The sequence below is a fragment of the Idiotropiscis lumnitzeri genome, chromosome 2 (assembly GCF_059441095.1).
Source record: "Idiotropiscis lumnitzeri isolate Australia: NSW breed Sydney's pygmy pipehorse chromosome 2, RoL_Ilum_1.0, whole genome shotgun sequence".
NCBI lineage: Eukaryota > Metazoa > Chordata > Actinopteri > Syngnathiformes > Syngnathidae > Idiotropiscis > Idiotropiscis lumnitzeri.
This window is the reverse complement of record NC_142392.1, coordinates 20559118-20631206: the sequence shown is the minus strand read 5'-3', so window position 1 is coordinate 20631206 and position 72089 is coordinate 20559118. Positions and strand designations below refer to the sequence as shown.

Below are 72089 nucleotides of genomic sequence, written 5' to 3'. Positions count from 1 at the left end.
ATTTAATTCCTGACATAGTCACAGACGTTTCTGGAAGCGAGCTGAAGTTAGCACACACAGGCTATTGTGTGCATCTGATGGAACACCTGTTGTGGGACCCTAACTTATTAATGGGGGCCACTGGGGGCCATCGCAACATAATGTCATTGATAAAATAGGAATCGTTCAAGTGAAATATGTTTACAAGTATTTCTTTTTGCACATAGAGATAGTTTCATCGTGGGTACTTACTGTATTTTCACGACCATAAGGCGCACTTCAAAGTCCTAAATCTTCCCCAAAACAAGCGAGACGTCTTGTAATGTGACACGCCAATTATATGGACTGAGAAACTCTCTCGACCATGGGCTTGTTCCCCTTGAGGTATTTCAGAGGGCATTTTAGCACACACTGCTGGCCAAAGTCTGAGACATCTATGCTTCAAATTGACTGTGACATAAACATTATGTGAATACGTTCTTTGGCTGATGGTGCAGGAGAAAGCGGGACAAAAGGGCAGCTGTACACGATGTCTGTCTTATCATTCATGTTATTGCAAGCAAGACACATCACAGGTTTAGACAACAGACTGCAAAAAATAAATAAAAACACACTGCCCAAAGCACACCACTCACATTTCTCTAACCAGCCATCTGATTGCCTGAGGCTCCCAGAATGCATCAGTACTGTTTTTGTGTTGTTTTTATTTCTTATGGGGATATGAATGGCATGAGAGATGCATGTTTTGTGATAATTTTATTTCTTTGTTTCATTGTTTGCTTGTAAGCTGTTCAGGGATATTTTTGGTTTTGATTTGAAACCATGACTCTATGGTGTGGTGACCAGTGAAATCCCTCCCCTAAGGTTGTAGATTAAATGTGTTGCCATGACATCTCTCATTGGTTTGAGGAACCGCTGCTGGCATGCGCGTATGGCAAGCCCTTTGAGCATTTATTCCATATCCTTGATATCAGACATTTGTGCATTTCACTCGTGCAGTCTTTTCCACATTTAGCCACACTAGTGATGCCCGTTGCCGTACTAGTTGCCCAGAAACTCTGACAAGCGACTCATTTTTAGCGACTAGTGAGTCTTTTGTTCAACTAGTGCTGACAGATATCTAACTTGTGACACCGAGATAGGCACTATTAGTGCCAAATTCCCAGCTAGTTATCTTTTTGATGCTCTAGTGGCCCACTGTCCCAAACTAGTAATGTTCAAAGTATTACTCGTGACTTATGATCGCCTGCACTAGACAACTAGTTGGAAATTAAATACCCACTAGTTAACAAGTGAAAGATAAACATCAACTAGTTCACTAGTGAAAGACCCTTGAAGTCTTGATATTTAACTACTGGGTCCAAAAAAATACTTGTAAACTAGTGATGCCTCAAATATCCACTAGTTACACGAGTGAAAGATTTTGACTGAACTAGTTCCACTAGTGAGTTCCAAAATGTTCACTTGTAGAACTAGTGGATGCCAACCTGCTCACTGGTTAACTGGTGAAATTGTCTTTTTGGATTAACTAGTAAAATAGTTAAGTCCAAATTTCCACTCGTAGAACTAGTGAAACACAAATTCCTCACTAGTTACGCTAAATGCTAATGAGGAGGCGGGAAAGTACCATGAGTGTACGCCTCCTATTGGCTCTCTGATCGGAGCTCCACCCAGCAAAAAAATTAACCCTGTAAAGCCTGATTCCGAGTGTCCACATTTTTTTTACTGCCGGTTGCTTGGTATCTATGCAGAATAAAACTATTTTTTCTCAGGGAATGGCTCTCTGGGGGATGTATATTTATTATTTACACGGACATAAGGGGTAATAGTACTGCTGAAAATTCACCCCTATCCACTTTTGGTATACGAAATAAAAGGAATGCAGTGTATTGCAGAAGTCCTGCAATTAATTCTGCCTTCACGAGGATGTGATTTTTCGGATGTTGAATCTGTTCAAAGTTGATGCGTATTTGTTAAAGATGCTGTAATCTGTATTGTGGATGTATAAATGCATATATTATATATATATATATATATATATATATATATATATATATATATATATAATATAAAACTTGATGACGTCACCCTAGGCTCGTCTCCAATGATTGATTGTCGTGGAAAAACAACGGAAGTAAATACAAAAACACAATCTTCTTACCTTGTTATATTCAATAAATGAATGTGTGTGCATTTAGAGGTTTCTACAATCTTTATTGAAGCCACTGATTGTGTTTTGTTTTTTTAAGATGGAAGATGTGACCGAGCAGGTTCGATGTTGGAGGAAATATTAGTTGTGGTTTCACCACTTAATTTCAGACAATGCAAATCCAGAATATAGTTGAAAAATATTTTATTGTAAACATAATAAGATACATGAAATATATAATGAATTTAACCATGAATAAATGGTTAATTAATCAAGATTTCGGGAGGAAGTTGTGTCTCTCCCCCTCTTGATGTTCTTTCTGTTACTCTCCAGCTTCTATGAACAGTATCGCGCTGCAGAAGAAGCGCCGTCAGAAGGGTCCGAATGGAGCTGCTCATCTGCTGTGGGGTCTCCAAGCAGTCAGGACCGATAGTTTGTCCAGTAACATATAGCGCAACCTTATTTATAAAACACAGTTACAAAGGAATACGAATACTGCGTGTAATGAAGGCAAGAAAATCATTCAAATATACAAACGCAGCTAGCAAACAATGAACGATTATGTTCCAACGTTAATTGAACTCTTGTTCCTACCCTATTAGCTTGTGAGCAATGAACAAACGACACCGTGAAGCCAAAATGTGAGCGTCAGATGCGCGTAAAACTTCATCTTTTGCAGTACAATCGCTATAAAACTACCAGCTGCAGATTTCAGAAAGTCCTGCCGACATGAAGCTGCTCTCGGCGGCGACTGTGAGCGTTGAACTGCCGCCATCCACGATCAAAACCGGGCACCGACGTCTCCGAAATCGTTGAAGCAAGTTTTTAAGTAGGGCTTATCTTGATAAATTGACCCCACATTTGACGTTTACACCACTACTTTGTCGCCTAAAATAATCGTAAAATCAAATGTTGTATCACAATAGACTAATATTCACAAAAACATTGCAATACCTCTGAAGGTTTTCTCTTCGGCTTATGTCGCTGGTTGGCATATTATGTATCGTGATTGGCTGTCCGAAGAACAAACGTCATGTCGGAGGAATCCTGGGTAATGGAGGATAGTGACAAGACGCCCGTTGAATAAATGTTGAAAAGGCTTGCCGAGGGATGCCATTTGAGTATTTATTCTATGGCCTTGAGCATGCATTTCACACTAGTCCGCCAGAGCATTTAGGGGTTTACATGTTCACTAGTAAGATACAAAAATGAGCTTACTAGTGATCATGTAAGCTGAAAAAAAAGACCACTCGTTCACTAGTAAGATATTTTAGCTTACTTGTTCACACGTAAGCTCAGAAATGCCCATCACATGTTAACTAGTAAGCTAAAAAATGAGCTTACTAGTGAACTAGAGGGCATTTGTATCATACGTGTTAACTAGTTAGCTAAAAAAACTAGTGGGCATTTTTATCTTACATGTTAAAGAGTAAGATACAAAAATGAGCTTACTAGTGAACTAGAGGGCATTTGTATCTTACGTGTTAACTAGTAAGATACAAAAATGAGCTTACTAGTGAGCTAGTGCGCTCAAAAAAATGCACCCTAGTTCACCCGTAAGCTAAAAACTGCCCACTCGTTACTAGCATACTAGTTAACATCTAATGGCCATTTTTTAGTTTACATGTTAACTAGTAAGCGCTAAAATAAGGTTACTAGTGAACTAGTGCGCATTTTTTAGCTCATGGGGATCAGTAGGAAAGAATGCAATGGTTTCCTATTGGCGGTCCATTTCAAATTAATATAATCTAACCAGTCACTGCTCATGATTTTGGTATACGGTAGTCTGAAATTAGTGACATATGATGACTGTATTTTATATTATGTAATATTTAATAGCTTAATATTTACTACACAGAAAGTATTGTACATGTTTTCTCTTTTATATAACTACACACCAGCCTGCATATGGAGAGGGAGAGAGAGTAAGATTAATCATAAGTAGGATGTGTTTTTATACAATCACTCTTTTCATAACAGGTATGACGGGCCGGGCTCTTAAGGGTTAAAGCGTCAAGAGATCTCATCTAGATATTGACCAATCAAAGTACTTGTCCCGCCTGCTTCATTTGAATGCAGTTCACTAGTGAACATGTTGGTGTATGAGTCATTTTAGAGACAACAATGGTCACATATTTCATTTTACATGTTGTCTAGTAAGGGCCAAATGTCCACTAGTGACACTAGTTAAGCTTTTTCCTGGCCTTACTCGCTGACTTGTCAGATTCTCAAATGCTCACTAGCTCACTAGTAAGGGATAACATGTCCACTAGTCACACTGGTTGAGATCTTGCCAACCTTACTAGCTGACTAGTGAGGTTCAAAATGTGAACTAGTTTCCTAGTAAATGCAAAGATAGCCACTGGTTAGTCTAATTTTTACCCCACTCGTTAACTTGTGAAACACATGTTTTCATTCTAGTGAACTAGTTGAGTCCACAATGAGTCACTCGTTAATGAGTGACACTGATGTTTATTTAACTAGCGAACAAGTAGAAGGAATTTTGTCTCACTTGTCAGACACAGAAAAGAACCTGTGCAAGATTTGACTGAACATGTTTGAATTTTATCCTACATGTTGGCCTTTTATTTTTACTTGTTAAAGGTTATGCATCACGAGTGATGCATTGTGCACAACAAATATCTAACATGTGGGGATTTTTGGTATACTAGCTAATGTTTTTGCATACTAGCTGGCATTTATATCATACTAGTTAACCAAAATTGCTTACTAGTGGATATGTGTGCACAACTTGTGAACTTGTATCGTGTTAACTTCTCAAATTTGATGATTTCACAAGTTAACTTGTTGTGTGCACATGTCACCTAGTGCGCAATTTTGTCATCCACTTGTGAACTAGTTATGTGAAAATAATTGTCACTTGTTTGCTCGTGACTCACTTTGAACCCAAATACTTTACTAGTTAGAATACATGAGCTTTACAAGTTAACAAGAGAGGTCAAAATGAGCACAACTAGTGTAACTAGTGGATATCTCAGCATGTACTAGTTTACTAGTTAATATTTTGAGCCTTTCTAGTTAACTCGGAAGGCCAAAATAGATTGCAAGCCTTTAAGTAGTTTGGCTTCATGCATTCACTCGTCAACATGTAGCCCATGAGAGGCAGCTGCTAGTTAACTAGCTGCAGTTCCCCAGGACCACTTGTCAACTTGTATAAAACATGTGCAAATAAAGTGGGTGGGACAATGACAAAATCTGAATTCTGATTTGTGTATTTAACTGTAGAGCCAATAGTAATCCTGGATGCACACATCTGCCCCACTTTCTCATTAGTTTTTTGTGTAACTAGTTGACTAGTGAGCAGTTTGGCATCCACTAGTTCTACTAGTAAACATTTTGGACCTCACTAGTTGAACTTTCCATCCATCCATCCATCCATCTTCTATACCACTTCTCCTCACTCGGGTCGCGGGGGGTGCTGGAGCCTATCCCAGCTATCTTGGGGCAGTAGGCGGGGGACAACCTGAACTGGTTGCCAGCCAATTGCAGGGCACACAGAGACGAACAACCATCCGCGCTCACACTCATACCTAGGAGCAATTTAGAGTGTTCAATCGGCCTACCATGCATGTTTTTGGAATGTGGGAGGAAACCGGAGTACCCTGAGGAAACCCACGCAAGCACGGGGAGAACATGCAAACTCCACACAGGATGGCCGGAGCCGTGATCGAACCCACGCCTGATGATGTCTCTCACTGTGAGGCCATCGTGCTAACCAGTCGGCCTCCGTGCCGCCAACTAGTTGAACTAGTTCAGTCAAAATTTCTCACTAGTGTAATTTGTGGAAATTTGGGGCATCACTAGTTGACAAGTAACATTTTTGAAAGTTACTAGTGAAATATTAAGGCTTAAAGGGCTTTCACAAGTCTACTAGGAAGTATTTTAGCCATTACAAGTAAACTATTGGGTATTTTCGCTCTCACTAGTTAACTAGTGTAGGAAATCATATGTCACTAGTTAACATGTTGGAATAATCCACGTTTTACTATTTAACATGTTGCTGAAAATGAGTCACTTGTCAGAGTTTCTGTGCAACTACTACAACAACAAAGGGCATCACTAGTGTGGCTGAATGTATAACTAGTGCTGGAAAAGACCGCACTAGTGAAATACGCAAATGTCTGATATGAAGGATATGGATTAAATGCTCAAAGGTCTTGCCAGATGCGCTAGCTAGCATGCGCGGATCAGGTGAAGTATGCACATGTATGGCAAGCCGTTTGAGCATTTATTCCATATCCTTGATATCACACATTTGTGTATTTCACTAGTGCGGTCTTTTCCAGCACTAGTAATACATTCAGCCACACTAGTGATGCCTTTGTCGTACATGTTGCACAGAAACTCTAACAAGTGACTCATTTTTAGCAACTAGTGAGTCTTTTGTTCAACTAGTGCTGGTAGAAGTCTAACTTGTGACACCTAGATGCGCACTAGTAGTGCCAAATTCCCAGCTAGTCATCTTTTTTATGCTCTAGTGGCCCACTGGACCAAACTAGTAATGTTTAAAGTATTACAAGCTAACAGGTAAGTCACAAAAGCGTCAACATGTTAACTAGTTAAACATGGATTATTCTAACATGTTAACTAGTGACTTATGATCGCATGCACTAGACAACTAGTTGGAAATTAAATACCCACTGGTTAACTAGTGAAAGATAAACATCAACTAGTTCACTAGTGAAAGTCCCTTGAAGTCTTGATATTTAACTAGTGAGTCTAAAAAAAATTACTTGTAAACTAGTGATGTCTCAAATATCCACTAGTTACACTAGTGAAAGATTTTGACTGAACTAGTTCCACTAGTGAGTTCCAAAATGTTCACTAGTAGCACTAGTGGATGCCAACCTGCTCACTAGTTAACTGGTGAAATTGTCTTTTTGGATTAACTAGTAAACTACTGATGTCCAAATTTTCACTCGTAGAACTAGTGAAACACAAATTGCTCACTAGTTGCACTAGTTACACTAAATGCTAATGAGGAGGCGGGAAAGTACCATGAGTGTATGCCTCCTATTGGTTCTCTGATAGGAGCTCCACCCAGCAAAAAATTAACCCTGTAAAGCCTGATCCCGAGTGTCCAGTTTTTTTTACTGCCTGTTGCTTGGTATATATGCAGAATAAAACATTTTTTCTCAGGGAATGGCTCTCTGGGGGATGTATATTTATTATTTACATGGACATAAGGGGTAATAGTACTGCTAAAAATTCACTCCTATCCACTTTTAGTATACAAAATAAAAGGAATGCAGTATAATGCAGAAGTCCTGCAATTAATTCTGCCTTCACGAGGCTGTGATTTTTCAGTTGTTGAATCTGTTCAAAGATGATGCGTATTTGTTAAAGATGCTGTAATCTGTATTGTAAATGCGGATTTGGGAGAACAGCACAATAAAATAATATTACAATACTTGATGACATCACCCCCTGCTCGTCTCTAATGATTGTTTGTTGTGGAAAAACAACGGAAGTAAATAAAATACAAAAACACAATCTTCTTACCGTGTAATATCAAATAAATGAATGTGTGTGCATTTTGAGGTTTCTACAATCTTTATTGAAGCCACTGATTGTGTTTTGTTTTTTAAGACAGGAGATGTGACCGAGCAGGTTCGATGTTGGAGGAAATATTAGTTCTGGTTTCACCACTTAATTTCAGACAATGCATATCCAGAATACAGTTGAAAAACATTTTATTGTAAACATAATAAGTTACATGAAATATATAATTAATTTAACAATGAATAAACGGGATGTTTTTATCAAGATTTCGGGAAGAAGTTGTGTCTCTCCTCCTCCTGGTGTTATTTAGGGAAGCTGATCACCCTTTAGCTTCTATGAACAGCATCGTGCTGCAGAAGATGCGCCGTCAGAAGGGTCCGAATGGAGCTGCTCATCTGCCGTGGGGTCTCCAAGCAGTCAGGACCTATAGTTTGTCCAGTAACATATAGCGCAACCTTATTTATAATACACAGTCACAAAGGAATACGAATACTGCGTGTAATGAAGGCAAGAAAATAATTCAAATATACAAACGCAGCTAGCAAACGATAATGAACGATTATGTTCCAACGTTAATTGAACTCTTCTTCCTACCCTATTAGCTTGTGAGCAATGAACAAACTACACCGTGAAGTCAAAATGTGAGCGTCAAATGCGCGGAAATCTTCATCTTTTGCGGTTCGCTATAAAACTAGCAGCGGCAGATTTCAGAAAGTCCTGCCGGCATGAAGCTGCTCTCGGCGGCAACTGTGAGCGTTGAACTGCCGCCATCCGCCATCAAAACCGGACACCGACGTCTCCGAAATCGTTGAAGCAAGTTTTTAAGTAGGGCTTTTCTTGATAAATTGACCCCACATTTGAAGTTTACACCACTACTTTGTCGCCTAAAATAATCGTAAAATCAAATTTGGTATCACAATAAGAGTAATATTTACAAAAAAACATTGCAATACCTCTGAAGGTTTTCTCTTCGGCTTATGTCGCTGGTTGGCACATTATGAATCGTGATTGGCTGTCCGAAGAACAAACGTCATGTCGGATGAATCCTGGGTAATGTAGGATCGTGACAAGGCGTCCGTTGAATAAATATTGAAAAGGCTTGCCGAGGCACGCCATTTGAGTATTTATTCTATGGCCTTGAGCATGCATTTCACACTAGTGCCCCACAGCATTTATGGGCTTACATGTTAACTAGTAAGATACAAAAATGAGCTTACTAGTGAACTAGTGGGCATTTTTATCTTACATGTTCACTAGTAAGATACAAAAATGAGCTTACTAGTGAACTAGTGGGCATTTTTTAGGTCATGGGGATCAGTAGGAAAGAATGCAATGGTTTTCTATTGGCGGCCCATTTCAAAATAATATAATCTAACCAGTCACTGCTCATGATTTTGGTATACGGTAGTCTGAAATTAGTGACATATGATAACTGTATTTTATATTATGGAATATTTAAAAACTTAATATTTACTACACAGAAAGTATTGTACATGTTTTCTCTTTTATATAACTACACACCAGCCTGCATATGGAGAGGGAGAGAGAGTAAGATTAATCATAAGTAGGATGTGTTTTTATACAATCACTCTTTTCATAACAGGTATGACGGGCCGGGCTCTTAAGGGTTAAAGCGTCAAGAAATCTCATCTAGATATTGACCAATCAAAGTACTTGTCCCGCCAGCTTCATTTGAATGCAGTTCACTAGTGAACATGTTGGTGTATGAGTGATTTTAGAGACAACAATGGTCACATATGTCATTTTACATGTCATCTAGTAAGGTCCAAATGTCCACTAGTGACACTAGTTAAGCTTTTTCCTGGCCTTACTCGTTGACTTGTCAGATTCTCAAATTGCTCAATAGTTCACAAGTAAGGCATAAAATGTCCACTAGTCACACTGGTTGAGATCTTGCCAACCCTACTAGCTGACTAGTGAGGTTCAAAATGTGAACTAGTTTACAAGTAAATACAAAGATAGCCACTAGTTACACTAGTTGGTCTAATTTTTACCCCACTTGTTAACTTGTGAAACACATGTTTTCATTCTAGTGAACTAGTTGAGTCCACAATGAGTCACTAGTTAACGAGTGACACTGATGTTTATTTGACTAGATAACAAGTAGAAGGAATTTTGTCTCACTTGTCAGACACAGAAAAGAACTTGTGCAAGATTTGACTGAACATGTTTGAATTTTCTCCTACATGTTGGCCTTTTATTTTTACTTGTTAAATGTTATGCATCATGAGTGAGGCACTGTGCACAACTCGCACAACAAATATCTAACATGTGGGGATTTTTGGAGTACTAGCTAATGTTTTTTGCATACTAGCTGGCATTTATATCATACTAGTTAACCAAAATTGCTTACTAGTTGATATGTGGGCACAACTTGTGAACTTGTATAGTGTTGTAATTGGGAAACAAATCAACTACTCAAATTTGATGATTTCACTAGTTTACTTGTTGTGCGCACATGTCACCTGGTGCGCAATTTTGTCAAACATGCTCAGTCAAAGTCTGTACAAGTTCAGAATTGAGCCTGACAAGTGAGACAAATGTCATCCACTTGTGAACTAGTGATGTGAAAATAATTGCCACTAGTTTGCTAGTGACTCACTTTGAACCCAAATACTTTACTAGTTAGAATACATGTGGTTTACTAGTTAACAAGAGAGGTCAAAATGAGCACAACTAGTGTAACTAGTGGATATCTCAGCATGTACTTGTTCACTAGTTAATATTTTGAGCCTCTCTAGTTAACTTGTAAGGCCAAAATAGATTGCAAGTATTTAAGTAGTTTGGCTTTATGCATTCACTAGTCAACATGTACCCCACAAGAGGCAGCTGCTAGTAAACTAGCTTCAGTTCCCCAGGACCACTTGTCAACTAGTGTAAAACATGCACTAATAAAGTGGGTGGGACAATGACAAAAGCTGAATTCTGATTAGTGCATTTAACTGTAGAGCCAATAGGAATCCTGGATGCACACATCTGCCCCACCTTCTCATTAGTTTTTTGTGTAACTAGTTGACTAGTGAGCAGTTTGGCATCCACTCGTTCAACTAGTAAACATTTTGGACCTCACTAGTTGAACTAGTTCAGTCAAAATTTCTCACTAGTGCAACTAGTGGAAATTTGGAGTATCACTAGTTGACAAGTAACATTTTTGAAAGTTACTAGTTAAATATCAAGGCTTAAAGGGCTTTCACAAGTGAACTAGTAAGTATTTTTGCCGTTACTAGTTAACTAGTGTGTATTTTCGCTCTCACTAGTGAACTAGTGTAGGAAATCATATGTCACTAGTTAACATGGTGGAATAATCCACATTTTACTAGTTACATGTTGCTGAAAATGAGTCACTTGTCAGAGTTTCTGTGCAACTAGTACGACAGAGGGCATCACTAGTGTAGCTGAATGTATAACTAGTGCTGGAAAAGACCGCACTAGTGAAATACACAAATGTGTGATATCAAGGATATGGAATAAATGCTCAAACGGCTTGCCATACTCGCTCTTATACTGGAAGTCCATGCAGGCAACGTTCCCTCACCTATTTATATTAGCCACACAGGCGTTGTGCACACCGGCCTCTTCAGTGCCTTGTGAGAGGATCTTCTCAAAGGCGGGGGAAATTGCCTCAAAAAAAGAAATAGACTGAATAACAAAACGCTGGAGAAACTAATTTCTTTTGAATAAAAATCTTTAATTACAATGAGTCCATTGTCATTCACAACACTTTTACTTGGGCATTCAGACAGATGTTCTCTTAATTTATCAACTGCGTCTCGAATATCAAAGATTTTTTTAATGAAATTGCATGTATGTAAAAATAATGTGAAAGGAAATGCCTAATCAGAATCAGAAATCCCTTTGTCATTGTACTCAAGTGTGCAACGAGATTAGAGAGCTCCCCTCTCCAGTGCAATACAACAATAATTCAGTTAAATATATAAATTAGATAAGAGAATAATTAGTGCGATGGAAAGTAATAAGAAATAGGATATATAAAAACACATCACGTCGCTAATCAATGGAATTGGATAAAATTAGTTTGACAGATCAGTGTCAGATGACCCTGTCAAATGTTTCCTGCAAGTCCACCAGGTGTCAGTATTCAGCAACACAGTGTCAACACAGTGTCAATACATTGTGTCACTGTGTCGAAACGATACAGGATGCCTCATCTACCCATCACTAGTATCTATAATTATTGTCGCCAGAAGACGAGAACGAAAAGCGCTGGTGGAGAGAACTCACACCAGGAAAATCAAAACGAGGAACAGAAAAAGCTTGCAACCCAAGAAAACCGAAAACGACGGAGTCCTTCCACAAAAGGGTAAGGTTAGATCCAATGCACGAAGCGAGAACAGAAAGCGAGCCGAAACGTAGCTGAAACATAGAACACATCAAAAACTTACAAAGACCATACACGGGGAAACTTGGGCGAAGACTGTAGCGAAGGCACATGGGCACGAGCAAATTCGGTCAATAATCCGACGCGAGTGTGTCCGCGTCGATGGCTTAAAATAGTCCGTGACTCATTAACTTCATTGGTCGCAGCTGTGTGGCTCGTGAACGCTTCTCGCTCGCGGCCGAGTCCCAAAGAAGCGCGCCGTCGGGCACGCCCACTCAGCTGCAACAAATACACATGGATCGTGACAATGACACATCGGCTGGACAAATAATATCCAGAAACACACTTACGCACCACTGAGTGAGTGTTGGACGATATAGCTTCTCTTGAAAGGTCTGACTTGAAAATGTCCTTGCAAGTGGATCTGCAATTAAATCCACACTTTTCCCTCCTTCGGCCATTGTGTTTTAAAAAAAGCAAGAATATATTTTAGATTTTCGAACGGTCGCCAATTACGACTTTTGGGTGTGTTCATTCGGCATAGCGCCGCCCCCTCACGAGTGAGTATCCAATCACAAAACGCGTTCATCACCCTCAGCATAAGGTCAGCGAGAAGGCTCACTGTAACCAACTCGTGATCTAATTGGTTTTCGCAACTGTCTAACAAATATGAAAGCTCATTGACTTTGACAGAAGAGATGCCCGCACTGTAAATTATGGCAACGAGGCTCTTGTCTTATAACGCGTTTTAATGGCGTTACCACTCACCACAACTCCCCACTTGCATGAACAATCTCGCGAGACCCTCTGCGAGACAATTGTGACACTCAGTTACCGAAAAGGTGCAACACCGTCGCAAATACAAATTTAGTACCATTACATGACATCTCCCCTCTTTTGTGTTATTTTCAATAACATCAAGCAAGCATTAATTTCTCCAACTGGGCTGCAACATGCAAAAAAAAAAAATAAAGATGCCTCTCAGAAATCAAGTTAACCTGAAATATGCAACAATCAAACAAATCCCAACAGCATGAGCAAATCTCGTTGCACACTTGAGTACAATGACAATAAAGGGATTTCTAATTCTAATTCTAATTTTCACAGACATTGGCAAGCTGAGGAGGTTATTCACCGTGCGACCACGAATAACATAAACTGCGAGAGGGTAGGTTTTGCCTTTTTCGGTAACTGTGCTTTGGATCAGACCTAAGCACTGCAATTCACCACCTGGACTATCAAGCGGAATGTCAGCAGGCTGCAGTTGTGTTTTGGGGGTGAGCGAGCGGTAGGTCTGTTCGCAGATGACGTTCACGTCTGCCCCTGTGTCAATTTTAAATTCTGCTGGGGTAGATCCCAGCAACAACTTCACGGCCCATTGCTGTGAAGTCCCATTTGCTTTTCTCACTGACCCAAGGAAATACGGTTGCTGTTGCTCCGGTTGCTCTGTGACTTCACTCACCGCCGCTTTTTTATTCCTACACACTCTGCTCCAATGTCACACTTTGTTGCACGAGTTACATGTGGATTTCTTAGCAGGAAACATTTCATCCTTATTATTGCTTGGCTTTCCCACATTTTCCACATTGTCCATAACAGCTCTCCCTCTGCTTGAAGCGTTGCTTGGTGCACCTTTTAAACTTGTTGGTCACTTCATGTATCATCCCAGCTGCTTCTCCTTGCATGCCAATTTGGGACGTTACCTCCTCACACTGCCTGACCGTCTCAATCGTCCGCGCCAGTGTTAGGTCGTTCATCAGCTGCAGTTTACGTGAAACCTCCTTGTCCAATATTCCCACGACGATCCTGTCGCGAATGTTCTCCTCTCGGGTCGCGCCGAAGTCACAATGTTCCGAGAGCTCGTACAACGCACGAATGAAAGTCTCCGCCTTCTCGCCCGGCCGTTGTGCGCGCTGGTGGAAGCATGCGCGTTCATGTATCACATTCCGTCGTGGCACGAAATAGTCATCGAACTTGCCGAGTACTCGGTCAAAGTCATTTCTGTGTCCATCTTCGTCGAATGTAAACGACTTGTAGATGTTCTCGGACTCGCTACCCATGGCGTATATCAGGCTGCTCACCTGCACCGCGCCCTCTTCTCTGTCGAGTTTCGTGGCGGTCCTAAATCTCACAAATCGCTGCTTCCAGTCCGGCCACTCTCCTGGCTTATCAAAGGGGAAACCCGTCGGGGGATTAAACTTGGCCATTGTTTCGAGTTTACTTCTGACACCATGTAAATGATGGCAACGAGGCTCTTGTCTTGTAACACGTTTTTAATGGCGATACCACTGCAACAACTGCCCGCACTTGCATGAACAATCTCGCGAGACCCCCTGCGAGACAATTGTGACACTCAGTTACCGTAAAGGTGCAACAGTCGCAAATACAAATTTAGCACCATTACATGACACAGTCTATTTCTTTTTTTGAGGCAATTTCCCCCACCTTTGAGAAAATCCTCTCACAAGGCACTGAAGAGGCCGGTGTGCACAACGCCTGTGTGGCTAATATAAATAGGTGAGGGAACGTTGCCTGCATGGACTTCCAGTATAAGAGCGGGTCTTCCGTACGTGCAACGTGTCCTGCTGACATATAGCGCTGCACCTCTGAGTGCGCATCAACAGTGACGTCTTCCATCTTGTGGATATTTAACGCAAAGTAATGCGCCAATAACTCGATGCTTGTTTTGAGCGTCCATCCTGTTGACAGATGCGCTTCCTTATGAAGACAGTTTGGCGCGCGACCGCTGTGTCGACACGATTCTGGTAGTGGTCACGTGACTTTCTCAAAGCAGTACGCGCACCGACACGGGGTTTGCCCTGGAAGCTCGGCGCGCGCATCGACGCCTCGGTGTTGTAAGATTTATTTTCACGAGAATGTCTATATTTGTATAGATCTATTTTATTTCTTATTTAGGGGAACTATTGTTTTGTTATATTGGCGGAGGGATATGGAGTGTAAAGAGGAACGAGCGAGAGGGAGGCTCGATGTTATGGAGGAAGCGGACGAATGAATAAAGTCGTATGTGGAGCTATTCCCTCTCCGTGTGCTGTTCTTTCTCCCACGAACCCCGATGTCGGACTAGCACTCACCACCCCCAGGGAATAGAGTGTTACACTGGTGGCAGCGGTTTGTGGACTTTCAGCATTCGGTGAGGTTGAACTTTTGCTCGGACTTCGATGCTAATGCTATGCTAGCGGCGCCCGATGACAACTGCGAGTGGCCCGATATTCCCCTCACAACGAAGGAAGACGCGACGCTGTGTGGCTCACGTCTTGTTTTCTTCTGTTGTCGATTCGACTGAGGAGAGCCGCGTTTGTCAAGGAACGGAGGTGGACACTTTATAGATTGTATTTTCGGGGCTAACGTGGAGCTATGGCAAATTATTTTTGGAACGAGCTCCCCTTTCAGTCAAATAGTAACCGCGCCATTCCACAATGCCGCCAAATCTTCATGGGGGACGGAAAAGAAGATTTTGCAAAATGGTGCAGACATTTTGAAGTGACTATGAGTGCTCATCCTGATGCTGACGAGGACAGTTGGGCAAAGCTGTTACCAACGTGCTTGGGTGGAGCTGCTTTTAGTTACTGGGACAGTTTATCTGATGCTGAGAAGAACAACTATGCAACGGCTAAAGAGAAACTGAAGGCTGTTTTTGGACAAACAGCATATTTGTCTACATTTCAAAGCTACATTAATGCTCGCAGTCGCCTTCCTGGTGAGGCTCTCCCTGTGTTCGCTGCAGAAATCAGCCGCCTGGTAGACGAAGCTTTTCCAACATATGGCGATGATGCTAAGCGAGGAGAGAAATTTAGACGCTTCATTGCTGGACTTGATCCTTATCTACAACTGCGATGTCACGAACAGGGTGTTGCGACGCTGGAGGATGCTCTGAAGTTTGCTATACAAATTGAGACTGCCCATCAGGCGAGCAGAGTGTTTGCTGCTCCTGCACCTCTTCACCCTTTTCCTGCAGTGCCAACGTACCCAGTTGTTTCACCCATCTTAACACCCCATCTGCCGAATGCTTCCTCGGGTGTCCACTCAGCCACTGCTGATGAGATGACAAAGATGTTAAAGACTATTGAGACATTATCAGACAAGGTGGAACAGCTTCGATTGGCTGTTAACCGGCAAGGTCAGGATTCGCATCGTGATGGCCCTGGCCATGGATTTCGTCACAGGAGTTCCACGCCGGATGGACTACGTCGAGATCGTTTTCCTTCGGAATGGCACCACGGGTCACCACCTCGTCGCAGAGATTCTTCCTACGAGCGCGACTTCACTCATCGCGGCTCATACCGGAGGCCCAAACGTGAGGAGGATGAGTACAACCGACGAGGTCCGCGCACTCAATCTGACTTGTCACGTCGCTACACAAGAGGCCGCAGTCCTTCACCGAGGGCGTACACCGACTATGGCCGTTCTCCTGATCGTTATTCCGGCGGACACCGTCGGCGTTCTCCTAGCCCGGCTGGACGTGTACGTTTCCAGTCTCCTTCACATCCTCAGTCGGATATGGGAAACTGCGAGTAGTTGGCAATGAGGGCCAATTGTCGACTGCTTGCTCCCAGGCCCAGAAGGACATCGACACGCCATTTGATTCACCTGTAAGTGATGATACATCTCTGTCTGACAATGAGAGGAGATATGTTTCAATCATTATTGAGGACACTGTTGTGCATGCATTTGTCGACACAGGGGCGGACATTTCTGTTGTCAGTGAGGATTTTAGAATGCGTTCACCTGCTCTACAGAGGAAACCGATTTTGAGACAATTTATTCCTCTCACTGGGGTCACAGGTGACCCCCTGGACTCTGTAGGGTCAATTTCTGTAAACCTAAGTATCGCACACAAGCCAATGACTCACTCTCTTCAGGTTGTTAGGAACTGTACCAAACCAGTCATTTTAGGTTGGGACTTTTTGATTGCTAATAGTATGGTCGTGGACACGCGAAACATGACACTGGATGTGGGTGGAAGAACTGTGCCATTAGTTAGTCCACGTCAATATGTTCCGTGCTTGGCTACTGTTTCAGTTTCATCCACAGTCACTATCCCTGCCATGTCTGAGAAGGTCATCACTGCTAGTCTTGAGGCACCTATTAAGGGACTTCAGCCTAACAACTATACAGGTGTGTTTGAGCCACATTACACAGATCAATCTACAATGAGTTTTGCATGGACAGTGGTTAAGGTAGACCAAGGCTCTGTTTGCGTTAAGGTGGCGAATCTCTGTCATGATGAGGTCAAGTTACATGGTGGTACACAAATAGGACGTTTTCACGCTGTCCTTAATGATGGCCAGGGTGAATACACGATTGTTGACAGTTCCGTTTGTAACGTGAATATTCAGAAATCTGATGTTAACAAGGCAGCCACCCTTCCAGATGTGGGGAATCCGAAACTTACACCTACACAACAAAAACAACTGACAGACACTTTGACCTCTTTTGCCGACGTATTTAGTCAGCATTCACACGACTTCGGGAGGACTGACCTACTCACACACAAAATCACTACGACCTGTGACAGACCAATTTCACAGAGAGCTTATCGCACCTCTCCGAATGTTAAAGCAGAGATCCACCGTCAAGTGGAGGCTCTCAAAGCACAGGATTTGATAGAGGACAGTATGAGCCCTTGGGCCAGTCCGGTGGTGATGGTGAGGAAGAAAGATGGTTCATACAGATTTTGTGTGGACTTTAGGAAACTAAATTCTGTCACTGTGACTGATGCACACCCCTTGCCTAGGGTGGACGATAGTTTAGATGCGCTATCGGGCTCTCAGTTCTTCTCAACAATGGATATGTCTAGCGGGTATTGGCAGGTGAAAATGGATCCCGTAGATAGACACAAAACGGCATTCACAACGGGCGATGGTCTTTACCAATTTAAAGTAATGCCCATGGGTCTTAAAAATGCCCCACCAACATTTCAGAGGCTGATGGAACTTGTTCTGAGAGGACTTCACTGGACGACCTGTGTCATTTATCTAGACGACATTATTTGTATGGGAAAGAGTTTTGACGATCATTTACATAATCTGTCAGACATCCTTGGCCGTTTTAGAGAAGCAGGTTTGAAACTTAATCCAAAGAAGTGTGAGTTTTGCAAGACGACTGTGAAGTATATGGGACACATTGTGTCCCGTGATGGACTGACGTTGGACCCAGTTAACAGCGAACGCATTCGTGACTGGCCTGTTCCACGTTCACCGACAGAGGTACGCGCATTTTTGGGTCTGTGCTCCTACTATAGACGTTTTGTACATAAATATGCCTTTGTGGCACAGCCTCTTCACAGACTTACACAAAAACAAGTACCTTTTGAATGGACAGATGACTGTTTTTTGGCTTTTCAGACACTAAAAGATGCACTGACTTCGTCACCCATCATGGCCTTCCCTGACTTTGACCAATCATTTGTTCTGAGTACAGATGCATCTAATTTTGCGATTGGTTCAGTTCTCTCTCAGGTTCAAAACGGGCTGGAAAGGGTGGTGGCTTATGCGAGTCATGTGCTTTCAAAAACTGAAAAGAAATGGTCTACCTATGATAAAGAACTGTATGCTATTGTTTGGTCTATTAGACACTTCAAGCATTATTTGAGTTGTAACCCATTCACGATTGTTACTGATCACCGACCTTTGCTCAGTTTGAGGAAAATGGACATCACACATGACCCCACGGGACGCCGAGGTCGTTGGGCGTTGGAACTGGATCCCTATCAGTGGACGATTACTCACAAAGAAGGGAAGAAACACACCAATGCGGACGCTATGTCACGGATTCCATCTGGGACACGCGAGGAGTCGACTTTGCCCTCAGTTGAGTGTCACTCCCTTCAGAAAGACGCTGAAATGGCGGCCCCCACTTCTGACTTGTCAGGCCCAGCTTTGGGACCTTCTGTTGACAATGGGCACTCGACCCAGGTATGTTCGGTGGATGGCAACACTGAGCAGATCAACACACTGTTCTCACCAACGTTTTCTGTCCAGACTGATGACATAATTTCTGCACAACTGTCTGATCCAATGCTTTCTGAAGTGTATGCTTGGGTGAAAAATCGAGAACGTCCATACCTTAGACAGGTTAAGGGTCGGGTTCAGAGGAAGCTCTGGTGGCAGTTCCCTAAGTTAGTATTGCGTGATGACATACTATGTCGTAAAGGTCGCAGTGTCCCGGGGAAGCCCGAGTGCTATCAGGTGGTGATTCCAGCCTCGCTGGTTACAGACACCATGCATTTTCTTCATGGCAATCCTTGTTCTGGTCATTACAGTGCGGAGCGCACTGTTAAGCGAGCAGTGTCGATGTGCTATTGGCCAGGAATGCGATCGGATATTGAAAACTTTTGTAACCTGTGTAAGTCATGTGAAGCCTTTAGGAAACCCGTGCCTCAACGCAGAGCGCCTTTACATTCCATCCAGTCTGACCGACCGTTTCAGTTTGTGTGCACAGACATCACTGAACTCCCAGTTACCGCAGCGGGCAACAGATATGTATTAGTAATACAAGATCACTTTACTAAATATGTCAATGCTTATGCCATGCGTGACCAAAAGGCTACAACGGTTGCACAGTTATTCTGTGAGCGGTACATTCCAGACCATGGTGTTCCTGAAGAACTGTTTTCCGATCAAGGCCGACAATATGAATCAGAGGTCATTCAAACTATATGTGAGCGACTACACATTAAAAAGAAAAGAACATCGCCATACCACCCACGAGGTAACGGTATGGTGGAAAGGTTTAATCGGACGTTGAAGGAACAATTGGCTAAATTCATTCATGGTCATGGGGGGGAATGGGATCATTATTTACCTGTTATGATCCTGTCGTTTAATGCGACCCCTCACTCGAGCACGGGTTATTCACCCTATTTTCTTGCTCATGGCAGGGAGCCAAGGCTACCCGCGGAGGTGCAAGTGGCCCCTCCCAGGGAAGCTGCCAGCCCACAAAACTATGGTTCGGAACTGGTTTCACGTATGGGCTCGGCTTTTGAAATGGTTCGTTTGCATCGAGAAGACCAAGACCTCAAACGTGAATATTACTATAACAAACAAGTTAATTTTAAGCCTTATCAGTGTGGGGATTTAGTTTGGCTCAATGATCCTACCACACAACGACAAAAACTTTGTCCGAACTGGACTGGGCCTTTTAGGGTGGTTGCTGTGAATGATGACGGACTGGTTTACAAGCTGTTGGATGTTAGGGATCCTCAAGCTGCACAAAAAGTCATTCACTATGATCGTTTGAAACCGTACCGTGGCACTGACATTGAATTCCCGGCGACTAGGATTTTGCCTCAGTCAGACGCTAGTTTTCGGTACACGGCGTTGTCTGGTTCTCTTCCTTATGGTTTTGGTGCCAATGGGTCGACTCAGATATCAGAGCCTATTGGGCCTTCTGTGCCTTTACAGAGGGGGCCGACGGGGCGAGTCTCCCATAGGCCATCTTTGCACGCCCACAGTGACCCCTCACTGCCTACTATGACTAGAAGTGGTCGTATTGTTCGCAAGCCTCAGCGGCTTCTTGTGTAAAGGGGCCAGGCTGTTCGGTAACGGGAGCTTAAAAAAAAAAAAAAAAAAAGTCAATGGGCAACGCATGCCTTTGTTTCGCTTACGTGTTTTCATGTATCACTTGATATTGTTCTCATATCCTTTGTTATGGGTTGCATGTTTTCTCCACTGATGGTTTATTTTTCGGGACAAATGTATGTATTTGGTTAAGTTGAAATGGGGACATTTCATTTGAAGGAAGGAAGGTATGTAAGATTTATTTTCACGAGAATGTCTATATTTGTATAGATCTATTTTATTTCTTATTTAGGGGAACTATTGTTTTGTTATATTGGCGGAGGGATATGGAGTGTAAAGAGGAACGAGCGAGAGGGAGGCTCGATGTTATGGAGGAAGCGGACGAATGAATAAAGTCGTATGTGGAGCTATTCCCTCTCCGTGTGCTGTTCTTTCTCCCACGAACCCCGATGTCGGACTAGCACTCACCACCCCCAGGGAATAGAGTGTTACAGTGTCGCTGGACCCATCACTACTTTGTGGAATAAAAGAAGAGAACGAGCAACATCTTCAACTGCTGGGCGAAGGTTACAAGCAGCCTCGTGTTGTGCCACTCAAAGCAGGTTTGTACACGTCTTACTCTCATTTACTTTGTAAAGAACGACTTTCTATCGTTAAAAATATGCATCACAACATTAATTTGTTTGGGGAAATCGTTCAAGGTTATTGCCGTTTTATTTTTAAATGTTGCCTTTTACTTGTCGGTTTGCTGAACATTTGTTTTTGCCAAATTAAATCAGTGCAGAAAATAAATGCCAAAGAATAACCATTAGTGGGGGGTAAACTCCGTGTTTTTTCCCAGTATAAAATTTGAACTGATTATTTAACATTTTACATTTTCTGGTTTTTATATCTTGTTGAAGCAATTCCTTATGGAATGAATTCTACCTGACAATGGCTGTTGATCAATTTTAGTGCATAAAACACAAATTATTAAGTTCAAGTACGTATTGGTCTTATTTATTTATGAACTTTGTACTGGCGCAGTCGGGTGAGAGTCAATGAACCTCGATGGCCCTGCACAGTTTTTTGCACATGTGCGTACTTCACCTGATCCGCGCATGCTAGCTAGCGCATCTGGCAAGACCTTTGAGCATTTAATCCATATCCTTGATATCAGACATTTGCGTATTTCACTAGTGCGATCTTTTCCAGCACTAGTTATACATTCAGCTACACTAGTGATGCCCTCTGTCGTACTAGTTGCACAGAAACTCTGACAAGTGACTCATTTTCAGCAACATGTTAAATAGTAAAACGTGGATTATTCCAACATGTTAACTAGTGACATGTGATTTCCTAGTGAGAGCGAAAATACCCAATAGTTAACTTGTAATGGCTAGAATACTTCCTAGTAGACTTGTGAAAGCCCTTTAAGCCTTAATATTTCACTAGTAACTTTCAAAAATGTTACTTGTCAACTAGTGATGCCCCAAATTTCCACTAGTTACACTAGTGAGAAATTTTGACTGAACTAGTTCAACTAGTTGGCGGCACGGAGGCCGACTGGTTAGCACGATGGCCTCACAGTGAGAGACATCATCGGGCGTGGGTTCGATCCCGGCTCCGGCCATCCTGTGTGGAGTTTGCATGTTCTCCCCGTGCTTGCGTGGGTTTCCTCTGGGTACTCCGGTTTCCTCCCACATTCCAAAAACATGCATGGCAGGCCGATTGAACACTCGAAATTGCCCCTAGGTATGAGTGTGAGCGCGGATGGTTGTTCGTCTCTGTGTGCCCTGCAATTGGCTGGCAACCAGTTCAGGGTGTCCCCCGCCTACTGCCCCAAGATAGCTGGGATAGGCTCCAGCACCGCCCGCGACCCTAGTGAGGAGAAGCGGTATAGAAGATGGATGGAAAGTTCAACTAGTGAGGTCCAAAATGTTTACTAGTAGAACTAGTGGATGCCAAACTGCTCACTAGTCAACTAGTTACACAAAAAACTAATGAGAAGGTGGGGCAGATGTGTGCATCCAGGATTACTATTGGCTCTACAGTTAAATACACGAATCAGAATTCAGATTTTGTCATTGTCCCACCCAATTTATTTGCACATGTTTTATACAAGTTGACAAGTGGTCCTGGGGAACTGCAGCTAGTTAACTAGCAGCTGCCTCTCATGGGCTACATGTTGACGAGTGAATGCATGAAGCCAAACTACTTAAAGGCTTGCAATCTATTTTGGCCTTCCAAGTTAACTAGAGAGGCTCAAAATATTAACTAGTAAACTAGTACATGCTGAGATATCTATGGCAAGCCGTTTGAGCATTTATTCCATATCCTTGATATCACACATTTGTGTGTTTCACTAGTACGGTCTTTTCCAGCACTAGTTATACATTCAGCTACACTAGTGATGCCCTCTGTCGTACTAGTTGCACAGAAACTCTGACAAGTGACTCATTTTCAGCAACATGTAACTAGTAAAACGTGGATTATTCCAACATGTTAACTAGTGACATATGATTTCCTACACTAGTTCACTAGTGAGAGCGAAAATACACACTAGTTAACTAGTAACGGCTAAAATACTTACTAGTTCACTTGTGAAAGCCCTTTAAGCCTTGATATTTAACTAGTAACTTTCAAAAATGTTACTTGTCAACTAGTGATACTCCAAATTTCCACTAGTTGCACTAGTGAGAAATTTTGACTGAACTAGTTCAACTAGTGAGGTCCAAAATGTTTACTAGTTGAACGAGTGGATGCCAAACTGCTCACTAGTCAACTAGTTACACAAAAAACTAATGAGAAGGTGGGGCAGATGTGTGCATCCAAGATTCCTATTGGCTCTACAGTTAAATGCACTAATCAGAATTCAGCTTTTGTCATTGTCCCACCCACTTTATTAGTGCATGTTTTACACTAGTTGACAAGTGGTCCTGGGGAACTGAAGCTAGTTTACTAGCAGCTGCCTCTTATGGGGTACATGTTGACTAGTGAATGCATAAAGCCAAACTAGTGAAATACTTGCAATCTATTTTGGCCTTACAAGTTAACTAGAGAGGCTCAAAATATTAACTAGTGAACAAGTACATGCTGAGATATCCACTAGTTACACTAGTTGTGCTCATTTTGACCTCTCTTGTTAACTAGTAAACCACATGTATTCTAACTAGTAAAGTATTTGGGTTCAAAGTGAGTCACTAGCAAACTAGTGACAATTATTTTCACATCACTAGTTCACAAGTGGATGACATTTTGTCTCACTTGTCAGGCTCAATTCTGAACTTGTACAGACTTTGACTGAGCATGTTTGACAAAATTGCGCACCAGGTGACATGTGCGCACAACAAGTAAACTAGTGAAATCATCAAATTTGAGTAGTTGATTTGTTTCCCAATTACAACACTATACAAGTTCACAAGTTGTGCCCACATATCAACTAGTAAGCAATTTTGGTTAACTAGTATGATATAAATGCCTGCTAGTATGCAAAAAACATTAGCTAGTACTCCAAAAATCCCCACATGTTAGATATTTGTTGTGCGAGTTGTGCACAGTGCCTCACTCATGATGCATAACATTTAACAAGTAAAAATAAAAGGCCAACATGTAGTAGAAAATTCAAACATGTTCAGTCAAATCTTGCACAAGTTCTTTTCTGTGTCTGACAAGTGAGACAAAATTCCTTCTACTTGTTATCTAGTCAAATAAACATCAGTGTCACTCGTTAACTAGTGACTCATTGTGGACTCAACTAGTTCACTAGAATGAAAACATGTGTTTCACAAGTTAACAAGTGGGGTAAAAATTAGACCAACTAGTGTAACTAGTGGCTATCTTTGTATTTACTTGTAAACTAGTTCACATTTTGAACCTCACTAGTCAGCTAGTAAGGTTGGCAAGATCTCAACCAGTGTGACTAGTGGACATTTTATGCCTTACTAGTGAACTATTGAGCAATTTGAGAATCTGACAAGTCAGCGAGTAAGGCCAGGGAAAAAGCTTAACTAGTGTCACTAGTGGACATTTGGACCTTACTAGATGACATGTAAAATGAAATATGTGACCATTGTTGTCTCTAAAGTCACTCATACACCAACATGTTCACTAGTGAACTGCATTCAAATGAAGCAGGCGGGACAAGTACTTTGATTGGTCAATATCTTGATGAGATCTCTTGACGCTTTAACCCTTAAGAGCCCAGCCCGTAATGCCAGTTATGAAAAGAATGATTGTATAAAAACATTTAATACTTATGATTAATCTTACTCTCTCTCCCTCTCCATATACAGGCTGGTGTAAAAATAGGTATGTAATTATATAAAAGAGAAAACATGTACAATACTTTCTGTGTAGTAAATATTAAGTTATTTAATATTACATCACATCAAATCCATTCACCATATACTATATCCTAATATTTCAGCGATGTGATACTAGATAGATAGATAGATGAATGGAATAGAATAGAATAGAATAGAATAGACCAGTACGTGTGTGTGCGTGAGTCGACATCGCGTAGGCAGCATTGAGTCGACATCTCTGTTATTTGGCGGGGCATCTGCGAACATGAGCATGACTTCTACGGAAACTAACACAGAAAGTGGTTTCAACGATGTTATTAATCGCGTCTGGAACGCCCTTGATGTAACAAGAAGGGAACTGGCAGTGCAGATGGACGACAACTTATTGCGAGCGACAAGGAATAATTTTCGGAGAAGACGAGCTCGCACGACGACAGGTAAGCTAACTTTTAGACATAGCTAATTGGCTATAGTAATTAGTTATTGTAAACCTTTCAATCCGCGTTATTATGATTAAAATATGAAATGCGAGTTTTTATGATCGGCCTATGAATTAGCACGGTGTGCGTATGAGTGAGAAAGAAAAAGGGAAAGTTGTTTGTCTGCCCAACTGTCCGAAGCATTAGCTTTAGAATACCCAATTTGCTGAAGGGACTACTGATAGTTGTCTGTCAATAAAATATTCTGTTTATGCAGAAACACAAGCACGTGCCACTGGGACAAATGGAGTCTGGAGAGTAAGGCTCTTTCTGTTGCCAAATCCTGACCTACTTGCCCTTCCACCTCATTCAGAATGCTGTAAATTGACCAGAATTGGTTTAGGTAATGTCCACACTACATATTTTCAAAGATTTATTCATATTGTAATGTTTTTGTTGTTGGCTTTGTTTTAATTTACATGGAAAATCAATGTGTTATTGTTATTGATTCGGGGTCGCTGATGGTGTAGTGGTCCCGTAATCACATATATATATATATTATATATATTTAATATATATATATTATATATATATTATATATATATATTATATATATACATTATATATATATATATATATATATATATATATATATATTATATATATATATTATATATCTATATATATTATATAAATATATATATATATATATATATTTTATTTTTTTTATATAACCAGGACTGATGTAAAATTGTTTCATTTTATTGTTATTATTTTCCAGGGATTCCAAGTCATGATCTGCAAAGGGCAGACTCCCCGAAATGTTATGCTGTAATTTCATGGACTCTCCCAGAATTTAATAACTTCATCTGCCAAAGCTACCCATCAGTTAGCCTAAATGTTATTGGTTTTCATCTGGCAAGAGCTGATAAGTCAAGGCTTCTGACTAAAATTCAGGCAAATACCTTAAAGGACCTCAAGAAAGCAGTTGGCAGAAGCAGATTATATATTCTTCCCCAGACTCACATTACACTGCCATTAGAGGTTTGTCTTTGTCTTTGTATTGATCAATTGATTCTTTTGGGATATTACCATCGCGACAGACTAATAAGACCCGTTGTCTTGTCAATTTAGATCACTGAATCTGAAAGTACTCCTGCTGGATCAGAGACATCCCAGCCAACTGAACATAACAGCATTTCACAGTCTTTTCCTCCTTCATCATCCACAACACTGATGGCTTCTCCCTCTGCAACACCGACAGCCACCGGACCTGAGGTCTCACCCAATACTCCATCTCAATTCCCTGCATCATCAGATATCATATCTCTGGCATCACCTGCAGTCCCTCAGGTTATGCTCACTGCTCCTGCAGTAGCAGCGCACTTGTCATTTGTCACATCTGACAGCAATTCTGATGCAAGTTCTCAGTCTTTGCCCCTCAATGCCATGGCTTTGTCTTCATAGATGGAAATTGATGGAAGCTCACCAAGGACCGGCTTGAACGCTTTACCTGTAAGTAATTGTAAACTATAATGTATTTCATATGTAATTGATAATTCAGACTGAAGACAATTGTGATAAGAAATGTTAATAATTGGAGTTTAGAAGTTGCCCTTTCAGTGCACCCTCAATAAAAGACAGCTGGATATAAGAAGGTCTAAACTCTTGCAAACAGGAGTCAAGTTTAGAGTCAAGTTTGGATTCTGCACAGTGGGTGAATGCCGGGACCCCAGAGGTAAATCTCTACATGATCATGATAAATAATCCGTAATTTTGCCATTATAGTTTGAACACATTATCATGCATTATTTGTACTTTTCAAGGTCTTTTACAGAGGAACATGTTTGGAACCAATGAACAGGTATTTTGTAGGACTACAAACATGAATCATGTGTGACACTGAATTCTATTCAATGACTATTTTGTCCTCAACACTTGTGCTGTGCCGTGTATATTGACAGATAGCTTAATGTCACTCTCTTATGAAAAATACAGAAAACAAATGACTGGTCAATATTACTATATACACATGCTAATTTGAATAAACAAGAAATTAAGAAGCTACACATGCATGAATTAAATCACAATACAGCTGTAGATAAATCAAAATGCATAACCTGTATTATGCAAATGGTTTTGGATTCCAGGATTCCTGTGCGTAATTATGACCTGCGTAATCTGATTCTTAGGACTCCTGTTAATGACTTTTTCATTAATGATTCTGGGGAAGATGGGGAAGATGAGGGCCTCATTGCAGTTCCTTTTGAAAATGACAATCCTCCATCAGTAAGTTATAACTTTTTTTAAACAGAACTATGGTAAAAAAAAATTTTCATGGGTTGTTTCTGACTGTGCATTGTTAAATACTCCTAAGTGGAAGGAATGATTTTGCAACTTTCTCCCATTAATTTCTAATGTATTGTTCTTATAATATATATTAGGAAGAAGTGGATCTTGCCACTATTTTGAAGACTTTTCACGAGGATCACATTTCAGGCAATCTGGTATCCACCATTTGTATCAGAAGGCGTAAGCTTCTGGAGAGTGCCATTAAAGCATTCTCCAGAGTGACTTTCTGTTGGACCCATTCACCACACATTGAGTTTGTAGGAGAAGATGCAGATGATATGGGGGGACCACAGCGGGAGTTTTTCAGGTATGAATGCCACTCGTCATTATACATGTATTCTGGTGAACTGCTCAGTATTATATATTGTCGGATATCTTGCCTCATAGTTCTGAGATGTAGGGTAAAATTCTGGTTCTGGCCTTCCTTGTTTGCATGTTCTCTCCATGTCTGCATGGGTTTTCACCTGGTATTCTACCACATTACAAATACATGCAGGGTAGGTCAACTGACCGAAATTGTCTGTCGGTCCGATGGCGAGTGTGAATGGTTGTTCCTCTCTGTGTGCCCTACGATTGGCTGGCGACTGGTTCAAGGTGTATCCCATCTACCACGATTCTGAAGATGAATGAATTTTTTAAACTCTTTCTTTTTTATTTTTGTCATAGACTGCTGATGTTAGAGGTTCAGACCTCTCTTGGAATTTTCGAGGGAAAGGCTGGTCAGGTCTTTCTAACTTATGACCAAACTGCTCTAGACCAGCAAAAATATTTCAGAGGTGGCAACCTAATTGCTTGGTCAGTTGCTCATGGTGGTCCATGCATCAGGGCCCTGGATCCTTGCCTCTTCCAGTTGATGTGCGGTCAAGACCCACCACTGGACCAGTTCAACTGGCATTTGCTGCCGGACCCAGAAGTGCAAAGCAAAGTCAAGAGGGTACTTAAATATTATCATATGAACATGTACACTACCCCCCCACCATTTCACGCATCAATTATTGCAGCTTAAGTTTTTTGTGGATTTTTTTAAAAATATTCATTTAAAAAAGAACAGAAAAATTACAGCCATATCAGCTGCCATAATGCAGAAAGACAATTTTTTCAAAGAGATGAGTTGAATGGGAGGGTTCGGACATACCCACAGGCAATCACATAAAGGCGTGTGATTGGTTCCCGGTGCGAGAACGACTAACGAAATCATGATAGGATTTATCCCGTGAACTTACTGGCTCCGATGACTCAGTATCTTCTCTTGTTGTATCCTGCCAGTCTTGTCCACCCGACAAGCACGGCTCCCTCAGGACGGCAAGTGTGACAAAACATCGGCAAATAAAGCTTTAAAGAGTTTGGTAAAGTACATTTCAAAACAGCTTACCTTAACTAGAATCCTGAGTTGCATTTTATTCAAAGGTCCTTGTTGATGTTATTGTGAGAAGCAAAAAATGAGCCATGATTTCCAACGACAGTGCACTTCGTCGCCAAAAGTATTCATGGCTTAACTTTTGCTTACTACAGTAACATCAACAAGGACCTTACAACGTGGGATACTAGTTAAGTAAGGTAAGCCAAATTTAGGATAAAAATTAAAACTTTAACATAGTTATAACCGAATGTTCTGTTGTAATTGTCCGGCAGCACAACGTTGACTTGTAGATCACCTGTTTCATCCTGCAGGTTTGGTATTTCCATTTTTCATTTTTAAAGTTACATTTGTTGTCAAACAAGTATTTAGAAAGTTGGGAACCATATTGAGGCGGTCGCCACGCATACTAGAGTTATAAAACTCCCCAAAATTAAAAATAATTATAAAAGAAAGGTAACCTATACCTAGTCGTTTCTCACTTATTGCGGTGGTTCTGGTCAAGATTGATGGCAAAAAAAAAAAAAACAAGGGATTACTGCACAGGAATTGGTAAAGAATCAAACTGGTACCAGATGATATGTTCATTTCTATGAAATATTACTTTTTTATAAAGGTCAATCTGAGACCAAGCTGCATTGTTCCCACTCATGTTTCTCTCTAAGATTCAAGAGTGTCAGACCACTGAGGACCTGACAACACTCCAACATGAGATGGGGGACTGGATTGCTGAGTGCGGCATCCCAGGAATATTTAGTGCCAAAGTAGAAGATGTAACAAAAATCTATGCATATGTGGTAAAGCATTACATCTTTCTCAGGTAAAATAAGAATTTTACTTCTAACTGCTACGAAACAGTGTCACTATCAAACGGGAATTTACAAAGTGTTGTAACTATGGAGTAGATATCAATCTAACCCAGCCCTTTGTAACTTGTATTTTGACATGTTAAAAAAATGTAACTATACAAAATGTAAACATGTTTCATGGTTGACAATATATACTCATTTATACTGCATGTTTTCTTTCTGTTGCATTATAGAACAGCCAAGATGATACACCAGTTCACAGAGGGAATGAACGCATTCGGAAAGTTGTGGGACCTTGTCAAACAAAACTGGATTGCCTTCTTGCCCTTGTTCACAAACATGCACGAACCTATGTCAAAGGCAGCCTTCAAAGACATCCTCACCTATAATTATAGCAGCAGAGGAACCAACCATCGGCAGGCGGAGGAGGACACCATCTACAGCTGGGAAATGGTTCTGAATATGATCGAAGGTATTTTAATTAAGCATTTCTAGCACAATTTATGAAACTGAACTCCATACACAAACAAAGTGGCACACTAAAATGTACACTACTTTGATTGACCGGAAAGTGTTATTGTTGTATGTTTTACATTTGAGAACAATGTAAATACCAGAACAAGGGGCAGTTAGAAATTGTAATGGTATTGTTATTTTTGTGTTTTTGTGTATTTATGTTCACGTACCCTAAATTTGCTACACAAGGCCAAGCTGAAATACAGTATATAAAGTCCAGAATTGATGTTTCCCTTTAAAAACAATTGCAGATTTTACTTTCAATTTCCTTCTTTTTTTCACGGCAGACAAAATGACAGAAATGTCCTTTGAAGACCTTCTCATCTTCATAACTGGAGCTGATGAGGTTCCTGTCCTGGGCTTTCGCGACAAACTGGCCATTGATTTTTATGAACAGGCTGAGGGCATACGTCGTCTTCCTTACGCATCAACATGCATGATGTGCCTGTACCTCCCAAGAGGTATTACTGAGGAGAACGACCTACATGACATGCTCTGCCAGTCAATAGGAGACTCATTGGGGTTTGGGAAGGTGTAGCCATTGTGGATTAATTTGTTGAGCGTTGAATGTTTTCAATCGCTCTAGCACACACCAGATATTTCTCCTTTAAGTCTGTTGTTCCATGTATTAAGTTTTGAACCTCTTGGTGTTGCTCAGGGCTCAGGTTGTTAACTGGTTGTGACACAGTCACTCTTCGTTCAAGGTCTTCACTGTTGGCTTGCAACTGGTTGAGATGTATGCCATGTCTTGCCAAGCCAGTTTCCAAATTTTCTTGATTATAAGGGTCTTCTCCAAATACATTGTTGAGAGCTGTTGATTGCTGATGGATGTTTGAAAGCATGCCTTCCATCCAAATTTGTGTTGGCGTCCGATTGTTTGCAGTTCTCAACCTGTGGTTGTTCCAGCCATGTCTGAATATATCCAGTCTTTTCTGAATTTCTGGCTTGTACACAATTTGTAGTGCCATTTTGTGAACGTTGTCATCCGGGTTCAATATTTGTTCATCTTCAAAAGAATAGAAAAGCATGTAAAAGTAGTGCACAACCTGATGGAAAACGTCTCTCCAAAGTCGTTCGATACCTTGGTTGTGCACAGATTGGCCTGTTATGTGACTTGCATGTTCTTGTCCTTGGAGAAGATTCATTAGAAGAGCAACCAGAGTGTTTTCCCCACCGTGGTCTGATCTTACTCTGGAGGGTAACCCATATAGACAAGTAGCGTGGACAAAATATTTCAGCACTGTCAAAGCTGTGTTGTCTGTGCTGCAGTTTATGTATGTTACTAGCCTGGAATTTCCATCAATACCAGCATGTGTCACAAACCCCCACCTGTAAAACAAAAATAAAAACAATAGTGGTTACCTTACAAGAAAATCAGTATAGCATTATATTTGCATTAAAGTTTTATCACATTTATTTGTATGAAATTATTCCCTAGAAAAACACTCCACCAGACCTCCACCAAGGCTATCTCCCAATGATGAATGAACAGAACAGGTTCAAGAACATGCAAGTCACATAACAGGCCAATCTGTGCACAACCAACGTATCGAACGACTTTGGAGAGACGTTTTCCATCAGGTTGTGCACTACTTTTACATGCTTTTCTATTCTTTTGAAGATGAACAAATATTGAACCCGGATGACAACGTTCACAAAATGGCACTACAAATTGTGCACAAGCCAGAAATTCAGAAAAGACTGGATATATTCAGACATGGCTGGAACAACCACAGGTTGAGAACTGCAAACAATCGGACGCCAACACAAATTTGGATGGAAGGCATGCTTTCAAACATCCATCAGCAATCAACAGCTCTCAACAATGTATTTGGAGAAGACCCTTATAATCAATAAAATTTGGAAACTGGCTTGGCAAGATATGGCATACATCTCAACCAGTTGCAAGCCAACAGTGAAGACCTTGAACGAAGAGTGACTGTGTCACAACCAGTCAACAACCTGAGCAATAGTAAGATGTTGAAAACTCAATAAATGTAACTACAGACTTAAGGAAAAAATATCTATTGTGTGCTAGAGAGGGAGGAGTTGTTTTGGCTGATGTTAGGGCCTACTGGCTGAGATTATATTGCTGCGCATTTAAGTGCGCAAGTCGGGAGTTTGTGAAATGTACCTATACAAAGAGAAATTACGAAATAAAATTTAATCTGCACCGTCCGGACAATACTATCTGCTTTCTAATGCTCCAACAAATACAAACAAATACAAGAGATTATCCTTCATTACCGAATGAGACGCATGTGACCATCTATGTGCCATAAACTATTAGGAAATGGCACATAATATGTTCTTCTAGCCACAGTCTGGCTCCATCTCTGGGCTGCAGCAGCTGGGTCAACATGGTTGAGGATTTCTCGAACTCTTTTTCTTTGTACTACAATGCCAGCAGCACGAAGGTATGCCCTCATCATCTGAAAGAGGTTCATATTTCAACACAATTAAAAAAGTGAAATTTCACACTGGATATAAAGATATCATATACATAAAGCGACTATGTTGCAGAATGCTTACTTCCGAGCCTGATCTTGGAAATTGGTTGTGCAATATTCTGACATGCTCCTCGAGGTCAAGATCATGAATGGGAGTAAATCTATTTCTGGCTGAAATCTGAAAAGGCTTCATTTTTTTATGGAGATATGAAGAGGAACAGCCCAACATCCCTGCTATGGCTCTCACTGTAAAGCCTTGAGTGAGGAGTAGTTCAATTTGATCCCTTGTAATATCAAGGGCTGGTCTCCCGCGTCTACCTAAAATATGGAATTAAAAGGATTAAGAAATCTAAGCAAATTAATGAGTGTGATCTTTTATATGCTTATACACATATATATATATATATTTGCAGCAGTTTTATATATCTGACCAACAATTATCTTGCAAACCACAAGAAGCTACTTTCTCTAACCATTTTTATGACATAGGTATGAGTTGTTAACAAGAGTTTTAATACATATATATATTTCAAAGTGGATAGCCATTGTGTTACTGAACAGTCTAAATCTATAGAGCTCATATAAAGACAGGAAAACTGTATATTAACCACTTAAGGAACAACAGGGCGTCTGTGAAACCCATGGGTAGTTAGAAGAAACAGACACAAAAAAATACAATAAGAATTATAGCCACTTTACCTGGATGCAAATGAGTTGCCGCAGAGAAACAAACATGTGCTTCAATAGGAGCGGGTCCCGTAGCGATGACAGATCTGAGATCTGACAGAGCTTGAATCAAATTTTGAGTTGCCTCGGTGCTAATGTGCTGACGAACTCTTCTTAAATTAGCAATGGAAATGTTTATCGCGCGTATTTCACTTCCACCGGCAGATCCTTGACGATAAACTCTCTCTATTGCCCTGCACCTTCGCCTGATACGTCTCAGTACGCTATCGGCCATGTTTATGTTGAAAAATTAGTTCGGCAGAGAAATTCCAAAATCATGAGCCGTGACTGGTGGATTATATTATTTTCAAATGGGCAGCCAATAGGAAACCATTGTATTCTTTCCGACTGATCCCCATGAGCTAAAAAATGCCCACTAGTTCACTAGTAAGCTCATTTTTGTGTCTTACTAGTGAACATGTAAGATAAAAATGCCCACTAGTTCACTAGTAAGCTCATTTTTGTGTCTTACTAGTGAACATGTAAGATAAAAATGCCCACTAGTTCACTAGTAAGCTCATTTTTGTGTCTTACTAGTGAACATGTAAGATAAAAATGCCCACTAGTTCACTAGTAAGCTAATTTTTGTATCTTACTAGTGAACATGTAAGATAAAAATGCCCACTAGTTCACTAGTAAGCTCATTTTTGTATCTTACTAGTGAACATGTAAGATAAAAATGCCCACTAGATCACTAGTAAGCTCATTTTTGTGTCTTACTAGTGAACATGTAAGATAAAAATGCCCACTAGTTCACTAGTAAGCTCATTTTTGTATCTTACTAGTGAACATGTAAGATAAAAATGCCCACTAGTTCACTAGTAAGCTCATTTTTGTGTCTTACTAGTGAACATGTAAGATAAAAATGCCCACTAGTTCACTAGTAAGCTCATTTTTGTATCTTACTAGTGAACATGTAAGCCCATAAATGCTGTGGGGCACTAGTGTGAAATGCATGCTCAAGGCCATAGAATAAATACTCAAATGGCGTGCCTCGGCAAGCCTTTTCAATATTTATTCAACGGACGCCTTGTCACGATCCTACATTACCCAGGATTCATCCGACATGACGTTTGTTTTTCGGACAGCCAATCACGATACATGATGTGCCAACCAGCGACTTAAGCCGAAGAGAAAACCTTCAGAGGTATTGCAATGTTTTTTGTAAATATTACTCTTAATGTGATACCAAATTTGATTTTACGATTATTTTAGACGACAAAGTAGTGGTGTAAACGTCAAATGTGTGGTCAATTTATCAAGATAAGCCCTGCTTAAAAACTTGCTTCAACGATTTCGGAGATGTCGGTGCCCGGTTTTGATCGTGGATGGCGGCAGTTCAACGCTCACAGTTGCCGCCGAGAGCAGCTTCATGCCGGCAGGACTTTCTGAAATCTGCCGCTGCTAGTTTTATAGCGAACCGCAAAAGATGAAGATTTCCGCGCATTTGACGCTCACATTTTGACTTCACGGTGTAGTTTGTTCATTGCTCACAAGCTAATAGAGTAGGAACAAGAGTTCAATTAACGTTGGAACATAATCGTTCATTATCGTTTGCTAGCTGCGTTTGTATATTTGAATTATTTCCTTGCCTTCATTACACGCAGTATTTGTATTCCTTTGTAACTGTGTATTATAAATAAGGTTGCGCTATATGTTACTGGACAAACTATAGGTCCTGACTGCTTGGAGACCCCACGGCAGATGAGCAGCTCCATTCGGACCCTTCTGACGGCGCATCTTCTGCAGCACGATGCTGTTCATAGAAGCTAAAGGGTGATCAGCTTCCCTAAATAACACCAGGAGGAGGAGAGACACAACTTCTTCCCGAAATCTTGATAAAAACATCCCGTTTATTCATTGTTAAATTAATTATATATTTCATGTAACTTATTATGTTCACAATAAAATGTTTTTCAACTGTATTCTGGATATGCATTGTCTGAAATTAAGTGGTGAAACCACAACTAATATTTCCTCCAACATCGAACCTGCTCGGTCACATCTCCTGTCTTAAAAAACAAAACACAATCAGTGGCTTCAATAAAGATTGTAGAAACCTCAAAATGCACACACATTCATTTATTTGATATTACACGGTAAGAAGATTGTGTTTTTGTATTTTATTTACTTCAGTTGTTTTTCCACAACAAACAATCATTAGAGACGAGCAGGGGGTGATGTCATCAAGTATTGTAATATTATTTTATTGTGCTGTTCTCCCAAATCCGCATTTACAATACAGATTACAGCATCTTTAACAAATACGCATCAACTTTGAACAGATTCAACAACTGAAAAATCACAGCCTCGTGAAGGCAGAATTAATTGCAGGACTTCTGCATTATACTGCATTCCTTTTATTTTGTATACTAAAAGTGGATAGGAGTGAATTTTTAGCAGTACTATTACCCCTTATGTCCATGTAAATAATAAATATACATCCCCCAGAGAGCCATTCCCTGAGAAAAAATGTTTTATTCTGCATATATACCAAGCAACAGGCAGTAAAAGAAACTGTGGACACTCGGGATCAGGCTTTACAGGGTTAATTTTTTGCTGGGTGGAGCTCCTATCAGAGAACCAATAGGAGGCATACACTCATGGTACTTTCCCGCCTCCTCATTAGCATTTAGCGTAACTAGTGCAACTAGTGAGCAATTTGTGTTTCACTAGTTCTACGAGTGAAAATTTGGACATCAGTAGTTTACTAGTTAATCCAAAAAGACAATTTCACCAGTTAACTAGTGAGCAGGTTGGCATCCACTAGTGCTACTAGTGAACATTTTGGAACTCACTAGTGGAACTAGTTCAGTCAAAATCTTTCACTAGTGTAACTAGTGGATATTTGAGGCATCACTAGTTTACAAGTAATTTTTTTTAGACTCACTAGTTAAATATCAAGACTTCAAGGGACTTTCACTCGTGAACTAGTTGATGTTTATCTTTCACTAGTTAACCAGTGGGTATTTAATTTCCAACTAGTTGTCTAGTGCATTCGATCATAAGTCACTAGTTAACATGTTAGAATAATCCATGTTTAACTAGTTAACATGTTGACGCTTTTGTGACTTACCTGTTAGCTTGTAATACTTTGAACATTACTAGTTTGGTCCAGTGGGCCACTAGAGCATAAAAAAGATGACTAGCTGGGAATTTGGCACTACTAGTGCGCATCTAGGTGTCACAAGTTAGACTTCTACCAGCACTAGTTGAACAAAAGTTGTTGAACTAGTTGCTAAAAATGAGTCACTTGTTAGAGTTTCTGTGCAACATGTACGACAAAGGCATCACTAGTGTGGCTGAATGTATTACTAGTGCTGGAAAAGACCGCACTAGTGAAATACACAAATGTGTGATATCAAGGATATGGAATAAATGCTCAAACGGCTTGCCATAAGCCACTGCTAGTATATGCAGACATTATATTCATACAATCTTGCAGCCCGAGTGAACCACAGCATTGTTGCAAGTTCGGTCGGAGAAACGCAAACGTCCCACTGCTGTTGCAGCAGCGATTTCTCGGGGCATAGGAGGAAGTGACGTCAGAGCTGACTCGCCAATGTGGCGTTAATTTAGTCATGTCATGTCATTATCCACACCGCTTATCCGGGTCACGGGAGGGTGCTGGAGCCTATCCCAGCTGACTTCGGGCGAACGGCGCACTACACCCTGAACTGGTCGCCAGCCAATCACAGAGCAGACATAGACACCATCACTGAGTGGGAACTGAACCCACGCTGCCCGCACACAACTCGAGCGAGTGTACCACTACACCATCAGTGACACCGTTAATTTAGTTATTTTGTTAAAAGAAATTCACAACCGAATTATAATATTATATAAAATATATATTAAAATAGAAGAGCCTGGGGTAAAAATAAACACAGAGGCAAAGAAATATATTTGAAAAATACGTGCTCAAAGCATGACGTCATTAGCAAGCGCGCAGCTTCCGAAGGACCTCGACCACATCCACCGACCCGTCCACGCCGGAACAAAAAATCCCACCGCTAAATTCTTCTGATTTAGTGTGGAACTGACTGTAATTTTCTCACAGAATGTCCAGTGCTACTCTAAAGGACTACGACATAATTCATTAAGTCTACGTGTCCCGATAACCTCATCTTCGCGCGTTGATGCTTTTCAGCGTAGTTAGCTTAGCTTGTTAGCTAGCTAGCCGCTAACGAAAAGAGGCACATGACTCATCGCCAAGCAGAGATCAAGTGCGAATTTTTTGGGATCATCATTTGAAAATGTGTGAAAGAACGACACCCAAGTACAAAGAGGAACTTTGTGGAATAAAAGAAGAGAACGAGCAACATCTTCAACTGCTGGGCGAAGGTTGCAAGCAGCTTCGTGTTGTGCTACACAAAGCAGGTTTGTAGACGTCTTACTCTCATTTGCTTTGTATAGAACGACTTTCTATCGTTAGAAATATGCATCGCAACCTTAAGTTGTTTGGGGAAATGCGTTCAAGGTTATTGCCGTTTTATTTTTAATTTTTGCTTTTGACTTGCCGGTTTGCTGAACATTTGTTTATGCCAAATGAAATCAGTGCATAAAATAAATGCCAAAGAATAACCAGTAGTGGGGGGTCAACTCCATGTTTTTTCCAGTATAAAATTTGAACTGATTATTTAACATTTTACTGGTTTTTATATCTTTTTCAAGCAATTCCTTCCGGAAGGAATTCTGCCTGACTCTAAAAAATGTGCACACTGCGGCGAAAACATCAATGGCGGTTGATCAATTTTAGTGGATAAAACACAAAATATTATTTTTTTAAAAATCAAGTACATATTGGTCTTATTTAACTTTGCACTGTCTTGGTTGGGTGAGAGTCAAAGAACTTTGGGTGGCCCTGCACTGTTTTGTACACATGTGCGTAGTTTCACCCCATCCAAACATTTAAAATACATTTAATGCATCCATCCAGGGTTGCACGGATCTCATCAGTGAACAAGCACATGCTGCAAGGAATGCATCTGCATCTTTAGCTTACTATGGGCTTAAAAATGGAGAACGTCACAACCCCCTTTTCTACCAACAAGCACAGGAGCATTTAGTTCCCAGAGTGAAAGCCAAAGATTTCTTAACCCATGTGGATTTTTATTGAAGCAGATTTGAAAATGCAAACTCATACAGAATGGACACACTTTGACTTTATCACACCCGTCCACACGCTTCCTTTTGTTCTAACGGTTTCAGCTTGCAAGACATGTTTGGGTCACACTTCTGTTAAATGCGAGCTAAACGGTTTCCTGTCGAACACGGTTCAAGACGCGCATCTGTTTTTGTGGCTTCCTGCTAAACTGCCAGCATAGACACAACTCTGTTCCCACTGAACTAACGTTTTCCTGTTTAAGAGGTCCATGTTTTTGTGACCTTCTATTGATCTGTAAGCATAGTTTTGAAACATGACATGTAATTTCTTTAACACCGGGTCGCACGCATTGCTCCGTGTGCGGCAGGCACAAGTCATGTAGAAACAATATAAGACAAAGTCACCACATGAGGTTTGACTTGACCAAACCAAATGTGTTTGTCTTTTTGTGTCCTACAGACGTCAGTGAAAACGATCTCCGTTCTGTGAAAGAGGAGCCAGACTTGACTCACATCAAAAAGGAGGAGGAGGAGGAGATCAACAAGTCACCACTGAACGTTGTCCCTATAAAGAGTGAAGATGCAAACAAGGATGAGAGTGAGGACAACAGAGGGGCGGAGCCGACAAGCAGCAGCTCAAGTCATCGCGTGACAACAGAAGGTGATGAAGACCACTGGGGGCCAGCACATAATGAGGGCACATTATCAGACGCTCATGACGATGATGATGATGACGTTGACAGTGGGCAAGCCAAAGGTGAAAGGGCATGTCACACTGACTCATTAACTTCAAAGCTGTCTTTAAAACCGCACACAAGAACACACAGTGGAGAAAAACAGTTTTCTTGCTCAGTTTGTGGCAAAAGCTTCCTGCATAAGTCAATGTTAACAATCCACACAAGAACACACAGTGGAGATAAACCCTTTTCATGCTCAGTTTGTGGAAAATGCTTCTCTCAAAAGGGAAATTTAACAGAACACACAAGAACACACACTGGAGAAAAACCCTTTTCCTGCTCAGTTTGTGGGAAAAGCTTCTCTGGAAAGTCTAATTTAAGAAAACACACAACAACACATAGTGGAGAAAAACCTTTTTCTTGCTCAGTTTGTGGGAAAAGCTTTTCTCTAAAGTCACGATTAAAAGAACATACAAGAACACACACTGCAGAAAAACCTTTTTCTTGCTCAGTTTGTGGTAAAAGCTTCATCCAAAATTCGCATTTAACAAGCCACACAAGAACGCACAGTGGAGAAAAAACCTTCGCCTGCTCAGTTTGTGGCAAAGGATTCTTTCTGAAATCAACTTTAACAAAACATGGAAGAACACACAGTGGAGAAAAACCTTTTTCCTGCTCAGTCTGTGGAAAATGCTTCTCTGTAAAGTCAACGTTAACAAGCCACACAAGAACACACAGTGGAGACAAGCCATTCAGTTGCAGCGTTTGTGCTAAAAAATTCTCCGCTAAACGTAGTGCTGCGAGACACGATTGTGCTGGTGAGAAAAGCAGCGATCCTTGAAGCTTAAAAAAAGACGACAAAAAACTGAAGGAACTCACTCTTTGTGGTAAGATGTAAATGTGATTTTGAATGAAATATGATAAATTTAACTTTGCAAAGCTCTTTTATTGACACTAAGCCAATCTGATCCGTGCCAGAAGAAGCAACGTGTCTGAGTGATGATGATTTGTTTTGGCGTTTACATCAAACATGTAAATAAAAATAATTGCCTTTGCTTGGAACAACATTTTTTAACATTATGCTTTTCAGTTGTCTTTTTAATCGTACTTTAATGGAAAAGGTGTGAGAAGAAACGGTGCTTATGAAATCGGTGCTTTCCACAATCATCAATAAAATCACTTGTTCCACTTGCTCCACTGGCCTTCATTTAGCTGTGTGAAAAGGTGAAAAACAGTACTCGAAGTTGAACTATAAAAAGAACCAGACAGAGAAAGGCAAATCGTCTCAGTTTCTCTCAAAGGTTTTGGAATGTCAGGTGTAGGAGCTGTAAAATAAGTTGAAGACCATATTAACCTCAAGTAACCTTATGTAATCAGTTTGTATGTGTAAACCTTGCAGGTATTAATTTTTACATGTCAGTCGACCCTACACATTGTAATGAAACTATAGACATCCCAGCTTCAGACGATGCAAAAACTTTAGATGAGATCTGGTGGCGATGCGGATTAAGAGTATACACCAGACTTCCTAGAAACGCCTCCACTATTTGTACACCAGTCACAGTCTCAGACCACACGTACATTATGACCACACAACCAGCCACAGATACGAATGCTAGAAGCCTCGTGTGTTGTGCACGCACCAACCGTGCGCACACTCCACTTTCGCTGTGATTGGTGGTGTCACGGGGGGGGGGGGCGTCTTTTCTTATTAGTAGGTGCACTCACCTGTGGGTAGTGGTTGTTTGGTTTGGATCGTGTGGTGGGGTGAGCATGGGGAAGAAACCTTTTGCTGACCGTACAATTCAGCATAAAAATCATCAACTGTGAGCGCAACATGTACTGGACTTGAGAGTAAAACAACCGTCGAACGTCGGCCAACTCTTGTTGCGGAAAAAAAGAGAGAGAGATATGATCACCCAAAGAGAGCGACAATGAATGACAAGTAAGTGCCTGTCATTTGCTTCTGCTATGGATGCGCCTCTAAAGACAGTCATGCCAGTTGGGATGCGCATCAATGTTTCCACCCCCTTGTCTTAGCCTGCCGTGGCGTCATTTAAGTTGGACGCTACATCAGGAGTTGGTAACTTGATGGCGACTGGAGTCAGCGTTTATTTGTCACCACGAAGGAGATGATCCGCATCACGCAGTTCGTTGCTGCCGCTGTTGCTGCGCGTCTCAATACTGAAATGAAATAAATAATGAAATATTTAAATACTTAAATAAACGCCAAGATAGTTTTTTAATAATTAATATTTAAATGACAAAATAGTGAAACATTTCAATTTGAAATTCGCAACCACATACAGAGTAAATTAAATTCATAATCATATAGAAACATTTATTCAATATTGAACAAATTTAGGAATCCTAATTTTGAAAGATAAAAAAAATTCTCATGTCAAATTTTAAGTAATAAATTAATTCAATAAATATTTGGGCACATATTTAAATGAGCAAATATTTTGACAAATACTCAAGATTGAGATAAAAAGTATTTAAAAATATTGTATATTTTTTACATGTTAAAATAATTGAATAAATATTGTTGTAAACTCAATCTAAAGGATCTATATCAAGAAGAGCAAAACGTTCCGTTAAAAATAGTGTCTGGGCATTTTTGTTCGTCATGACATGCAATGATTTTTTTTAATAACTTGAGGTCATTCATCCAACTGTTGATTTGGGGCTTCGCCTTGAGGTATTTACATCAATGGATGAAATATTCCATCCATCCATCCATCTTCTGTACCGCTTCTCCTCACTAGGGTCGCGGGGGGTGCTGGAGCCTTTCCCAGCTATCTTTGGGCAGTCGGCGGGGGACACCCTGAACTGGTTGCCAGCCAATTGCAGGGCACACAGAGACGAACATCCATCTGCGCTCACACTCATACCTAGGGGCAATTTAGAGTGTGTTTTTGGAATGTGGAAGGAAACCGGAGTACCAGGAGGAAATCCACGCAAGCACGGGGAGAACATGCAAACTCCACACAGGATGGCGGGAGCCGGGATTGAACCCACGAGCGATGCTGTCTCTCACTGTGAGGCCATCGTGCTAACCAGTCGGGCCACCGTGCCGCCCGGATGAAATGTTTTGCAAGTGAAATTAAATTGTAACCAAAAAGTCCATGTCCTTCTCTACACTAACTATACTTCAACTTTAATGGACGACATCCTCACATTGTTTTTTCTTTTTTCTTCCTTTCCTTATTTTTGTTGTTCAACAATGCAGTTTTTGTATTCAATATGTTCCAAAGTTGTTTGCGTATCGATAAAAAAAGTACCATGGCGCCATCTAACAACGAAGACGCAAATGTACAACTCCGAGTGGTGACGTTTGCTTATTAAAGATAAATGAATAAATAATACAAACAAAAACGTTTATAGAAGCATATAGATCTCAAGGGACAATCTTATTGAACCAAATAAAGATATTTGAAAACAAAAAAAAACATTTGAATTTTTACAAAAACAATAAGAGCAGCATGTTAGAATGCAGAAGACCCTTCTATCGACTGTGTTTGAGTCTTCCCGGATGTCGTACTGTTGTAAAACGCGATTGGACAGTAAACAGCCTGATAAAATCCATGGTCATGTGGCATCATAGGATTATACCTTGATGCCCAGTCGCAGCAGAAGAATAATTCTGATATGTAGACAACTTCTCTCGTTAGCCAACTGGCGTAGTTTATTTCAGCAACACACACGAACTGCTCTTCTCCAGAGCCAAAAGCAGAGAGAGAAATAAGGCTTGAACACCTGCCTAACATGGCATCGTCTGTTAGCGACAGCACCCCTTGTGGCAAATAAGCACATTACAGTAACAAGCAGTCATACAATAACACTCAACACTCCCACTTATGAATGGCTTGTATACTGTACAACTTTCACGAAGACATAAAAAAAAAATAACATGACATTTGAATGTCAAATATTTACATGCCCAACAGGACCCCTGTAAATTTCTTTAATTTAGATTTGGTAACAGGCTTGGTCATAACATCTGCTGCCATGTCATTTGTGGGACAGTAAACAAGTATCATCTTCTCGTCTTTTATAATGGATCTAATAAAATGATATTTGATGTCCACATGTTTACACCTCTGCCTGTACACAGGGTTCCTCGCAAGTGCGATAGCCCCTTGATTGTCCTCATGAATGATAGTTTTCGGGTACACATAGTCATCAATACCTTTTAACAGTTGTTCCAAATAAATACACTCCTGTATTGTTAGGGCTAAAGCCATGTATTCTGCCTCACAGGTAGATAGTGCTACTGTTTGTTGTTTCTTGGTCCTCCAGGAGACCAGTGCACTGTCTTTACACATACTCACACAATACCCTGTGGTACTGCGTCTGTCAGTGGCGTCCGACGCCCAATCTGCATCACTGTAAGCTCGAATACCAAGACCCTCGCTGCTCTTTCTAAAACAGAGCTGTCTGTCGGTTGTACCTCTGAGATAACGCGAGACATGTTTGACCGTGATCCAGTGCTCATCTGTGGGTTCAGAAAAAATGTTGCGATAGTCGGCTCACCACAAAACATAGATCAGGGCGTGTGCAGGTGGCCAAATATATGAGACTGCCAACCGCTTCTCTGTACATTTTTACGTCAGTCATTCTAGGCGCATCTTCAGTGTAGTCTAGTTTTTGTTTGCAGGGTGTTTGCCTTGTTCTACACATTTACATGTCAAAATGGTTTAGGATCTTTTCCACATACTTGTTTTGTGTGACATCTACACAGCCTTCAGAGTGGCTGAAGACCGTGCCAAGGAAATGTTTTAATCTGCCTAGATCCTTCATTTTAAACTTGATGGAGAGCATGCTCTTCACTTGTTCTAATCCACTTGTGTTATTGGCTGCAATAATAAGGTCATCCACCCAGATAACAATTATCACTTTCCCTTCTACTTTCGACTCCTTTGTGTATACACAGTGGTCTGCTGGGTTCTGGATAAATTTGTTCTCGGTTAGGAATTTGTGAAGTAATAAATTCCAATTACGTCCAGATTGCTTTAGGCCGTAAATGGACTTCTCCAGCTTACACACTAGCCCATCTCTTCCTTTCTCATAACCCTCAGGTTGTTCCATGTATATTTCTCTATCAATGGGGGCGTGCAAATATGCTGTTTTTACGTCCATTTGGTGTAAGATTAAGTCATCCTGGGCAGCCTTTTGCATTACTACCCGTACACTAGTCAGATTCGCTGTCGGTGAGAATGTTTCACCATAGTCTATTCCTGCTCTCTGGCTATATCCCTTAGCCACAAACCTGGCCTTGTACATCTCACGTCCATCACTGTTTTCCTTGATTGAATAGACCCACTTTCCTCCCACTGTCTCCCGGCCTTCTGGCAATTTAGTCAAAGTAAAAGTTTGAATGTCCTCTAAGGACTTCATCTCCTCGTCCATTGCTTTCTTCCATCTTTCTGACTCAGTTGATGTCATGGCCTCTTTAAAGTTTTGGGGAATATTACACATTACTCTGTAGCAGTAGTCTATACTCACAAGTGTACTGTCATCCTCCTCACTGCTGTCTTGACTATAATCTTTTAGATAACCCGGTGGTCTTCGTTCTTGAGTAGGATATCTCCCACTACTTGGGACCTGTGGTGTCCCTTTAGGGTGCTTGTCATCATCATCTTTTGGTTGTTTTGAACCACCAGTTTGTATGTCCGTGCTCGCACTAGGTTGTGGGGTGTCTTTGATTTCACAACTCACTCTAGGTAGCAGGTCTAACTCATAAGTCAGCGTTTCATTTTCACATGTTGTCTTGGTGACAAACTTTACCAGTCTGTGCTTTGTCACCTTTCCCTCACTGGATAATAAACTAGAAAGGCTGGACTGCCTTTGTCGTGCCCTACAAAGTGTCCTTTTTCGCACTTAAAGTCTAGTTTAATCCTGTCTTGTTAATAGGCAAGGCATATTGACCCGAACTTGTGCATCCTTGATAAATGACACATTTTTCCTGTCAGTGGTGCCTGTATGCTTATTAAAACACCTATTTCTTATATATGCCGCCTCCTGAACAGCATTGTGCCACAGGCTCTTTGGTAAGTTGCAGTCAATAAGCTTACACCTGGCCATATCAAAAAGAGTCGGCCATTCCCTCTCAGCTACCCCATTCTGGTGTGGGGAATAAGGACAGGAGGTTTCATGTCTCATATTGTTCTTTCGTAGCAGTGTCTTAAAGTCTCTGTTTGTGAACTCGGTTCCATTGTCTGACCGTATGTATTTCGCAGTGCCATATGGTGCTACATCAGATAAGAACTGGATGGCCGAGTGGTCTAAGGCGCCGCGTTCTGGTCCCAGTCTCCCCAGGAGGCCTGGGTTCGAACCTCGAATTTCCCCATTGTGGGACTAATAAAGGGAATCTTAACTTCTTGGTAGCTTGAAGAGCATCGCCATCATCCTTGCTTTCAAAAAATAAACAAACACAGCACCTGTATACACATCTGTAAAAGATTGCACATACTTAAAACCATCAATGGATTCGTTGCTTATCGGACCAGCTAAATCTGTGTTCACCAGTTCTGGCGGTGTCTTTACCTTGTCAGTTGGATTTCGGTTTCTCGTTTGGGTGAACTTCCCTTTTATGCATACATCACATTCTTTAACAGGCTTGTGTTTCGCACCACTAATGTGCATGCCTACTGTTACATTCTGCAATTTCGATATATCCTCATAGTTGCAGTGCCCCATTATCTCGTGCCATGTCTGAATATCATGGCTGACTTTACACACATCGTTTTCATCACACTCTGTTTTCAAGTAGTACATTCTTTTATACATATAAATGTCAAATGTTGGACCATCAGGCGCCGTAAGAACGTCTTCACCTTCATTGAAGAAGACTTTGGCACTCTTAGCTGTAGCTCGCTTCACGAAAAACAGTTCTTGAGGCAAGGATGGGATGTAGAGGGCGTTCTTGAACGTAACTTTACACCGACGCCCCTTACTGACTATTCGACACACCTGTGCGTTTCCCTTGCCTTGTGCCAGCCCAAAAACACGTTTCCTATCTGCGAGCCCCATGCTGTGTTTCTCCGGCCTGAAATTGCTCACAAAGTTCTTAAACCGTCTTTTGTCATTCAAAATGTGGGACGATGCACCTGTGTCCACAATCAGTACCTTTTGTTGCATTTGCTGTGCTGTCCAGCTGGTATTCTCAGTCTCCGTCCTGAAGGAGTAATCCTCACCTCCGGTTGTTCTCCTGGCGTCATCATGTTGCATTTCATGGCTGCCACCGCCGTCATCGTCTCCGCCTTTTTGGACGCACGCGTACCGAGCGCTTTGTCCGCGCTTCTTCCGGCATGCTTTGTCCGCGTGTCCTGTGTGTTAACAGAAACTACACCAACTAGTCTTTGAGCAGTTATCTTTACGGTGACCTTTTTCGCCGCATCGCCAACACGCCAGCTCCGTCTGCGGTCTGCTTTTCTTCTTTTGCGCCGCCCGTGCTTTCATCACTGTCCCTCCGGCCTCCTCGGCGAGTGATCCTGTGTCTTCCGCTGCCTCGAAGTTCCATAATTTGGCCTTGAACTCCCCCAGCGAAACGTCCATTGAGTTGTGCGTCACCATTAACGTGAAAGGCTTATATTTTTCCCGTAGCCCTCTCATAATCATTGCCATCATCAACCCTTCGCTCGCCATGTTCAGCTCTGATGACTTATTCAGTCACAGTCTCTGTGTCCGCTTTCTTCAGCGCCGTCATCGTAATGTATAGGGAGACGATGCGGGGCCTACCTTTGCCGATATAGTGTTCTCTCAACACTGAGGGTTTCCGGGCCCTTGTCTTTTGTGTCTCTGAATATGAGTTGTTAGCGCCACTTCACAAATGTTTATATTTTTATGGATAATGATTGCAAATATTTGTTTTTTGCCATTTGCATGTTTGTGAGAAGAAATTATACATTTCTTTGTCTTTTGTAATTATTTTGATTTGTGGAGTGAAATGTGTCAACGTTAGAAGGCGCAATTCTTTATTTACTGTAATGCACGAAGAAGAAAGTGTTTTTTGGTTGAAGAAGAAATAAAGATGATGGCGAAGGAGCAACACGGTCTTTTTGCCGTGCTTCGACCATCAGTGTTTGTTCACGCGTAAAAAGTTGTTTTTATTCGCCACCAAACGAAGAGGTTGAACAACGAAAATAAGAAGAAACTAATGGAATCTAAAATAACCTCTACACATAGCATTTCCATGAGCTGCCCTCACATTCACAGCACTTCATGGACAAATACGACGAAGCACATTCTCCACATGGGCTGTAGAGGGAAATATACCAAATTGGGCACTGGAGGACTCACACAGACGCTATAAAAAAAACACATTCTGAAAGACAGAACAATTGGAGATCGGAGCACATGCACATACGCATACACACACACAGACATATACATACACCTGCACATACACGTGCACATACACGCGCACACACCGACAAGATTACAAAAGAATGCCAGCGGAGAGAGAGACGGAGGGACTGCCCGCCGGAGAAGGCCAGCCTTGGCGTGTCAGTCTTGGGGACCAGACGGGAATCAACTTATCCAGACGATGACTAACCTGGGGAGGACCTTCCCTTGGACGTGGACCCGTGCCGTGGGAGGGAGCGAGGACGACTGATTCAACCTACATTACCCTTGACATAAAAAAACTCCTATAAAAACTGAAGCTGGGCTGAAAGATGGCGCGCATTTTTCGACTGTGCTCGCCCGAGTGCAGTTTTCTCGTGAGATTAAGAAAAAGACGCCCAGATATCTGTCTTTGTATTATTTCCTGAACTCCAGAAATTGAAGAAACTAAATATCGGAACTCTAATCAGTTGTTGAGTCTTTTTTTTTTACCCTTTTCTTCTTGAGCACAAAAAACGAACACGCATTGGAGTAAGTTTGGCTTTTAAAGGTTGATTTACTAACTACTTCTTATTTCCACGGTGACCCAACTCCAACAATAACAAGACAAATATTTGTCATCTCATCAATATTTGCACAACAGACTACTGAGTTTCGAGATCCTCACTATAATAGTTCTCAAAATTATATTTCTTATCAATTTAGGTTAGTTAAGGGATATTTTATTTACAATCTAATATCAATCTACAAAGACAGAAAAACAATTGGTGGTGGGGGGGAGCGAATCTTTTTCTTCTTGGTAGGGGCGGGCGTGAAATAATTGAGAGGCACTGCGAGTATATGCCGACATTATATTCATACAATCTTGCAGCCCGAGTGAACCACAGCATTGTTGCAAGTTCGGTCGGAGAAACGTAAACGTCCCACTGCTGTTCCAGCAGCGGCTTCTCGGGGCATAGGCGGAAGTGACGTGAGAGATGACTCGCCAATGTGGCGTTAATTTAGTTATTTTGTTAATTTTTTTATCAACCGAATTAAAATATTATATAAAATAAATATTAAAATAGAACAGCCAGGTGTAAAAAAAACCACTGAGGCAAATAAATATATTTGGAAAATACGCGCTTAAAGCATGACGTCATAAGCAAGCGCGCAGCTTCCGAAGGACCTCGACCACATCCACCGACCCGTCCACACCGGAACAAAAACACCCACCGCTAAATTTTTCTGATTTAGTGTGGAACTGACTGTAATTTTTTCAAAGGATGTCCAGTGCTACTCTAAAGGACTACGACATAATTCATTAAGTCTTTGTGTCCCGATAACCTTATCTTCGCGCGTTGATGCTTTTCGGCGTAGTTAGCTTAGCTTGTTAGCTTGCTAGCCGCTAACAAAAAGAGGCACATGACTCATCGCCAAGCAGAGATCAAGTGCGGAATTTTGGGAATTATCATTTGAATATGTGTGAAAGAACGACACCCAAGTACAAAGAGGAACTTTGTGGAATAAAAGAAGAGAACGAGCAACATCTTCAACTGCTGGACGAAGTTTGCAACCAGCCTCGTGTTGTGCTACACGAAGCAGGTTTGTACACGTCTTACTCTCATTTGCTTTGTCAAGAACGACTTTCTATCGTTAAAAATATGCATCACAACATTAAGTTGTTTGGGGAAATGCGTCCAAGGTTATTGCCGCTTTATTTTTAAATATTGCCTTTTACTTGCAGGTCTGCTGAACATTTGTTTTTGCCAAATGAAATCAGTGCAGAAAATATATGTCAAAGAACAACCAATAGGGGGGGTGAACTCCATGTATTTTTTTTAATAAAATTTGAACTGATTTAACATTTTACATTTTCTGGTATTTATATCTTGTTCAAGCAATTCCTTCCGGAAGTAATTCTGCCTGACTCTCAATAATATGCACACTGCGGCGAAAACATCAATGGCGGTTGATCAATTTTAGTGGATAAAACACAAAATATTAAGTTTTTTAAAAAAATCAAGCACGTAATGGTCTTATTTATGTATTAACTTTGTACTGGCTTCGTCAGGTGAGAGTCAATGAACCTCCGGTGGCTCTGCACTGTTTTGTGCACATGTGCGTAGTTTCACCCCATCCAAACATTTAAAATACATTTAATGCATCCATCCAGGGTTGCACGGATCTCATCAGTGAACAAGCGCATGCTGCAAGGAATGCATCTGCATCTTTGGCTTACTATGGGCTTAAAAAGGGAGAACGTCACAACCCCCTTTTCTACCAACAAGGCCAGGAACATTTATTTCCCGGTCATAAAGTTCCTGTGGCCCAGGTGGTTTGCATCTCCCCCACAACTCATAGTTCCTGGTAATTTATGCAAATGACAATGTTGTGTTACTTTGTTACTCATTACTGACACCCTATGGCTGTTAAGCATCATTGCAGTTCCAAAATAATTCAGTGAACTCTTAAAATATTATGGTGTATCTTAGTCGAATTTGAATACATATTGGATAACTTTAAAATATACAGTCATTATTCAAATATGTCAACATGAAAGTCAGAGTGAAAGTGTTGTTGCTTAATGCTTATGTGTAGGGATTTTGACTCTTCAAACATAATGTTGTTTTAAAATTTATTTAAAAACAAATTTTATAAAAAATAAAAAGGGTAATGTCGGAACGTACTCGCAGGCTAAATGTCATTTTGGGCAAAAAAAAAAACCCAAACGTAAATCATGCAATAAATAGCGACTCTGATTCCAGGGCCCCTTTAATTCTTTTAGGTATACAGATTATAATGGAAGCAAAAAGTACCCACGATGAAGCTTTCTCTAAATGCAAAAAGAAATACTTGTAAACATATTTCACTTGAAGGATTCCTATTCTATCAATGACATTATGTTGCGGTGGCCCCCATTAATAAGTTAGGGTCCCACAACAGGTGTTCCATCAGACGCACACAATAGCCTGTGTGTGCTAACTTCAGCTCGCTTCCAGAAACGTCTGTGACTAATTCAGGAATTAAATCGGGCATCAGCCGCAACGTGCTTCCTTTTTAAATGCTCGTTTATCACTGTTGTGCTGCTAAAAGGAGGTTTACATCGTAGGACGTAATTTTGTGAAATGTCCCCATGGTCCGGTCCAAGTTGGGGTCGCACACATTGCTCTGTATGCGGCAGGCACAAGTCAAGGTAACACGGTAGAAACAATATAAGACAAAGTCACCGCATGAGCTTTGACTTGACCAAACCAAATTTGTCTTTTTGTGTCCTGCAGACGTCAGACAAAATGATCTCTGTTCTGTGAAAGAGGAGCCAGACTTGACTCACATCAAAAAGGAGGAGGAGGAGGAGGAGATCAACAAGTCACCAGTGAACGTTGTCCCTATAAAGACTGAAGATGAAAACAAGGATGAGAGTGAGGACAACAGAGGGGCGGAGCCTCCAAGCAGCAGCTCAAGTCATCACGTGACAACAGAAGGTGATGAAGACCACTGGGGGCCATCACAAGCACAAAATGAGGACACATTATCAGGCGCTCGTGACGATGATGATGATAATGAGCAAACTAAAGGTGAGAGGGCATGTCACACTGACTCATTATCTTCAAAGTTGTCTTTAAAACTGCACAAAAAAACTCACAGTGGAGAAAAAACATTTTCCTGCTCAGTTTGTGGCAAGAGTTTCTCTCAAAAGTCAAGTTTATAAACGCACACAAGAACACACACTGGAGAAAAACCTTTTTCTTGCTCAGTTTGTGGCAAGAGTTTCTCTCAAAAGTCGCATTTAACAAACCACACAAGAACACACAGTGGAGAAAAACCTTTTTCCTGCTTGGTTTGTGGAAGATACTTCTCTAGAAAGGCTAATTTACAAATTCACACAAAAACACACTGTGTTGAAAAACCTTTTTCATGCTCAGTTTGTGGCAAAAGCTTCTCTGATATGTCATGTTTGACAAGCCACACAAGAAAACACACTGGAGAAAACCCTTTTTCTTGCTCAGTTTGTGGTAAAAGCTTCTCCCAAAATTCTCATTTAACAAGGCACGCAAGAACACACAGTGGAGAAAAACCTTTTTTCCTGCTCGGTTTGCGGTAAATCTTTCTCTGTAAAGTCAAATTTACGAATCCACACAAGAACGCACAGTGGAGACAAGACATTCAGTTGCAGCGTTTGTGCTAAGAAATTTGCCACTAAACAGAGTGCTGAGAAACACGATTGTGCTGGTGAGAATTGCAGCGATCTGAAGCTTAAAAAAAGGACAAAAAAACTGAAGGAACCGACTCTTTGTGGTAAGATGTGATTTTGAATAAAATATAATAAACGGTATAAGAAACGGTGCTTATGAAATCGGTGCCTTCCACGATCATCAATAAAATCACTTGTTCCACTTGCTCAACTGGCCTTCATTACGCTGTGAAAAGGTGAAAAACTGAACGAGAAGTTGAACTTTAAATAGAACAAGAAAGATAAATGCAAGTAGTCTAACTTTCTCTCAAAGATTTTGGAATGTCAAGAGTGTAGCTACACCGGTCCAGCGAAAAGGCCACGATTCAGACTGATGTCCAGATTTTCTTTTTTTATTTCTCTTCCTTTGATGGCTTTAGGAAATCACGTGACACAGTGAAAACTACAAATACATACACGCCGAATGAGTCCTTGAGGCCAATGCAAACAATGTACATTAATAAACAAAGTAAAAATGAAGAAAGGCACAAATATCGTGTGCGCCTCCTGAACACAGTGTATTTATCGCTCTGCTGTTACACGGTCCGTTCCTGCTTTCGTAAATCTTCCCGCTTCTTTTTTTTTCGTCACCACGGAGGAGAGGATCCGCATTACGCAGTTCGTTGCTGCGCGTCTGAATTGCAAAAGTGAATCACCGTAATTTAATGAATACTGAAACGAATAATTAAATATTTAAGTACCTAAATAAATACCGAAATATTTTTTAACACTCTAACATTTACATAATAAAACAGCGACATATTTCAATTTAAAATTCACAACCACATACTGAGTTAATTAAATTCATAATAAATATAGAAACATTTAATAAATATTGAATGAATTTTGAAAGATAAAAAATAATGAATGAAATTTTAAGTATTAATTATTGCAATAATTAAATAAAATAATTGCACTCATATTTAAATGAACAAATATGTTGACAAATATTCAAGATTTAAATAAAAATAATTAAAAAATATTGAAATAATTTTTATGTATTAAAGAAATTGAATAAATATTGTAGTATTACATAAGCAAGCTTAAATAATTCCATGAAAAGCGAATTAAATACTGATAGAGGTAAAGAATAGTAAAAGAAAAAAATACTTAAATAGTGACGTGCAAATAAATGAAAAACAACAGACAAATCCCGAATGAAAAATACAATTTATCAACATTTGACAAACGACAATGTGAAATGTTGATCTGAGAAATTTCTTTCTTGCGTATTCATATTCTTAAAGAACCTTAATTATTTTTTTCTTTTACTTTTTTAGTTACTTAAGAGCTCAATCCACGTGAAATATCCCCTTGGGAGATAAAAAAAATATCTCATGCAAAAAATAAAGAGCGACTAATTGTTTTTGAGGACAATCAAGGCACCATCGCACTGGCGAAAAAGCCTGTAAAAAGGCAAAGATGCAAATTTGTTGACATTAAGAAACACTTTATCACGTCAGCTCCAGCACCCTCCCGCGACCCAGTACAGGAAAAGCGGTGTGGATAATGACATGGCATGACATTTGGAATACTGTCCAACCGACAACATGGTGGCAACAACAAAACCAGAAACAAAAGTTAAGTTTAATTCATCTGTCAAGTTTATGTTTGGGAACTAAAATGTTTGTTCATTTGCATACGGTTTAAATCTTAAGTTTTTCCGATGTTTAGAAGAAGATAACAATGATTTGCATCGCAAATGGTGACATCTGTCGGTGAGTTGATGACAGTGCCCCACACGGCCAGCAGCCAATCATATCACAGCGGGGTGTGTCCTGTTCTTCCGCTTTCGTGCCGAACAGACTGCCATTTTCAAGCAGGGGATCCATAGTCCATATAATAGGCGAGTCGCATTACAAGGCGCATCATTTGTTTTGGGGAAGATTTAAGACTTTAAAGTGCGCCTGATGGTCGCGAAAATACGATAACCACGATGAAACTATCTCTAAATGCAAAAAGAAATACTTGTAAACATATTTCGCTTGAAGGATTCCTATTTTATCAATGACATTATGTTGCGGTGGCCCCCATTAATAAGTTAGGGTCCCACAACAGGTGTTCCATCAGACGCACACAATAGCTTGTGTGTGCTAACTTCGCTTAGCTTCCAGAAACGTCTGTGACTATGTCAGGAATTAAATCGGGCATCAGCCGGAACGTGCTTCTTTTTTAAATGCTCGTTTATCACTGTTGTTGTGCTGCTAAAGGGAGGTTTACATGGTTGGACGTAATTTTGTGAAATGCCCCCATGGTCCGGTCCAAGTTGGGGTCGCACACATTGCTCTGTATGCGGCAGGCACAAGTCAAGGTAGCACGGTAGAAACAATATAAGACAAAGTCGCCGCATGAGCTTTGACTTGACCAAACCAAATTTGTCTTTTTGTGTCCTGCAGACGTCAGACAAAATGATCTCTGTTCTGTGAAAGAGGAGCCAGACTTGACTCACATCAAAAAGGAGGAGGAGGAGGAGGAGATCAACAAGTCACCAGTGAACGTTGTCCCTATAAAGACTGAAGATGAAAACAAGGATGAGAGTGAGAACAACAGAGGGGCGGAGCCTCCAAGCAGCAGCTCAAGTCATCACGTGACAACAGAAGTTGATGAAGACCACTGGGGGCCATCACAAGTACATAATGAGGACACATTATCACGCTCTCCTGATGATGATGATGATGGGCAAGCCAAAGGTGAAAGGGCATGTCACACTGACTCATTAACTTCAAAGTTGTCTTTAAAACCGCACACAAAAACACACAGTGGAGAAAAAACATTTTCTTGCTCGGTTTGTGGCAAGAGTTTCTCTCAAAAGTCGCATTTAACCAACCACACAAGAACACACAGTGGAGAAAAACCATTTTCCTGCTCAATTTGTGGAAAATGCTTCTCTCAAAAGTCACATTTAACAGAACACACAAGAACACACAGTGGAGAAAATCCTTTTTCCTGCTCAATTTGTGGAAAATGCTTCTCTCATAAGAAGAGTTTAACAGAACACACAAGAACACACAGTGGAGAAAAACCATTTTCCTGCTCAATTTGTGGAAAATGCTTCTCTCAAAAGTCAAACTTAACAATCCACACAAGAACACACAGTGGAGAAAAACCTTTTTCCTGCTCAGTTTGTGGAAAGAGTTTCTATCATAACTCGCAATTACGACGCCACACAAGAACACACACTGGAGAAAAACCTTTTTCCTGCTCAGTTTGTGGCAAGAGTTTCTTTCATAAGGCAAGTTTCACAAAACACACAACAGCACACAGTGGTGAAAAACCTTTTTCCTGCTCAGTTTGTGGAAAGAGTTTCTATCATAACTTGCAATTACGACGCCACACAAGAACACACAATGGAGAAAAGCCATTCAGTTGCAGCGTTTGTGCTAAAAAATTCTCCACTAAACAGAATGCAGAGAGTCACAATTGTGCTGGTGAGAAAAGCAGCGATCCTTGAAGCTTAAAAAAAGAAAACAAAAAACTGAAGGAACTGACTCTTTGTGGTAAGATGTAAATTTTGATTTTGAATAAAATATGGTATATTGAATTTTACAAAGCTTTTTTATTGACATTAAGCCAATGTGATCCGTGCCAGAAGAAGCAATGTGTCTGAGTGATGATGATTTGTTTTGGTGTTTACATCAAACATGTAAAGAAAATAAATTGCCTTTGCCTGGAATAACATTTTTTAACATTATGCTTTTCAGTTGTCTTTTTAATCGTATTTAATGGAAAAGGTGTGAGAAGAAACAGTGCTTATGAAATCGTTGCCTTCCACAATCATCAATAAAATCACTTGTCCAACTTGCTCAACTGGCCTTCATTATGCCGTGAAAAGGTGAAAAACAGATCTAGAAGTTGAACGATAAAAAGAACCAGACCGAGAAACGCAAATCGTCTCAGTTTCTCTCAAAGGTTTTGGTATGTCAGGAGTTGGCAACTTGATGGCGACTGGAGTCAGCGCTGGTTTTCTCGCTGTGTTTGGCTGGCTCGTATATGAATGGTCCATTGAACAAAACTCAAACTCTTCAAATATCCCCTCACATACATTTAATATTACGCTTTCTGAATAAATTTCTGACTTGCTAAATACACTTTCTAGGTTGAGCTCTATCAAGGGTTTGGCGTTTGTTGCTAAGCAAAATCTCACTTTGGAAAAACTATAATTTTGTCAAATATACCAAATATTTTTTTTCATGCTGTATTATATTTTTTATACATTGCATTATTTATATATTGAAATAGGAAAATATTAAAATTTAAAATTGGAAACCACATACAGACTTAATTCAATTAATAATAAATATAGAAACATTTTATAAATATTGAACTCATTGAGAAGAGTCCTGATCTTGAAATAAATATTGAATGATAAAAAATACTTAAAAAATTAATTCAATAACCCGACCCCGGATGAGCGGCAGAAAATGGCTGGATGGATGTAATAATTTAAATTGCATCCAAATTCAAAAGAACAAATATGTTAAGAAATATTCAAGTGTGAAATAAAAAGGTTTAAATTGTTGAGAATTTTACATACTAAAATAATTGAATAAATATTGTATTATTACATAAGCAAGCTTAAATATAAATTGAAATATCCTCCTGACGACCAGTAGTTCAAATTTGTCCTCTGTAGAGGACATTTTTAAACCTAAATATCTCCCACCCAGTGCATCCAATTGCATTAACTCTTTTTGTGCTCTATAGGGGACATTCAGAGCTTTCCAATGATACCAAATTTGTAGGGGTGGGTGGTTTGTTACCTTGACATCACCGTAGATGAAAATGGCTTCCCTCAGTGCAAGCACTTTTTATGGAAAGAGGAAAAGTAAGTGTTTAATACTTTTTATCAAAGACATTTTGCCTTGAAATGCTGTTGGCATTTTATTTATAAGACTCTTATGAACATGTTAAAGTGTTGTTTGAGTTATTTTAAGTCTATTTGAGCCTAGTATTCAAGTGTTTAAAACATGTCCTTTGTAGTGGACGTTTGAAGTTATTTCATCCATTTTGCTCTTTTTTTCCAAATGACAAGAAAGGGTCATTCCCAGAAGCAGAGGAAATTTTACTGCAGATTTTTGGGAAATTCTATTGACATGGGCAGTCTAGGATAGCCAAACATTCAAATGTATTGCGCTTCAAGTACGAGAGTGAAAATTGTGGCGGAAACCATGACCAGAAATCGGTTTTACAAATCGAGAAACTCCATCAAGCTCGTCAACGACTTTGATGTTTTAGATGAAGAAAAAACAAGTGATCTCTTGTGGAGAATCAGGTCCCTCTTGAGCAAAGTAAGGCAAGGATGTCTGAGTCTGCCAAGAACAGGAAAATTGCGCATTTACGAGCAAATAGTTCCTTTGACTGGTCGATAACCAGTGCACCAGTATGTACCGGGCAAACCAAACCCAACTGGACCGAAGGCATTTGTCTTGGCGGCTGCACCAACTGGTCTAGTTTTGGATTTTGTGGTCTACCAAGGCAAGACAACTTTCACAGCTACAGGAGGGTCGGGCTTCAGGGAACAAACTGTTCTTCAATTGACAGAGTCTGATCCCCAAGGTACACACCTGTTCTTTGACTGGTACTTTCCGACAATCAGCCTCCTTGACACCCTGATGACAAAAGGACTGACAGCAACTGGAACCCTCATGAATAACAGGGTTCCAAACAACTGCAAGATCATAGGTGAAAAGCTCTTCAAATGGAAAGAAAGAGGGTCATCAGAGATGGTGGTGAGACGGCGCACACCTGAACTTGCTGTCATAAAATGGTTGGAAAACTAGACAAGTGACAGTGCGTGCAGTTTTCCACTTTTTTGACCTGGCAATCACCAACTCATGGCTTCAATATAAGCGTGACTGCCAGTGTCTGGGGAAGAAACCCCAGAAGATCCTTGATGATCCTCAATTTGCTCCTTGGTGCAGAGTTGATTGCTCGAGCCCAAGTAGGACGTGCAGGACGTGCAGCAAGTAATAGCGAAGATGACTTCACTTCCCCACGTCAAAAATGGAAACCACAGTCAAATGCAGCTCTGAGACACTATGATGAAGTCACTGATGGTGTAGTGGTACACTCGCCTGAGTTGTGTGCAGGCAACGTGGGTTCAGTTCCCACTCAGAGCCGGTGTCTATGTCCGTCCTGTGACTGGCTGGCGACCAGTTCAGGGTGTAGTGCGCCTTTCGCCCGTGGTCAGCTGGGATAGGCTCCAGCACCCTCCCGCGACCCTGTACAGGATAAGCGGTGTGGATCATGACATGACATGATGAGACTATGATGCTGTGCATTTTCCAGAAATGGTGGATGAAACACATGCATCAGGGTGTCGCCAATCTGGCTGCAACAGTGAAACATTTATGTGCTCCAAGTGCAAAATTTTCCTTTGTATTTCCAAGAAAGGGAATTGCCATTTGAAGTATCATATCAAATAAGCATAATAGAAGCAAAAGTGAAATAAAAGAAAAGAGATGATGGACTGTAATATTTATGTTGAACACTTTGTCAAATAGACTTTTTGATGTTTTTGTTGGACTAACTGTTTCACAATGAAGTTCCGTTTTCCCCTGTATTGAGTTCCGATGTCCACTGTAGAAGACACATCATAGCTTCAAAACAAAAATAAAAATTTCAAAAATTTCTTTTGCAATATTCTAATTACTTCACATAGATTGGGGAATTTCAAAATAAATGTGATTGGAGAAAATTTTTTTCCCTGGTAGTCAGGAGGATAAATGAAAAAAAAAGTCGTGTATTTTTAAATGGCCTAATATAGATATGGGAAGTAATTCTCTTTATGAAACTATGAAGGGACTGGAGCTCACAGAAGTGACCAGTCTTGGTTCTGAAGTTCCGATGTAACCTGATACTGCCCTGAGAGAAAATAGGCCTGAGCATTGTTTATGGTGGGGGCAATTCTCTCGCCAGGTCAGTGACCTTCCAGGGTACGGAAGTAATTTCAGGTGCCTTCAGTGAAGTCCTACTTTGTCCTACTTGAATGAATCCACATCAAAATACCATCATTTATGACACCACGGCTGGACAAATAATATCCAGAAACACACTTACGCACCATGAGTGAGTGTTGGACGATATAGCTTCTCTTGAAAGGTCCGACTTGAAAATGTCCTTGCAAGTGTATCTGCAATTAAATCCATGCTTTTGCCTCCTTTGGCCATTGTGGTTTAAAAAAAGCAAGATTATATTTTAGATTTTCGAACGGCCGCCAATTACGACTTTCGGGTGTGTTGATTCGGCATCGCGCTGCCCCCTCACGAGTGAGTATCCAATCACAAAACGCGTTCATCACCCTCAGCATAAGGCCAGCGAGAAGGCTCACTGTAACCAACTTGTGATCTGATTGGCTATCACAACCGTCTAACAAATATGAAAGCTCATTGACTTTTACAGAAGAGATGCCCACAGAATTGCGTCTTAAGGCCTCAGAATGCATAATGCCCGCTCCCCGTATTGTGAAACCTGCCCAGCAACACGAGCGAGCGGAATTCCGATTGGATTCAAAACTCTCACCTCAAAATACAACGCTCAGCTATAATATGACATCAATGTGAAGATTATGATCATTTTTATTTTTTTATTGATTATGTTTGGCCAGCAGAGAAGGCCTTGAAGGCCCAACACTGAGTTACTTAATAGCCTAAATTAAACTTTACTTTCATCAATAGAGTTAAAGTTATGCTTTATTGTAGGCGTTATGTAATTAATAGTGAAGGATTGTATTACGATTGCTGGCATTATTTTAAACACTTACGGGACAGAAGGTCAATTATTTAATTTAGCAGGTTCATAGTTACTGAATATGTTCAACATTGATAAACAAAAAGCATTTTTCAAATGAAAGTAGAAGTGCAGTGCATCGATAAGATTGACTGGGATTGTAGTCATGGTGTTTACTGATGCATTCATATGCTAAATTTACATGACTTACTTTAAATGTAAGACCTCAAAATTGCACACATTGTATTTTCATGATCCACTCTCATTCAGAAGAAACAGATTCAGTCTGCTCAGGTCAAACTGATGACAAACCAGATAGCACTTCATGGACAAATACGACAAAACACATTCTCCACATAGGCCTTAGAAGATAGAAACATATCAAGTTGGGCCGGGGAGGACGTCACCGGGACGCGATCAGGAACACCAAAAACACATAATTTGATCTGGGAAAACATACACCACACAATCTGTACACTGACGAGATTACAGGGGAATGTGAGCAGGAGAGACGGAGAGACTGCCGCCTGCCTGAGAAGGTCAGTCTTGGACGTGGAACGCGGAAGTGGGAGGGAGCAAGGACGACCGATTCAACCTACATGACCCTTGACATAGAAAACCTCCTATAAAATGTGAGGCTGGGCTGAGATCAGCGCGACATTTTTCGATTGTGCTCGTCCGAGTACAGTTTCTCGTCAGATTAAGAAAAAGCCGCCCAGATACTATTTCCTGAACTCCAGAAATCGAAGAAACTAAATTATCGCAACCCTAATCAGTTGTTGTTGAGTCTTTATTTGACCCTTTTCTTCTTGAGTACAAAAAACGAACACGCATTGGAGTAAGTTTGGATTTTCAGGTTCATTTTCGAAATATTTCTCGTTTTCTCGGTGGCTTAACTCCAGCAGTTTTGGTGACCCCGACGTGATTTTCTCAAAAAGGGAGTCCTTGCGGCTTGTTCTTCACACTCTACAATATTCCAGGCCTGGACAATCAGAACAAAGGTAGGGGAGAGCCTGTTTATTCAAAGTCTCCTGATTTGTTATATTGTAGAGTGGAAAGACGTGGCCGATTATTAGACCGTTAAATTTTGTTCGTGTTTCTGGATATATTGTTTCTGGACTTCAGGAATGCTTTGTATAGAATGTAGATTGCGCATGGATTACTAGTAATATTGGAAGCGTACGCAGGTGAAATAAGTAGGGGGCTACTGTTGTCGGCCGGCAACAGAAATTAGCACCCAGAGTCAAAAAGGGGGACTCCTGCTCTGGCAGTCGAAGAAGGGGATGCACAGCTGACTAGCAGAACGTGTGCACGGCGATCCCAATAAAGTGACGCTCAGTATAGTTAGTATAGTATAGTATAAAAGTGGACTGAGGCTGGGTAAGATTCGAACTTTCGGACCGCCATTATCTGTCGCTGCAGAGGCATACGGTGAAGGGAAGTGCACAGCTGACGAGCTGATGGTCGCACTGCAACCGCAGTCACGGTAAAAGAGCGGGCAGTCACGGTATACGTGGTTGACCGAGGCGTGGAACGTTCCGGTTTCTGGAATATAGAATAGATTTTAAGGTATTCCGATTTTGTTGACAGTTTCTTGATTTCGGGGTGTTCCAATGTGGTTCACTTGCTCTGTTCTGAATTTGTGCTGTTGTCTGTGTGTTAATTGTGACGTTGTTGTGTAATTGTCTAACTGCCTATACGTTGTGTGTGTCCCGTGGCAATTTGTGGCCCTTGCTGTGCTGCGTTCTACTGGGTTGTTGTGTCTCATGTTTATAATTCTCGGGTCTATGTCTTATGATGCTCAATTGGTTTAATGTTAGGGGGTGTAAGAGAAAGTAGAGTGTTAATGTCTGGTGAGTGATGATAAAAAGGAGAGAGTGGGGTTTGTGTCCCACACAAGAAAACATGCTTAAAGTAACGTGTGGTGCATACAATATATCGTGTGAAAGTTCAAGCGATCGTGTGAGTGAATGCAACCCTGAAGCAGAACAGGGGGGAACCTAACGGTGATAAGATAAAACTGCCTGATTGGTTGGAGTGGATAAATAATGAAGTTGTGGATATTTTGGTAGTACAGAGAGGAGAATCCAAAACACGGAAAAATCTGTGATAGGATGGACCTTGCTCCGGTGAGAGTTCCACACTGCTTGAGTCGTAGTTGATTAAAAATGGGGAAATGGTGGGAGTGTAAAATTATGATTGGTATAAAAATTTCAGGGGATGATTAGCAATTAAATTATGGGAGAGGATTGGCGATGAAATTACTTGAGATAAAAAGTATATGAAACCGAAACACAAAGGCTTCATTGACCATGTGTCTTGCGGACGTACGAAATGTGACTATTGGGAACTCTGAGTTGATGAGGAAATTGAAAGAAAAAAGTCAAAGCAAGTAGGGTGAAGAGTGTGGGGAAAGTGGTGGGAGCAGTTGGATGAGCAGGGGGAGTTGCAGATATGAGGTTGGAAAGATGGGGGTCGAGTGGCCGATGGACGGTAGCTGTTTGTGAGGGTTGGGGATGGGGAGGCGTGGCTGGGGTGCGGACAATATATATAAGATATATAATCATACGCAATACCGACAAAGTGCAACGAAAGACGCTGGTGGAAAAACTGACACCAGGGGAATAACGACGGGAACGAAAAAGGCTTGCAAAAGGCAAGGAACAAAATGAACAAAAATCGCTTACCGCAGAAGGGCAAGGAAAACCAATTGAGCTCAACCGAGAAGATCAATAAATGAAAACAGAAACACAAACAATGAACGGGAATGTGTTAGGTTGAAGATATATTTTATCCCATATTTTACTCTATTAGTATTGCAAAAGAATTGTTCCACAGCGTGACCTATGGTTGACCATATGGATGATAAGACTTCACAGAGAAGCGAATGCCTGAGGACTGGATCAACGTCTGCAACATCAAAAGAGGTGTGCCGAGACACACCTCTGAAACAAAAGGACTGAGACTTTAGTACCAGAGCACTAAAAGGCATATCTGCCTTTTCAATCAGTGGATGACTGCCATTGATGTCTGTCTTTCCTCTTGTGTCTGAGATGTTTACATATTCCTGCTGGTGCGCCCCCCTTCATCCCTTAGTGCAAATACATTGTATTGTTAGGGACTTCCCTAATAAAATAGAGGGCTCAGCGGAGTGTGCTCCAGAACGAAGTTGGAGATGTAACTGAGCACACCTCCGTTCGTTCTCCTCGCGAGTAAAAGATCAACTCTTGTCTTCCTTCCATTAATTTAGCCTATGTTCAGTGAATGCTTAGGTGATTAAACCTGACATTATTTTGGTCCTTTGAGCGGGATGCCAAGATACCTAAGGATTCCAGCGGGTGTGGTGAACTCCGGAAAGACCATGGCCATGGCAGGCTCACTAGAGAGAGCCTAAAAATCCTTTTCCAGGACTGGACCTCACCCCACCAGCTGGGATCTGACGGTTGACGGCGATCCATTGGAGGGAAGACAACAGTGGTGAGATAATTTTTTTTAGGGGGGAAGTGAGTGACTGGAGGTCATTGCGCGTTAAGAATAAATAAATAAGTGTTAAGAATAAATAAAAATAAAACATAAAAAAAAAAAAAAAAAAAAGTGAAGAAAGACATGAAGTAGAGATGAAATAAGAAAAGAGAAAGAAAGAAAGATAGAGAAAAGAGATAGAGTTAGAAATCCTGTGCATACTAGTCGATGGCAGGTCCATGAAGGATAGTGGAGTGAGAGAAAAAAAAAAAAACCTGTGAATACTAAGTCAATGGCAGGTATATGAAGGACGGCGGAGTCCGAGAAATTCCGTGGACGGCGGAGTCCTGTGTACACTTAAATTCCGTGGAGAAATTCCGTGGACGGCGGAGTCCTGTGTACACTTAAATTCCGTGTGTGAATGCTTGCGCAAACCGTATGTAAAACCCTGTGTGAAGTGAGTGAGTGAATGGTGTGATTGGGGATTACAAATACCACTTGGTATTTTATCCCATGTAATACAGTAGGATTATAAACAGCAGACTGTTGTGGATGTAATAGACAAGAATTCTCCACCTGAAAAGGGTTGAAGTGAGAATTACCACAACAGGAAATTTGAGTTGCTGTCCTACTGATGAGAAACCAGTTTTAGAACACCCTAGGTGTTGACAAACTGGTCCAAATTTTCTAAAATGGGGATATTAGGTAGTAAAATAAAACCCAGGGATTTGCTGCAGCGTAAAGATTGGAAGTTCATCGAAAAACAGGGTCCTGATAAAATTCAGTATTTAGACAAATGGATAGCTGAACATGGTTTTAATGGTCAGTTAAATACACAAAAAAAAATAGCCGCATTGCAGGGATCAATCATTGGAAAGACGAAAAAAGACCCCAAAAAGATGAAGAAAAATGGCTTTGAGGAAGCAGAATATTGGATGAGGGTAGCCTTAAAAAGAGAAGAGGGATACAGGAAACAAAAAGAGAATGAAAACAAAATAAGCAAAGGAAAGGAATGCGAAAAGTCAGATAGAGCAAATTACACTGAAATAGGAAGAGTAAAACAAAAGGATGATGAGACATTTGAGCAATATAGAGTGAGAATGACAGCTGTGTTTAAAATTCACAGCGGGCTGCAGGAAGATGGTGATGTAAATGGGGCATTTCAACAGCAGTTGAAGAATGCTTTACATGCAGGCTCAAGAGAGTTAATTCGTGCTTGGGTAAATAAACATTACATTTGCTTGCCAACAGGTACCCTGGAGGAGTATGTAAATCATGCCCTCCATGCTGAGAAGATAGAAAATAAAAAGAAACATAGGTCTATAGACACCTATTATCAAGATAAAGGACAGGAGGTCTTTTATCAAGGTGGAAGGGGCAGAGGTAGCTTTAGAGGACAAAGGGGCAGACGACAGAGAGGAGGAAGAATAGGAAGAGGAGCAAACAGGCAAAATACATCAGGCTGCTGGCGTTGTGGTAAAGAAGGCCATATAGCAAGAGATTGCCCTGAGAAAAAGCAACCTTCAGCATAACTAGGATAGGAAGCATCTAAACAGGATTTTGAGGCTGATCAAGAAAACAGATGAGTTTCTAGATGAAGAGATCCTCCAAAATTTAAAAGAGATATTGGCCTTTGATGAAATAACTGAGCTGAAATAACCTTATTGGTAAATGGGTCACCAATTACCTTTTTATGTGACACTGGTACATGTAGGATTGCTTGTAATAAATCAATTCCAAATGAAAAAGCAAGAGAAATGTGTCATAGTCAGAATTGCAAGTGGAAAACTGTCCAGAGTAACAGAATTAGAACCTGTGTGGTTGAGGGACCCAGAAGGACACTGAGTTGGTTGCATAAATTGAAAATAGGTTTATTTTTACAGAACAATGAGAGCCCAAGTTGTGGGGATGTGATTAATTATGAGAAAAAGATTAGTTGAATTGAAGGACTTATTATTGGCCAAAGATAAAGATAGATTGTGTTGCTGTTATTAATAACATGTTATTATTGTTTGTAGCTGTTCAGTGCTGTGTGTGTGTCGTTTTGTGGGCCCGTGTATACATTTGTGTGTGTGTCTGTGTGTCAAAATGTTAGGAAGAGTGATAAAAGTGGTTGCAATTGTGCTAAAAGGATTGATGAAGTAGAGCTAAAATGGATATAGGTGTAATCGTAAATCATGAGTGTGCTGTAACAAAGAGTTCACAGCTCTTTGAAGTTAGATGCTCGTTCCCAAATAGGGGGAGGAAGTCAGAGAGAGAGTTTGGTGATTGAAGAAGGTGTGACTTGAACAAATGAATAAGGATAAGAATTAGGTTCCGCTGTAAGGATGAATTGAAGAAATAAATATTTTATGTTTCATACTTCAGTTGATGATCTTTTTATTAAGTTATACCAGTAATTGGAATGAAATTCACAGATAGAAATGACACAGGAAAAAAGATGGTAATTTGATTAGAAGGGCTAGTATTTACATTAAAGCAGAGAATAAATTAGAGACAACAAATAACATTGATGATGTGTACTTGTTCACTTTGAGGTACACCTGGTTGAAGTAAAATGAGTCACAAAGTTATAAAAATAGGAAATAAAATAAAATTAAGATGTTTAAGATTAACAAACTATTGCAAAATCTTGGTTCCAAATTATGCAGCAATTACTGCTGTAAGATTAAGATAAAGATGGTCTTTTATTAGTCCCACAATCTGGAAATTGCAGAAACAAGTGCAACCATAGTTTTGTTCCATCCTCTGGTTTTGAGAGTACCACGTGCGATTTCTGCATTGCTTTTGCAGATGAACATGAAGGTTTTGTCACCAGCGGGACATTTATAGTGTATGAATACATTGTTATCGTAACCACATCTGATTATTGAGAGATGTACAACATTAAACCCTACGTCGTTATTATGTCAGGAGGATGGTACAAAACTAGATTATTAGGAGTTAGTAGAAAAAAGTAACCAAAAGTAAAGGCATCAAAAAGATTCGCTTTCGGAAAATAGAGAAGTACTATTTGTAGATGGCTCATCTGTGAGAAATAAATAAAATAAATGAATAAAATACTGTAGTTGTAACGAATGACACTGAAAAAGAGCCAAGCAGTTAGCCCTCAAATTACTCAGCTCATGCAGCAAAATTAGTAACTTTAACAAAACCGTCTGAACTAAAGAGAGTAAATTGTGTTACTATTTACACATATAGTCATTTTAAAATGTGCGGCACATACATCGCGCACGGACAGTGTGTCCCTCAGGAATGCATTTGTAGACAAAATGGCTAAAGCGGCAGTCGCAGGCCAGACACATACGTTAGCACTAGATGATAACGCAAATTTTGATAACGACACATGATGAGGCGAGCAACAACAAATTCCCAAAGTTAGGAAAAGGCTTTGGAGGAAAGTGGCGTAACATTGCTACGTGATCTGTGTATGACCAAACAATAATCTTTACAAATGGGCTGCTATATTGAGTCATGGGACAATACATGTCTCCACAGGAGAAATGGTGAATCAGATATTACGTTATTATACGGCTTACGGCTTTAATGCTTATTCGAAACATTTTTGTAGGGCATGTTTAACGTGTGCGAAACAAAATGCACAAGGTAATCTGAGTCCACGCAGAGGACGCTTTCCTACACCACAATATCCATTTCAAATTATTTTTTGAACTAAACCAAAGTGGAAAATAAATAAATAAATAAAATAAATGTTTGGTCAGCAAAGATGTGAATTCGAAATGGTTAAAACTCTTTCTAACCAACAAATCCAGATGCATTGACAGTGGCAAAAGTACTTTGTAAGGATATCATTCCAGGATATGGTATTCCTGAAAAAAAAAAAAAAATAAATAAATAAATTTAACAGTGATAATGGTACCCATTTTGTTAACTAACTTGTGAAAGAGATAGGAATGATGTTTCACATTGATTTGAAGCATAATTGTGCTTACCACCCTCAATGCTCTGAAATTGGTGAAAAGAATGAACAAATAAATAAATAAAAATAAAAGGAAAAAAAAAGCAAAACAAAACAAACTGTTCATTTGAGGCATCATTAAAGGGGGGTATTGTAGGCTTCCCATAGTTAGCTAGACGGATTAATTCTTGAGGAAAAAAGCATTCGTAGATTGATTAGGAATGAACTATTTGCAGCTCGAACAGTGAATTTGAATGACCACAAACTTTTAGTCGGAGAAATCTTATAGGGGGTTACAAAACAGGAAGAAATTATATACATTTAACTACTGTAATTAAGATCATGTGACAACACCAAGGAATTACACACAGAAAACAATAAAATGAACTAGAAAAAGGGGAGGCATGAACGTAGTAAATTGACATTGAGGAAATACAAATAATTAAATAAACGAGTAAGTAAACAAGACAAAACAAAATAGAGTTTGACAACCTGCATGTGAGGTTCGAGATGACAACAAATGAGAAGATAAACACATGGATGTGGGAAGAAAAAAGAACAGTTGTAATCCAAGAGGTATTAAACAGAAGAACTTGAAGCTACAGCACAATTTAAGGTGTGAAGGTTTTTTAACAATTGAAGCAAACAAAAGGGGGGATTTGAACCATGTTCTAGGATTATAGGTGTAATTTGGAAGGCTCCGGGAATAACTTTAAACATACAATTCAATGTTCATTTTAGGATTAATTTGAGGAGATTAGAGCCAATGAGGAGGCGGAGTTGTTTTCAAGGTAAATTAGGTCTTGCACTTGATATCCATCTAATCTATTGGACTACAATTAGTTGAAAAGGAGTTGGGGAAAGCAATAATACTGGTAATGGTGGATTGGAGCTGTTGATTGAAGAAAATTAGCTCTGATTCTGTGAAATGACTCATTTGCGTGTGATTGAAGGTTTTGTGAGAGGATGGAAATGTGTCAGTCACTAGTGCGGTGTGTGTGTGTGTGTGTGTGTGTGTGTGTGTGTGTGTGTGGGTGGCCACCATTAAAATTACACTTAGACTATATATATTGAGAATGGGAGTCAATCAACCACGTGGTGAATTGTTTAATTGATAAAAGGTAGCATGCTTGAAGAGGCATGTGTGAAGATATTCAAGGAAAAGTGCATTGAGAGTTGGAGATGATGTGAACAAGATAAGAGGATAAATTCCTCTCTCCTGGAACTATATACTGCATAAGCTGTGCGGTTCAACAAATGAGATACACTGACTGGTCTGTGACGGTTCTTGACCAAATCTGTGTGGATGAGTAATTTGGAAGTGGTACATCTTATGGCACCATTTGACAACCAAATTAGTCAAATGGAGAAGGCCTGTTGCGGAAATATTGCTGGACACAACTGTACCAGCTGTGAATGACTTTGGACGCTATGAGAGGTGACACAGATGTCGACTATGAGACGGAAAAACTTGGACAGTGACCCTACGTATGGCATTCGTGCCAGAGACTGAGGTTGAAAGACAATTGTGACTTCGTGAAATGTTTTGTTTTTTAACTTTTTTTTTTCAGCTTGAATGCTTAGCCGTTGCTAAAGGAACAGACGCTGTGTTGGTTATATGATTTATGTTAATTTTGCAGGATGCGGATCACCTTCTGAGAGAATGATATGCTGTATTTGTTCATTGTTAACCCTAACCCTTTATTTTTCATGGTTGATTGATTTTGTTGATGATGAATTCAGGCTGATTTACAGGATGGACACTGCTGATTCCAGTTCTGAGATTATGTGATGTTTGAGTTGTATGATGTGGGTTGTTGTTGTTTGTTTATTGAGGTGTGTTCTGTTAGAGCCGTTTCCATGTCAAGCAGGTTGCGGGAGCAGCTACTGGATGGAGAGTGATTTGTTTGCGTGAGTTGGTTCCAGTTGTGTTTCAGAATTCAAGTGGGTGTCCATTCCAGAAGGAGAGGCGGCTGGTCAACGAATTAAGTCTGGTTCGTCACGGGTAGGATGGTCTGGAATTGCTGTTCTGCCTGTTTTTATTGTTATTTGTGTTGACACATGTGGGGCATGTGTCAAAGGGGGGAGATAGATGCAGTATTTTGTTCACATAATTGTTTTTGCCTGTAAAGATGTTTAAGTGTTAACAGGACATATCAACAATGATCATGCTGAGGTGAAAGAGTTGAAGATTGGGCCCAGCAGGAAGAATGCAAGCAGAGCGCTGTGGTCTCACCTCAATCTACTGTGGGACCAGGACGTCAGGCAGCCCCCACGCAGGAGATAAGGGGTTATAGTTATAAACCAGTGCAAGGTCCTTTGTAGTCAGAAGTGCCCCTTCTAAAAAACCCATGTGTGCTTAGGCGATTGCATTATTAAGCAGTGTCATCAGTTTATCAAAAAAGCTAACGCGTGTGCGTCGTAGTTTGCATTGAAAGATGCAGCATAAAATATATTAAAAATTTGGATAATAACTAAAGCAAATTTAGAATGATAAAAAGATAATTGGCTACAAAAACATTGGGGTGAAATTAATCTTCAATTCAAGTAGGGGTGTTTTAAAGAGAGAAATCCAAGATCTTAAAAGGATAAAGGCATGATGCGTAGAATCTGACTTGGCAATATGAAAAGCGCAAAAGCTAAAGTGACAAATTACGATTAACTATGAGAGAAAAACTATAATGTATTCAGTCTTGAGGAAGACTGAATGCAGTAAAATTGCAAGAAGAAGGATAATAAACCGGCCTAGAGTGTCACAATGTACTGGAAACATAAGTTTGGGATTGCCCCTGAGAGTGAAATTCCTCTCTGAACCCCTCCTTTTTACCCCTGGCAGCAACTAATGAAACAGCGATACTGATAAGAGATACAATTGGGCTAAAACAGAACACGCAAGGTTAGAGGTCATGCCAAACAAAATACGTCTAATGTTGCAGGCTTCAGTTTGGTGACGGTTGTACTGAGGTAATTCAATGAATGGAACGGCATTTTGAGATAGAAATTATATGGGAATATGACGAATTGTCATGTTATTAGGGGACTTTTGATATACAGTAAAGGAGAAATTTTAACTTGCAGATAATCCAGTTTAAAGGCTAGTGACTCATTGGTTGAGGAAACCGGGGTCATATAAGAGTTAGCTGAAAAAGAATAGCTAAATTATGGTTGATGTGTTCATGGGAATTAAAAGGGAATAATAAATAGAAGACAAAACCAATTGGCATCGGAATAGGTAAAATATGATGAGGATACCTATTGGGAGAAATAATTTAGGTTTGGATGATTAATAGCCAGGAATTTTTGTTTTTAAAAGACAGGCCTTTAGGGGATTCAACATAATTTAAAATAATTTATAGATGACACGTGCTGTTAATTGTGAGTTGATTACATCTAGTCATTGTTATGAGGGATTAGGTTAGTGAGCTCTTATGGGAGACAGGTTGCCAGGGCGAGACGTGAATGGATTGAAACTTCCGCCAGTGACCCGTCCAATAGTGTCATCACCACACAGCTGTTCCAGGTGGCCGTCCTTAAGGGCGTGCCCCTTCCCGTTGCTGATGTCATGCGAAACAGTCCGTCAATGAGAAACTGCTAATCGGTTTGAGTAGTGCACACATTTTTGCGTCAATTTGTACGCCATCGATGAAAGAAAATATTGTTTTGGATGTAGAAAAAGAATTGTTACATTTGCGGGTCCAGAGGGCCAAGAGTGCAAATTCATTGGGAAAGGAAAAAGAATATGGAAAAAAAAAAAAAAAGGAAAAATAAAAAAAATAAGTGGGGGAGCAGCTAATGCCGCGGCTAATACAGACAGCTCCCATTGCGCTTGCGCCTTCCGTTTCTGCTGCTCCTGCGCCAGGTGCTGGTGATGCAGCGCCACAGCAGGCTTGTTGTCCGCACCAGCCGGTCAGCAAGGTCACGTAACAAAAGTATGAGTGGTTATAGACATGGGTTGTGAGTGGGACGTGCCATTGCTGTGGGGTGTTGGGTCACTGGGTGATGAGCTGTCCATACTGAGACACTTCCTGAAAGGTGCCATCCTGTGGTCCAGTACCATGCCTGTCACAAAGAGCTCCACCAGCGAGGGGGCGCCACCGCTACCCACTCCTCTGACAACGCTTCCATGGCCTCTCAAAGCACACTTGACTCCTCAACCAGATCGGGACCCCAATTCCGCAATAGGGGTGCCCGAGGAGCCTCAGAGTTCAAGGACTGGCAGGTCCTGGCATGCCGGTGACGGTAGATGGACAACAGTTTTGATGGGGGGACAAGATTTTCCAGGCTTTGCAAGCTCCCTCTGCACATCGCAGTGAGCAACGACACTGTCAACCCTTGCGGACTTGGAGATTGCCCGAGTCACTGCAGTGGACCGACACCACACAGATGAAACTAACACTGGTATTTGAGTGGCATTACCAGATGGGACTATATGTGACTGTGCACGTTGTGCTCTCTTCCGTTCCAGTAGACTGGGCAGCTCTGAAACCAGGGTCTTCATCCTCCCGCGGTTTGTACGTCCTGCTTCTGCTCAGGTCTGTGTGGCGTAGCCGCCTCCACTCATTCAAACCACCAATTGATACTTTGCATTGAACACTGAGTTATGATGATTTGGTTTGCCAGTGTGCATTCGCCCAAAATCGAGGGTGAGAAATAGATCTTACATGATGATTAGGTGTTTGTTATGTCTACCGGCCTTGCCTTGCATGTGCGCCTTGTCCGGAGCAGGGGAGACAGTATGAATGGTCTACGTTCGCCTGCCACAGATCACATTACCTGACGGCGCGCATTATCATACTAAAGACTTAGGCCCCATGGTGAAGACGACTGACGGGTTTTCAGTTCAGATGTTGAGTACTCTGTTTCGCTATCAGGGAAGCGTATTTCAGCCCCATTACAAATTAATTTGTTTTGGAACATTACCAAATTTCGCGACACTATGCTAGACAGGGAATGGGTCACTCGGAAGCGAAAGTCCTGTTTGCAGCTCTGCCGGAGGGGTTGTGGACCCGGAGTTCGACTGATGTTGGGCTCTGCTCCATGGCTTTCCCAATTTTTTGCTGTCTCTGCACCCTCCCCTATTTGACAGAGTCAGTGTTGGTACAGTTTGGGGGCGAAGGGGGGCATTCCGGAGACGGTGGCTGTGTTGAAGACTGCAGCGGCCTTGGAGCC

General features: G+C 40.7%; 2 protein-coding genes and 1 long non-coding RNA gene across 3 annotated transcripts; all 3 read left to right on the top strand.

The window, feature by feature from the left end:
* The first annotated feature begins 16472 nt into the window (after positions 1 to 16472).
* LOC148341928 (uncharacterized) lies at positions 16473 to 30828 on the top strand. Its single transcript, XM_088287999.1, has 10 exons — positions 16473 to 18946; positions 19620 to 19742; positions 19912 to 19997; positions 20176 to 20340; positions 27449 to 27545; positions 28459 to 28542; positions 28875 to 28910; positions 29631 to 29738; positions 30135 to 30246; positions 30578 to 30828. Exons 1-10 carry the CDS (start codon positions 16748 to 16750, stop codon positions 30826 to 30828), a joined length of 3261 nt encoding a protein of 1086 aa, XP_088144125.1. The 5' UTR covers positions 16473 to 16747.
* Positions 30829 to 34315: 3487 nt separating this feature from the next.
* Positions 34316 to 35391, top strand: LOC148341927 (uncharacterized). Its single transcript, XR_015842337.1, has 2 exons — positions 34316 to 34613; positions 35142 to 35391. It is a non-coding gene; the product is annotated as an uncharacterized LOC148341927 (long non-coding RNA).
* A 2174-nt stretch (positions 35392 to 37565) lies between these two features.
* On the top strand, positions 37566 to 40442 carry LOC148341926 (uncharacterized). Its single transcript, XM_088281204.1, has 2 exons — positions 37566 to 37846; positions 39033 to 40442. The coding sequence occupies exons 1-2, from the start codon at positions 37723 to 37725 to the stop codon at positions 40088 to 40090; spliced, it is 1182 nt and encodes a 393-aa protein (XP_088137330.1). The 5' UTR covers positions 37566 to 37722; the 3' UTR covers positions 40091 to 40442.
* Positions 40443 to 72089: the final 31647 nt, after the last annotated feature.

Excerpts from the sequence above, each read along its gene's own strand:
- LOC148341926 (XM_088281204.1), top strand. The coding sequence starts at position 37,723 with ATGTGTGAAAGAACGACACCCAAGTACAAAGAGGAACTTTGTGGAATA. Across the intron at positions 37,847-39,032 it reads TGTTGTGCTACACAAAGCAG|ACGTCAGTGAAAACGATCTC; the intron begins GTTTGTAGACGT and ends TGTGTCCTACAG.
- LOC148341928 (XM_088287999.1), top strand. The coding sequence starts at position 16,748 with ATGCGTTCACCTGCTCTACAGAGGAAACCGATTTTGAGACAATTTATT. Across the intron at positions 19,743-19,911 it reads ATCGCCATACCACCCACGAG|GGAGCCAAGGCTACCCGCGG; the intron begins GTAACGGTATGG and ends TGCTCATGGCAG. Across the intron at positions 28,911-29,630 it reads AGCACGGCTCCCTCAGGACG|ATTCAAGAGTGTCAGACCAC; the intron begins GCAAGTGTGACA and ends TTTCTCTCTAAG.